We start from the raw sequence: 72,089 nt of genomic DNA on the forward strand, positions 1-72,089 counted from the left end.
GTATGAGGGGGGTGCAAATCGAAAGTAAGAGGGGGGGGTGCGAATCGAAAGTTTGAGGGGGGGGGTGCAAATCGAAAGTTTGAGGGGGGGGGGGTGCAAATCGAAAGTTTGTCCCCGGGTAAAAAGTGGAACCCCCCTTGAGACGATCCTGGCTACGCCACTGCTTCTCCCCCCCCCCCCCCAATGAATTTAAATAAGGAAGCTAACGAAGGTAGAGTTTATTGTATAAAAGTAGGCCGAAGAACATAACCTCAATTACTGCATACATTGTTATCGTGACACAAATTTGAATACTAAAAAGTTGACGTGTGATGTATTGAAATCTAGTTCAATAAAACCTAGTAAACGGCATAGTATAAAATAAGTTATCATCCTATATAATACTAGTTTTGTAACACCAACAACACCACGTAAGTGCACAATTTACGTATCAAGTCATCCAGTTGTAAATAGAGAAATAAACATCTTGTCTAAGACACAGTGCCGGCACCAGGTTATTTAGCGCCCTAGGCAAAACTCATTAAAAGCGCCCCCCCCCCCCCGCAATTTTTTTCGTGCCTCCGTATTATCAGAGGCATAGCGACACTTCCCGGGAACAAACTTCCGATTTGCACCCCCCCCCCCCTCAAACTTTCAATTTGTTTTTCCAACCCATTTTGGCGGCCCCCCTAGGGACAGCGCCCTAGGCGACTGCCTAGTTCGCCTTATAGGTAGCGCTCTACATTTCCTACTAGGTCTGGTTTAAAGGTACTTTAATCATGTAATAATGAATGTCCGCTTATTGCTTAAAAAACCTATTTCTTAAACCGAACCATTCACTATTTACTGGATTAAGTGATGGACAATAACACATCAAATGCACATACTGTTATGACGGAGATACGCCGAACAGTTTATCACCTTAATAAACTATAAGCTGAATTTATGGATAATTAACGTTACTAACCAAACTGTTTTTCTAAATAAAACATTTGAATTTTTTCTCGTAAAAAAAATACTTATATGGTATCAAAATAAACATATATAATTATATAATTATAGAATATGTTTTTAAATGGAAAATATGCACCGGTGTATCTTTAGATTAAAAACAACTTTTAAATAAATTACAAAATAACTGCAAATTTAACACATCCAGTATCTTGGACAGTAACAGGAAGTAAATTACAGAAATAGCTTTAATGAAAGATTAAACCTACGGTAATTGATAATAATCTGTTACTGAAAATTTAACATGTTATATTAACTTAAAAGTGACACTTGTTTTAATCGTTTAACTCTTTACTGACTGGGTTTGTTCTTCGAATAAAGAATTTTGATTATGTGTAGACTATAAGCTTTAAACAACGATTTATAATTATAATGAACACTTTCATCAGCAACAACACAAAAGACAACTAAATAATAATAAAAAAATAAAAAAGAAGCATATATGCAATGCAAACAAAGTACCTTGGAACATTAAACATTTTATTACTAAATGTTACCCATTGTGTTTTATAACACTTCACTGCCTTTCCTCAACATGGGGGACAGAAGCATGTGTTTAGTTCCGTGTTGAAAAGTGGGCCTGGTAAAATTAACACGTTCTGCTCAATGCATTATTACAGTAATCGATGCAAAAGTTAAAATAGAGTGGACAGACAGACCGACCGACCGAACGACAGACCGAACGACAGACCCACCGACCGACCGACAGACCGACCGACCGACCGACAGACAGACAGACGGACGGACGGACGGACGGACGGACGGACGGACAGTCAGACAGATAGACAGACTGACAAACAGGCAGGCAGGAAGGCAGACAGACAGACAGACAGACAGACTCTCCTCCACCTGTCTCGTGCCCAGCCAAGTCCCAAAAGGCAACTTTATCATTCACATAAAAAAAAAGTAGTAACACCTCAGCTTGCTCTTTGTCTTTTAGAAATATCGATTTCATTCCATAATATTTCCTGAGCTGGGACCTCATATAAATAATACATGAATACATTATTAAAGCTGAACTGAAACTAATAATAGAATTAATTTTGTGATTTCCCATGTGCATTTTCAATTAGAAAACTTTTTTAAAAAGTGTCATTGACACAGGAACAGGTTATTCCCCCCCCCCCCCGGAGTAAATACCCCTTGGAAATTATGGCTATGGCTATGGCTATGGCTATGGCTATGGCTATGGCTATGGCTATGGCTATGGCTATGGCTATGGCTATGGCTATGGCTATGGCTATGGCTATGGCTATGGCTATGGCTATGGCTATGGCTATGGCTATGGCTATGGCTATGGCTATGGCTATGGCTATGGCTATGGCTATGGCTATGGCTATGGCTATGGCTATGGCTATGGCTATGGCTATGGCTATGGCTATGGCTATGGCTATGGCTATGGCTATGGCTATGGCTATGGCTATGGCTATGGCTATGGCTATGGCTATGGCTATGGCTATGGCTATGGCTATGGCTATGGCTATATGTTAATATAAAGGTATAGAATTTGAGTTAGTTAGGTTTCTAAATTGAGATTGAGTCGAGTGATTCCCCGGGGTGTTAAATGACAGGTGAGTAATTGCTTGGGGGGGGGGGGGTTGGTAAATACGAGGGGATGTCCAGAGAGGGGGATAATTACTGAGGGGGGGTAATGTCCCGCAGCCCTTTAACACGATGGTAATTCGACTCCGTACCACTCGCCTGGTAACTATCATCGCGGCCAGCTGGGGCATACCATTTGTTGAATATACTTTGGGTTATTAGTTGATCCGTGCAGCTAAAAAGCAAAAAATCATATCAAATATTTATGAACTAAAATAGTTTAATAAAGAAACTCAATTATTTATTGTGTTTTTATTGAGTATTATTTATAGGGCTTTTTTTTGTTTATTTTTAACTTATGTTTTAAAATTTAACCGTGAAGTTTGTTTTCAGGTATCAGTTTAATTTGAATAAAGTCCTATACGTTTACGTTTCAATGGAAGTCACTATAACCCCCTGTATTTTCTGTAAAACTATTTTCAGTTCGGTCTTAAAACAAGTGACGTAACTAAGTCAGGTGAGAGTTTTTTAAATTTTTGTGCGATAATAAAGTATTTGTTCTGAACTTTTATAATTAAAGGCGTGTTTTTTTAAATGAATATATCAATTAATTAATTGTCCTCTTTATATACCTAAGAGGAAAAAAGAACATGTAAATACTTATTTTACAGTTGTACACATAGTGAAGATGCTCTTAACTGACGGAACAGGATAACAAAAAAACATATACAAACTTGTAAACAAACTTGAGTGTTAGTAGAATATAGATATACAAACTTGTAAACAAACTTGAGTGTTAGTAGAATATAGATTAACATATTGTTTAATGAAAAGTTGGCATTTCTGCCCAAGTCAAGTTGGAATGCATCAACATATTTGGCGTGTAGAAAAAGACCACTTATACTTGTCTAGACTTAGACACTTACATATCTACACTTATCCAACATTCAGATATTTTTGACCTGACATTTAAAAACAGATTAAATATTCGCAAGCATCATAATTAAAATCGACAACAAACTAGCTTTGAATTTTCGTTGCTACATAGCTCTCGAACTAAAATTGTGACGATTCATTGTATGATATAGTGAATACACATGCATTATTTAAACAGCTGTTGTAACATCATTGTTTGCGTACACATTCCCAGAGTCTTCATGTGGTCCACTCTCTCTTGTCTGAATAATTGGCACAATACTGACATCACCAACATTGTTGTATGAAGATGTCACCTCATGGTATCTCTCCAACACTTTATACAACACTTCATACTGACTCTGTGGAGTGAATTACATAATACTTAATCTACATTTTATAGAAACCACAAACTATACGAAATATTTGCATCATTTACAATTGTAGTATTAAATTAACTGTATAGATAAGTATATAAAATTGTAACAATTACTTTTATTATATATATATATATATATATATATATATATATATATATATATATATATATATATATATATATATCTTACCAATGATGAAATAACTTCTGGCCGTACACTCTTGATAGCACCAACAACAAGTGGAACAGTTAGACGCTGGTCGTGGTCCATTCTATCCAACAACAGTGTGAGAACACTTGCCAAACCACTCCATTCTGCTCCATCACTAAATATAAAATATATTAACAAAACATTTGTTTTAGTCGATACAAGTAAAACATATTGTACCCTATAATTCTCATTTTAACAAGTAGGTATATCGCCTCTTTAAGTATGCTTACAATCATTTTGAATCACTTAAAAAAGCTATGTGTATGTTAATATGTACAACAACATATTTAAAATATACCAACCAACCTGCACATGAACAAAACCCTCCCATTAAATTTAGATGCTTGAGACCTAATCTTCTGAGTTATTTGATAAAGTTTTCTTGGATCAAGTTCTTTGATCGAAGATTTTACATGAGACATTGTATGTGTCTCTTTTTCCTGAGAAAGATAAACAATATTTTATTTTATTTATCAATCGTCCTAATATAAAAACAAATGCTTTCATATTTTTTTGCTAATACCATATATGTAACTCTTTAGGCTCTGCTTGCAAATAGAGAGACAAATGTAGTCAGCAAACGGTAACTTTCATTTAATTAAACACAAAACATTTAACCATGTGAATCTTTAATGTATTGGTTGTAGAATACAAGACTTTACCACACACAGTGTTGTCAGGAGAAATAATAAACTTTCTTTTTAAAAGAAACGACAACACGAACATTAACCTGTGAAGTTTTGGTGATCGTCAGTTTCTGCTCTTCCAGGATATTATCTCTCTTGATTTCACTGGTTGAAATCACAAAAGGTTCACAAGTTAATGGTTCGGTGGTACTCACAGGGAAGTAATTTCCTATTGTCTGTTAGAAATGACATAACATTTAAAATACCAGTTACAAACCCTGGTAAATTCAAAAAAATATAATATAATGTTATTGCTTAAAAATACAATAGCAGCTAATTATTGTGACTATAAACACATGGGCAAATTACCATACACTAAATTTAGTCATTGAAATAAAAATACATAAACCTAATACTTAATCTTCTTAAAGCAATTAAAAAATCAAAATATACATAAAAGGCAAATAACCACATAGTGATGGTAAATACCATAAGGAAAATAAACACAACTGAATTTAGTTATTCTACAGAGAATTGCACAAAATTACATGCCGAATCACGTGATTGACAAAAAAAAAAGAAAATAGCCATATTATGAATATTTTTATACTAATAAAAATTCACATAACCACATAACCACATAACGAATGTACTGATGGTAAATAAAGGGAGGCTTACAACAAACGTATTAAGTTATTCTAATAAAAATGTACAAAACCACATACGTAATCTTGTGACTGAACATCCCCATCAAACGCCACAGCCAGAGACACTCCGTACTGAGTTACCAGTCTATAAAAGTCAACCACAGTTGAAGGGAGTGGAAGCTGTGTTAAAATTTGATGTCTAGTTTTTCTGAAACTCTGAAAACATCAATTACAGTGTTATATAATTTAGCCTAAATGTTTAGCACAATCTTGGTTTGATAAATCATATCTGTCTAATATAATGTCTTTTGATCTATAAATCAAATAATGAAATAATTAAATTTGATCAATTGCATACTGCTACCTAGTTGTTTAATAGAAATTCTTACTGAAATTAGAACAGCATTTATGTAATCACTTTCATTAGATGTATCTTTGAAAAGCTGTGCTCTGTACATTTTGTCTGAAGAGAAATATGTGATTCAGTGTTTAATATACGTTCCTAAAAATTGTTTTTGTCTTAATGGGTAAAAGAAGACAAAGACATGTTTTCTCTATACTAGCATAATGAAAAACGAATATGTGTCATACGTGGTAAAATCTTTGTATTTCTGTCCTTCTGTTGTTTGACTGCAGTACTTGTGTTCTGGTAAACATCACCTACATCAGATTCTTTGTGACCATCATCCACATTTTGACACAAGCCGCAAACTGCCTGGATGGGTTAAAAGAATGTCACTAATAGCACACTCAACTAAACTTCTGTGTTGTCTTGAGACTTAATAGTGAGTAAAAATTTGATTATTTGATTATTTGAAAACTTTAAATATATCATCAGTAAAAGTTTTCAATATCTCTAACTAAACAAGTCATTTTAGAGGGCAATAGCAATGAAAAACAGATATTACAAATTTATCAAAGCAGACTCTACCTCAAATTCTTTCTGCATATTACTTAAACCAGACTTTGTTTTAGTGTGTAGAAATTTAATTCTTTCTCCGATATCACAAGATTCCACAGTTGTTTTCATACACACCAAGGCTACAAAAGCCGCCTTATGTAGAAACTCATACTGTTCCTGAATACAAAATACTGACATTTCTAGAAATATAAAAGATAATAAATGTCCTTGGAAAAGAGCTTTTTTTATAAAATAAGGGTGGCTTCTTCATTATTAACTGACAGAATATCTCTGTAATGTTGATATAAATACATTGGAATAAGAGACACATTCTGAATAATTATTTAATAAATCACCAGCTTTGCTTTTAAGTTATGGTGTTGTACAAAAAAGTTTGTCATTATCTAGCAATACATAACCTCATACATCTTAATTTTTTGAATTCTTATCCTTAGCTTTAAATGAAAACATTTAAGTAAATAAACAAAAGGCGTTTTAGTAGTATGTGAAGTTTAAATTCGTTCAATGTATTAGTGTAATTACTAACAGATTTTACAATATAAATCAATATTACTTCCTTGTTTTATGTCACACAACTTACAGCAGTCTGTATCATCTGGCCTGCCTGAGTTTGATTAAAGTTTTACCAACACAACACACAACTTACAGCAGTCTGTATCTTCAAGACTCTGGCCTGTCTGAGTTTGATTAAAGTTTTACCAACACAACTTACAGCAGTCTGTATCTTCAAGACTCTGGCCTGTCTGAGTTTGATTAAAGTTTTACCAACACAACACACAACTTACAGCAGTCTGTATCATCAAGACTCTGGCCTGTCTGAGTTTGATTAAAGTTTTACAAACACAACACACAACTTACAGCAGTCTGTATCATCAAGACTCTGCCCTGTCTGAGTTTGATTAAAGTTTTACAAACACAACACACAACTTACAGCCGTCTGTATCATCAAGACTCTGGCCTGTCTGAGTTTGATTAAAGTTTTACCAACACAACTCACAGCAGTCTGTATCATCAAGACTCTGGCCTGTCTGAGTTTGATTAAAGTTTTACCAACACAACACACAACTTACAGCAGTCTGTATCATCAAGACTCTGGCCTGTCTGAGTTTGATTAAAGTTTTACCAACACAACACATAACTTACAGCCGTCTGTATCATCAAGACTCTGGCCTGTCTGAGTTTGATTAAAGTTTTAAAGAAATCCATGCGTCCAGTGTCCTCAGCTTCTCTCATCACGTGACGTAGAGCTATGAAGGTTCCCGTACGTCCCACTCCAGCACTGGTGATGAGAATTAAATCAACATTACTGATACAATGGTTTATGATATTTTTCTAATATATTAAATTGTAAGATATTATATAAGTGGGTTACAATATTTAAAGATTTGTTCGTTTTTTCTACCTGCAATGTACAACAACAGGTGTGGCTGTGGGATGTGATGCCACTCTCTGCTCAAAATCTACAAGAGCCCATGGAGTTAATGGAACACCTTGGTCAGGCCATGATGTAAAATGGAATTGTTTCACTGAGTGTGGAGGATGGCCTTTCTGTGTAGATGATATATAAACTTCATTTGCACAAATCAATTGCTTATCTCACACTTATTGGAAAAGTACTATGATGAAATACACCACTTTATATTTAAATTCATAATTGAGATAGAGATCGTATTATTAAGCTGCAAGTATAGTTCTACTTGCTAATTAAATTATCATTTCTAACATTTACGACAATTTTTTCCCCCGCAAAATAGAGATGTGTCTTTCAACATATTATTTTTCTAAATTAAATATTACAATAAGTGGTCCACTATTTCTTTGGCCAAAATGGGTAGTCTAATTAATGTTATAATGTTTGTATTTAAAATAATACAAAATACGTGTACTGTTTGTAAAACGTAATACCTTACAAAATACTCTTTACTAGAAATACTATTGGGGGAATATGTTGCAATCTTATAACAACACAGACAATGTTACTACAGTAGTGTTTCCCTAACTCACTTTACTCAGAATAAATTGTCTGATGGTGTAGTCAGCGAACACATCAGTGACTGTCAGTTTGACTGTGATCAGACCAAATGTAGCCTCGTCTTCATCTGGCCAGTACTGCTCACATTTCGGCTACAAACATTTATACTTGTTTCAAAATTATTATTTTTAAATTCATTATTTCTTCTTCAATTAAAAAAAACAATTTCAATCATTGTTATAAATTTAAATATTAAAGAAAATAAAATATTAATCTTGAAAAATATATGAGAAATTTATTTTTAAAATAGCTGATTTAGTGTAGTATATACATTTTGGAAACTGAAAATATGTTTACAACCACAAGACATAAACTTGTTACCTTTCCTTCCTCAAAAAGATTAGTCAGCATAACAACTTTATCAACTTTTTGTTCCCATAACATTCTTATAAAGTCATTTAAAATCAAGCGATTGGGCCCTAAAAGTAATTCAAAAGAACTGATAAGTAGGCACGATAGACATAAATTTACATTACTTTACTTTAAAAATCTCCTATTAGCAAAATGCTATTCAAGATTACCTTGAGATGCTATAAATCTTCCCTCATTTTTATATCCCTGAAAAATCATAAAATAAAGTTGTAATATTTATTTTCATTTGTCTTTTAAAAATAAAGTACAAGCAAAGAATGGTTTAACATATATATATATATATATATATATATATATATATATATATATATATATATATATATATATATATATATATATATGTTAGAAATGTAAGAAGTTTAAATTACCTCAACATAACAAGCATTAATATAGTCTCCTTCATTGTCATCTGTGTTTATCTCCAGATGAACTCTCGAATGGTCATCTGAGAATTGATATATAAATTTAGTGTGTTTAAATTGTATAAACGGTCTTAACTATTTATTTGCAACAATATTTAAAATCAAAACTTAAAGATAACTTATCTTCTGATGCTTTAGCAGTTTCGACTTACAGGCACAAATATTCTTGAATCTGTTTTTGTGTTTGTTTACCTCACTTAGCCCAACACTTGTTGAAACATCTTTGGGAGCGGGTGCACTCTGGTAAACATGAATATATACAGACAATCAAAATGTACAGCCTGTTTAGACAAATTCTTTCCAGAATTCACTTTCAATAATAAAATCACCTTAAACTGTTGTTCAAAGAACTGCTTATCACGAGTGCTCATAAACTCATTTAGTTTTGTGACATCAATGGATGTATCTACTTTGACAGAAACAGTATTGTAGTATCCACTGTTAGAATCAACGACTTGCTTCGTTGTTTCCTTGTCATCATACAGAGCTGTATAGAAAGGAAATAAAACATTGTAGGGAATATTTGTTAAGAGAGTAGGTAATAAAGTTTTAGTTTCTTAAAAATGTAAGCAGTTGGCTAATTAAACTTGTGGAGAAGATTGGTTCATTCCGAATTTAGTGACGTGTTCTTTGAGAGGAGATTTAAGAACAAACGGCATTTTCATTTTTAAAAGTTATTTATAAAACTGAATTTAGCAATTATGTTACATTGTTTTTTATTGACTTGTATTGAAAATTGAGCTGCAAATCTAATCTTGATTTGGATTATCTGACAAGTAGGCTATAATGTTAAATTATTATTAGCGATGTATCCAAGATAAATTGATATTTTTGTTGTATCTCAGGAGTAAATATTTAGCTAATAATTCGTTTAAAAACTCAACCTCTCCTGGAAACTGCTGTTACCGAAGAGACACCTCTAACTAAATTATTAATAAAAACAATTAATTTAAAAATGAGGCGGTGGGGTATGAAGTTCATGTTGTAAACAAGGTGTGTGGAGGAACCGGCAAAAAGGACGACACTTTTCAGAGAATTGTATGCAGACTAAGGCAACAATACAGAGCTATGAAAACAAACACCCCCAAAAATTTTAACAGAAATGTCAACATGCCTGTAGTGGAAGCTAAGATCGTATTCTCATTACTGTCATGGCGAGGCATATAGCTGTGATCATCCTCTGTTTTGTCTAGTTCTACTTCTCTTATCTTAGGTCTTTGTTTGCCATGCCTTCTTCTTCACACAAACAAGTCAATACGGAGAAAGTTTTGGTAAAGATAATTAAAAAGAAAACAATAATCATTAAACATTTTTTTTTAAATAATATGTTTCTTTAAAATTCATTGAATTTATTAAAATTTTAAATCAATACAAAAATTCAGAATTTTAAATTTCAAACCTTACAAATTCGTTCCACGCGATTTTTTAAAATAGTAACTAAACTTTTTCTTATTTTTTCGGGTGTCAATTGTATTAAAAAGGATCAGCTTGTATATACGAATCTCATATTTGGCCGTTTGTTTAAGAAGGTCTACATATAATTTGTTTTAAAGTAAAGGCAATAACAAACACATCATTTGGGTAGGCTAAAGCTTGGACTTAGTGCCACCAATCTACTAGTACCTACCTGTAAAATATTATTACAGCCGTCATACACGCCGCTACGAGAACTACTCCTGCTACCACAACAGCAACTATAATTGTTAAATTACTGTCCTCATCTATACTTGCTGTTTGTGCTGTTAGATTACAACATACTTTGATCATTTGCAGCAAATATTTTTTAAAAAAGATTATAAACTTCAGCTGCACATTACAGCTACTTTACAATAAAAATATTAAACTTAAAATGAGACTACACCCACCCCTTTTTCATTTAACCATTTACATGTTTTAAACAAAAGCCATAATATTACTGAAGCTTTAAAACTCGGTGAATTTTATAATTCACAAACCTAGCGAACAGTTTGTGAGAGTGTATCCTCTAGCACACCCACCAATACAATCTCCGTTGAAATGGCTGCAACTTGATGTCAAACAGTTTACACTACAGTTATTTTTACACTCACTGCCCCAAGTTCCCTCGTCGCATTCTGAAAACAAAAGATTCCTAAATAAATGCAACAAAAAAGTTAACTTCTTTTTAGTATTGTATATTTTAAGCTAAGGTTAAAGCTTTTAAATTATGCAAATAAATTGCATTTTTATAACATATATATATATATATATATATATATATATATATATATATATATATATATATATATATCAGTAGGTGAAAAGTGAACACTGCTTTAATTACGTGTACACCTTTTGAACATAGGCATACACTCAGAGCTGGTTTACGACAGAATACAACATGTCAAATTATTATGCAATATTTTGTATACAATAATGCATATAAGGTTTTATGCATAATTACTCTAATTCTCACTACATTAAGTCTTAAATCAATAAGGAATTGTTTAGTCATTATGTAGGAGTAATATTATTAAAGAGCATGTTATAAAACTACAAAGTACTGAATCCGACAACACACCTTATAAAACAAGCTCCATTAGTTATATTGAATGGAATTTAGCAAAAAGGTTGACAGTTCAAGAACATTTTTTCCTCACATTCCATTATCGCAATTTTATGTTTAAAAATTAATGTACTGCATTAAAGAGTAGCAATAAATTGTACGCCCACATCAAAATTACATCGTTTGTACTTTAATAGATTCGCATTAAATAATAACTACTTTCTGAACAATCGTATCCTTTGTATCCTTCTTTACAACCCTTCGAACAGGTGCCGTTAACGGTGGTACACACGTCCTCAATACAGTTGCTGTTACAGGTTTTAGTGCAGTTAATGCCATATTTTCCCATATCACATTCTGAAATATGTCGTAGAAAAAGTGAAAGTTTACAAATAAGTGAAGACAAAGCAATGAACAATGCACATATATTTCTCTCTCTCTCTCTCTCTCTCTCTCTCTCTCTCTCTCTCTCTCTCTCTCTCTCGCTATAATTATATATATATATATATATATATATATATATATATATATATATATATATATATATATATATATATATATAGTATTATATAATCATAGGCCTATGTGTGTTAAAAATAACCTTCAGTACACAAAGGAGGTTTAAACCCTGCCATACAGCCTCGATCACAAGTACCGTCCTTATGGTTACAGCTGTTTTTATTAGAGCAGTTCACACTACAAGAGTTTCGGCAGTCAACACCCCATGTACCTGCACTACACTCTGAAATATAATGACGTACAACACACTTAAGTACATTTATAATTTGCAAATAAACATAAGAAACATTAGTTGAAACAGCTGAACGTGTTTTTTGATAGTAATATTTAACGTTCTTTCAAAACCTTGTGTTTCTTTTTAAAGAATAATAAATTGTATTAAAAACTTGTGTGAACTATATTTTTAAAAAAAGCGCTCACTATACAAAGTGTCTTTATAACTAGCGACACATTCATTTGAATCTCCCCCCCCCCGACACATTTACATCTACTACAGCCTACTGCTGCACTTGATGTCCAATGTATCTTGCACACACTATAGGTATTAACAAAGAAAATTGAAATGGTTGTGCTATAGATCAGATTGCACGCACGAAGTAATATATTGCATTAATAACTTTGAGTATGAACAAAAAAATTAAATAATTTGAAATTTATTTGTATATTCTTGTCATTATCGTAGATATTTCAATTGGCAGGCTCGCTTGAGTCTTTTAAATAAATAAATAAATAAATAAATAAATAAATATATATATATATATATATATATATATATATATATATATATATATATATATATATATATAATATATATTAGATATGTTTACATAGGGACATGAGGCAAGCATGCATAAATAAACACATGTGGAAGCAGCTTGCCAAAACAAGCGCATTATTGAGAAGGGCCGTGTGAGCTGTGTCAGATTGATCAATTTAATGAATTCAGTCAGCCGGCCTATAAACCAGTTCTATTAAAATCATTGAATTTAATATTTCAATTCAATCTCCCATTCTAAACAAACTGTTGCCCATGTCCTATCCACAAAACTGCGTTTAAAATAAAAGACATACATAATAAAAGAATTTTATAGTATAAGGAATAACATTTTTGTCTTTAGTCATATGTCTGTATGTAAATAGACAAAGGTGTGTATTATTGATAGCATTTAATTAAAAACTATTACCTTCTGAACAATTGTGTCCTATGTATCCTTGTTCACAACCTTTTAAGCAACTGCCGTTAACGGAATTACATACGTCATCAATACAGTTTGTGCTACATGTGGAAGAACAGTTGACACCCCACGTTCTGTTGTCACATACTGCATTTAGATTATATTGCAAACATAAAATGATAGAAAATATCATGAATGCAAAATTAGCTATTAGTGCTCTGTATTATTTTTAATGCAATTTAGGTTAGACCTTGACAAATTTTGGTCCTAGGTGCTTTGACCACAGGTGCTTTGTCCATATGGGGTTTGACCATAGTGTGTTTTACCACAGCGGAGCTTTGACCACAGAGGTGCTTTGACCATAGGGTGTTTGACCATAGGGGTTTTGACCACAGCGGGGCTTTAATCACAACGGGGATTTGACCACAGATGGGGGTTAACCAAAATATATAGATTTTAAATAGAAATTATAAATTGTCATTTGATTTCAATTTGTGATACAATTAATACGATTTTACACATGTTTCCCGGAAGTCCATTAATAGAAATTAACGTGCTAAAAAAGCTAAGAACGATATTTTAGTCTCCACAGAAAGGCTGGTGCTACGTCTCATAGAATTTATTTTAAATATAAATGGAACACAAATAATTCGACATATAACAAGTTTCGCAAATAAATAATGTAGATGTACTTAAAAATACATAAACTTAAATGATAGCAAAGGATAAAAAGACATGCCAACAGTATAGTCATAGAAGTAATACTGGTAGGATTTAGATGACTTGTATTTATACATGATGAATTAACATATTATTACATCCTGCCGCAATTAATAGAGTCCTTTCATATGACGTCACGTCCGTTCGTGATACCTACGCCCGCCGCCACAGTGGTGTACACCAGACGTAAACACAATCAGCTGTTCACCAGCGCTGGACGTGTTCACCAGCGCTGGACGCGTTCACTGTATGTAAAGAACCGCACCCGCGGAAAAGGAAAAATACGTTAAAAAAACTTGAACTCTTAGGAATTGAAGATCCTTATACTGTTATTGACAGTTTCGTATAAATAAATATGTAGACAAAATTTCTAAATAAAAATACTGTTAGTAAGACTGCGTTTAGAGTTAAAGTAGCCGAATCTGATCAAATGCAGTTCTCGATACTTTGTTTCAGGTAAGGACAGTAAAATAATAAACTTCATTTTAATTATAAAAGATAACTATTAATAAAACAAATATGCTCGACCTTCACAAATACTAATAGTAAAAGACAAAGTAAAAAGTAATAATAAGAATAATAAGATCTAATAGTAGGCCTAATACCTGGCTCCGCTGGGTAGACATAGAATCTAGAATCTACTTCTTTACTTAAATTTAATTACTTTAGATCTACATTCGATTCAAAATACACCCATAATAAATCAAAAGTAGTCATAATAGGCCTAATAAAGCATTTAGGCCTAATTGTCTCTAAGATCTAAAATCTCGCTCTATTATCTAATCATTTTTTTAGCAAACGAAATTTTCTGAAATTGAAATAGATTGTATGACTAGACTTAGATCTAGAATCTGCTACTTAAATTAAATTGTAAAAACTTTATACAAGCATGTAGTTGATATTATTGTAGTAGAAGGCTTTAGTAAATTACTAAGGCCTACCTACTTTGTTGTCTTTTTACAGCAATATGTATCTGATACTGGACTGAGTTTAATTAAATTCAAATGCATATCTAGTAATTAGTCTACTAAGTTTATGTAGCCTAGTACTAGAATCTAGATCATACCATCCAACAACAAATAACAACATTATTATTATTTGGTTAATGATTAGGCTAATTTTTTTTTTAAATCCACTGTTTATAAAAGAAACAAATCAAGCTAGAAACATTATAAGTGAGATGGTTTAGAATAATAACAATGGACCCAGTCTACAATTGATACAATTGCAGGTCTACATAGGGCCTACAGTCTAGTAGTTTACAGTAGGCACCTAGTGTGTAGCTAGTATACTAGTGTGTAGCTGTCCAGAGTTAAGATTCTTAATGCCTTAATGCTTTCCCCTGATAAGCCGTGTGTGGTGTGCTATAAATGACATAACATGACACCGAGGTGAGAAGTGTTGAGGGGAGAGCAGTGGGACTTTCCCCTTTGTTCTCCCTGCTGGGCCCTGAGGGTCAAAATTATATAAGAAATACTATCTCTGTGGGGCTGGGTATCACGGAGGTGAGACATTTTCAGGGGAGGGCAGGGCAGACTCCTCTTAGGTTTTATTGTGGGCTAGATACAGGTGGGGGCAGCCATCATGAGGGTTGAACGTCAGTATTAATGTGTCTGATTACTTCCCTGCTGGATTATAAGGGTCTTAAATTGTATAACATGCTACCCAGATGGGTTATTACCCATGGATTATATTAGCCGTTGTAGTGTGGGTTTTGTAGGAGTTAAGTGGTCTCACGTTTGCTACAGTAGATAACCTATAATATATTACTGCATTTGATCAGCTTCGTCTACTTAAACTCTAAACGCAAACGGTATTACTAACAATATTTTTATTTAGAAATTTCGGCCACATATTTATATTATCCACGAAACTGTCAATAACTGTATAAGGATCTTCAATTCCTAAGAGTTCAAGTTTTTTAACATATTTTTCCTTTTCCGCGGGCGCGATTCTTTACATACGGTGAACACGTCCAGCGCTGGTGAACACGTCCAGCGCTGGCGAACAGCTGATTGTGTTTACGTCTGATGTACACCACTGTGGCGGCGGGCGTAGGTATCACGTGATTTAGGTCACGTGTTTGCAAGGACTCTATACTAATAGTTTCGCTGTCTGTCTATCTATCTATCTGACAAGAACCCTATAGAGAAAACACAAGCAAATTAAAAACATGCATAGTTAAACGAAAATGAAATATGACGTCATATAGTAGAAAATAATATCAAGCGGGAGAGTGCACACAGTAATATGACGTCATTGATTCTCGAGTAAACATTGAATGAAAAGACAATTTTGTCTAATCTAAGTGGTTTGCGTGAAGAGTTTCTTTCATACAATTCTTCGGGTAGGTGCGAAGCCCCACCCCCGCGTAAGAACGTCTGAGCCCCCCCCCCCCTCCCCAACTCAAAAGAAATTTCTTCATCGATACTCTATAATAAAACTACCGCCTAATTAATGTGTCTAATCTAAAAAGTGGTTTTCTTGCAATTTCTTTAATGCAATTCTTCGGGTAGTGGCTAAGCGCGACACCGGTGTTTCTTTCAGACTTTTTCCTCCCCGGAGGGGGGAACTTTTTCTAATCTAAAAAGTGTTTAGCGTGCAGTTTTTTTTCAAGCATCTCTTCCGGTAGGGGCGAAGCCCCGCCCAGATTCTTCCTTTAGTTTGTATGATCTACAAATGCGACCAGTGTTTCTTTCCCCCCCCCCCCCACCTCCCGGAGAGGGGTAGGGGTACTTGAAATTTTCGGGGGCGGGGGTAGAATTTTCTGGGAGGGGGCGGACACTGAAAAAAGTATATAATTATATTTCGTTGAATGGGACGGTAGACATGTTTTGGAGTGTGTGTGGGGGGGGGGGGGGGCGAAGCCCCCTCCTTCTAAGTAGTTGCCTGAAAGAAACTCTTAATGCGACTTTTGTCATGAATGAGATTAGGTGCATGTTTTAGGGATATGCCTATGACTATATTTTGAATAAATTAAAGTACCGAGAAAATAGACAGCACTATCAACCTGGCGCCCGTTGTATCCTTCCTCAACGGGCCATTTTTCTCGTTTAAAATATAATTACACAACTCTTAAAATTAATCCTTACAATATATGGACACATCGCTTGTTGTCAAACGCCAGCATTGGACGAACCACCTCTGATCAAATAAAACCTTTGATTAAAGATCCTGCATGGACAAAACACCTGTGATCAAAGCCGTACTTGCGCTTGTGATCAAACACCCGTTGACAAACCACCTGTGATCTAAGACTCTTTACTGAGAAAACACCTATGGTCAAACCACCCCCTATGGACAAAACCCCTATGGTCAAATCCCTGTGGTCAAACCACCTATGGTCAAACCCACTATGGTCAAAGCACCTGTGATCAAAGGTCCGCGCACCCAATTTTTAACAAAATTATAATTACTTTAGCGAAAATGCAAAAGTTAAACATGTATTAAAATAAACATATCAGCAAGAGTTTGTAAAAGCGATTGAACAAATGTAGTGTTGTATTTTCTGTAATAGTATTTACTTTAAAAAAAATTAACTGCCTGTTGTTGTGCCAACATATTATTACTTGGCGCAATCATACTATACAGATAAGCTATGAACCTTCGGGAGAGAAAACAAAGAATGTAGCATATGACAAGCCGGTAATAAAGCTTTACATTGTTTCCATCATATAAAAGTATCGTTATTTTACGGATGAATCACTTTTTTAAAAGGTAAAATTAATTTTTAAACTGTATTTATGCCCAAAAATTTAAAAGTATTCAACTACATAATTTTATACCTTCAGTACAGAGCGGAAGTTTAAACCCTGCCACACATCCTCCATCACACGTGCCGTCCTTATGGTTACAGCTGTCTTTGTTAGAGCAGTTTACACTACAAGAGTTTCGGCAGTCAACACCCCATGTACCTGCACTACACTCTGTAATAAAGGTTTAACATCCAATTTACTTTATGACTAGACACCACAGATTAAAAAAAAAAAATTGTAATGTGCTTTCTGGGTGCTTAAAAAATCAGTATATTAATAGTTTCTAAACAATTGACAAAAATAGTATTTCGTCGCCTCTAGCGGTTAAGGTTGTCAGGAAAATGTGTGAAAACTCCCACATTTTCAATGACTTTGTTTTTAAAGACCTTACTATATATTTATATATTTATATTTCTAATACAAACTACACACATTTCTGCATTCGTTTTGTCATTTTGATATGTAGTATTCTTTTAAAAAACAATTGACTGTAAAAAGATCTACAAAATTAACGGGATGGTTTTATATAAACACATAAACACTGTCATTTCCTAAAGTATAGCAGTAAACGAAATTTACAAACGTATTAATTCTTAATGCGGAAAGTAATGGGGAAAGTTTCAGTCATGTATGACAATTGTTTTAAAGTTTAGAGCCTTAGCGATTTGAATTTTATGCCAAAAAAACGGAAAGTTAAGAAAACGAGAAAAGCAGGTTTGAATATAGCACTGTAAAATTTATTTCTCTTATAGAAAACAGTAAAAGAAACTATTGTTTTCTTTGGTAGAGCCTTCAATTAATACACTACGCGCAGATTTCTAGTTTTAGAGATATTTCTATGGAAGCGGAAACTATGAAGAACACAAGTAATTTATATCATTTTAATTGGTTGTTATTCTCAGAAAAACAGTAATAAGAAACCCAGATAACGTTACGTTTTAGCCGGTCTACTCACATCAAAACAAGGTGTATAAATACTTAAATTTTTAACATCTACACAGTGGCGGAACTAGAAATCAAAGGCTCCCCCGCAAAGAAAAAACTAGGGCCCCCAATATATATATATATATATATATATATATATATATATATATATATATATATATATATCCTAACTGAGTAATTTAGTCTACTTCATTGCTATATAAACCATTCTGAGTGAACAAACCAGAAAAAATTTAGTCCAAACTAATTTAGAGTACGAAAAATATCATAAACATATTGGTCAAAAACATATAAAGACGTAAGCTTGATTCTTGAATGGTTTCTCGCGTTATGTTTATTTTTTTTCATTTTTGACTTTTATAATATCAATTTTGAAAACATTGATTTTTATAGCTATACCATTGTTTAGTACGTCTTATTTAATAATAATTCAGAGAATCAATTGCTTTTTAATATACATCGTACAAAACTATTTAAATGAGCTTCGTGGGCATCCCGATTTTAAAGAAGGGCAGTAAGTCATGGAAGTAGTGTGAATGTTTACCTACCTTTCAAACTATAGCTCTTGTAGATTTTAAAATATTTTTCTACGCAACAATCTCTGCTATAGTGGACCTGTTTTTTTTTTTTTTTACAAAACCACTTGCATGAAAAACATAATTTTTGAAAAAAAAATTCATTGTTTTTTGGTCGGAACTGGGCCCCTAAACGTCCTGGGCCCCCCCGCATTGCGGGGTCTGGCGGTATGGTAGTTCCGCCCCTGCATCTACAAGATTTTTTCATACAATTATACTACCCTCTTCCTGTGTTCAATGCTTGAGGCTAGACACACACAACCCCTAAACCCTTCGCTTCTTAAGGACCCGGTGAGCAAGTGTTCGTTCAACCGTGAATAAAACAACACCTATGTAGCCTGGGTAAAATATTATGTCTCCATACAGGGCCTTGCATCTATGTAGGTTAATGCACATCACAAAACCTTCACGTATTTGACATCAGTTGCTAGTATTAGTAGACCCTACATGGAGCTAAGGACATATACATAAAAACATGTTTCGTCTAAAGTCCGATGTAAACTCTGATGTACCCGTTCATAACCATATTTAAACATTATGCAACAACATTATAAACTGGCCGTCAGTTGTCCAGCAAACAAGAGAAGATAGGGGTGGGCATTCGTCAATTATTCTAAAATGTTCTTTAAGTTAATTTTAATTTAAAACGAAAAAACCCTGGACCTGAATCAAATACTGCTCAATGACAATATACGGTGCATTTCTTTGACAAAATTTCAAATATTTTTAAAATTACAAATAAAGTAAACAAACACAGGCATGTTTAGTTTGTGTATTAGCATGATGGTTACCTACCCCACGTGGTATGTCGCAACCTAACATGAATTGTTTTCTTTTACTGTACCTAAATATGATTGGTTCATTTCATGTCAATGAATCCTTTTCCATTATTATCTTTACGTGTATGCTATTGTATGGAAATTGTTGTGCAACTTTACTTTCTAGAAAACAACGTTAATCTCACCCATTTTAAGAACAAAGAAAACATTCATTACTTCAAAGTACACAAGAGTGTTTGGCTAATAGCTTGTTGTACAGTTTATGTTGCATTGTAGACAGTAAAAAATGATCGACGATAGCCGCTTTCCGCGTAGTAATATACACATTTGAGAGGGCGTCATGTGTTTCACAACGCAATAAAAGGATAAAGGAAGGCTGTAAACGTTTGAAACGTTCGGGATGGCAAGCTATATGGTGTTACTAGCGGAATGATTTTTAAACCAATTCAACATTTTTTTTATCGAAAATATGTGTGGTGTCTAACCTTAACACGTAACAGATGTTTAACATAATCCAACAAATATTTATTCAAACCTCTTCAATATTTTCAAAGTGTGTCTTTTCAAAATAACATTAAAATTTGTGTCTAAACATTTTGTTTCTACTCACCTGTCTGACATCCTTCAAATTTGTAGCCTGGAGCACAGCCAGATGGACAGGTACCAGTGTCCACGTGACATTGTTCATTGTTGACACAGTTACATTCTTTAGTACAGTCTAGGCCGTATTTGTTCTTTGGGCATATGTTGACTGGAGAAATAAATCACGCAATAAAATATACAGTAAAGAGCAAGTACTCCTTTAATTGCCATTTTTAAAGTTGATCATTTGAACATTATTGATTTGATTAGCAAACCTTTTCAGTGTTGAAATAAGTATATATATATATGTTACCTACCTCCATATATCTCAGCTTCACAAAAATTTAAATAGTCTACATTCGACATTATTTTGACTCCAGTAACGACAAACAATTCTGATACAACCGTGTGGATGAGTGCGAGAGTTTTACGCTGAGTGTGTGTGAACACCTGGACACCTTTGTTGTCCCAACTAGTTAAAGTAAACTCACTGATTCTATCAGGACAACACGCTATTAAAAAGAAAAATTTGTATTCGAATTAACGTAGGAAGCTTCTTTGATATATAACTGAACTTTGTTAAAAAAAGAAATACTCACGATCTTCCTTCGAATCCCACCTGCTGTATAAAACATATCTGTTGACACTGTATGCTTCACCACTAAAATTAACTGCCCAATAATGCGGCTGGATTTGAGTCGTTCCATTGGTATGCATACAAGAACCCTTGGTCCAGTCACTAGTTCTGTTGCCATCTATAGCATTAGAAGCTTCAGATTTTCCACCATTATACGTACTGTCTTGAGTAGCAGTGCGTCCAATAGCAACGTTTCTGCCTAGAATGTATTTGATTATTAAATTGTATTTATTTGATAATTTATTACGACTAAACACAATGTGTTTTAGCATGTTGAAATAATTTAAAGATGTCTCACTAAAATTATTTTAGAGTCGAGTTACCTCCACTGACGTAAATAGAGCAGACATCCTTTACATTTCCCCCTGTCAAAACAAGTCGTGTCATATTTACTGGTGTCCGACATCTGAACTCAAGAGTGTCCCTACTGACTGCAGAATAATACATCGAGCCACATGATTTCGTTGTGTCATTGATGGCTATGTCCAGGTCTGAAGTAGAATATTTTGCTGAAACGAAGTTTTACACTGTATTAAATAAACTGGGAGTGATCTCCCCTAAACTTTCTCGAATATTCTTATATAACACTACGGGGATTATAACTCGGGATATAGACATTATTTTTAATCCATTTTTAATTACTTAAACTTTTCAAAATAGAATATAATCTCGTTGAAAAAATAATTGCGCACCAAGTAAACGCGAAACAATATGTGTATGATAGTGCGGAATATTATTAGTACTTTATAAATTTACATGCGTTTTTTGAGAAATCGGAAATAGCGTAAATTACTATGTTCCGGTCAACTGAAATATTTTAAAATTTGACGACAGAAGGCAGAGAGTTAGATATTTTACTTACGTGTGAAATTGCATTAATATGTCTGAAAGAGTATTCAAGTTATAGGCTTTTGAAAAATCGAAAGTTATATAAGTTCCACTTCCGGTTACCGTAAATCCTTAAAAAGTTAAAACAGAACTAAAAATTTGATATAATACTCATATATAAAATTTCATCAAACTAGCTGTAACGGTACTCAAGTTATCATGCACACATACAGACACACACACATTCACAGACATACGGACAAGATTGCAAAACTATGTTTTTTTCCGAGGTGTAAAGCGTCGAGATTCGCAAAAATCTCGATGTATTTTTTTTGCACGATTACAATACTTTCTCTTTACTTCGTATTATTACCAGAAAGTAAAAATACATTAAATTACATTCTGTGTTAAAAATGACGACATAATTTGATTAAATTACATGTGAGTTTCAAGCGTGATAATAGCTATACATTTATTTTAATTTTTCGATGAATTGGTTTCATTTATACATAACTGTCAATTTAACAGTAAGCGAAATAGATAACGATTGTAATTTAGAATTCCAATGGTGGTCAAGTATAACATAACACATAGCCAATTCTTCTCCCTAAAATTATATTGTAAAGTAAGCAAGACATTGCAACAGTTGCTCACAACAAACTTTTGCTTGGATTTTCATTATGCATTTGGCATTGTATCAGAGGCGTCGAGGGCCGGAGTGGGGGGTGCGGACCGCAGCGGGTGACACCATTTAGGGGGTGAAACCATGCCGAAAGTTGCAAAGAATATAGAAGGAACATGCTTTTTGTCAGCTCAATTAATGATTAATTAGAGTTAACCCACCTATATTAATAACTGATTATAGATAAACATCTTTACTATTAACTGTACACACTTTAAAACTTTCACCTAAGAGGGGGGGGGGTGTAACACCAACTACAAACTTTACAGCGGAACAAGGTTTTGTTAAGTATTTAAATAACTGATGTTAATCAACGACCGGGCAGCGGGTGACACCGAAATTTAATAATTTACGATGATAACGATGTTTTTTTCCAAATGAATGAATTGGTGGTTTAATATAATGTGCGCACAAATTGACACCATTAGGCATAATGGGAGGGGGTGACACCGGGTGATACCCAGCCTAACGACGCCACTGCATTGTATGTTTACTCTATACAATCATACTTTACCAGTCTTAAAAATAAAATTGCTCTATATTTAAGACATCTAGAGTATAGGTAATTAAAAGAGGGTGCTACTGTTTGCCTTCGTTTATTTTCGTTCAACTACTTTTGAAAAAGCTTTTCCGACTCTAGTTAAGGAAGTAATCGGTCTGCAACGCAGAGTTACTCACACTTATTGCGTTTTGTAGGCCTACTTACCTTCTTGATTAAACTGTACCCACACAAATGTAAAAGGGTAGGAAATGTTCCATATGACTTCAATTCTTTCATTAGCTCTTATACATAGTAGGTCTGCACTACGGATATAGTCCACTTTAAATATTGCTGTATACACAATTGCAAGATTCTCTGCAACACATAGAAATAATTGGATTTTTAATACAATTGCAAATAAAAAAAAATTAATTTTTTTTTCGTTCTGTTGTAAAAAATGTAAAGGTCTTATCTTATAGATTATATTATTTTATTTGAAATGTTGGTTATTTTTTTAACTTTAAAGTAACCAGGAAATCATTCAGCGGTTGGTCCTGCTTTCGTTTGAATAGACCCAACCGTTCATGTTAAGCTTTGAACCGGAACCGAAATTTACTTGGAAAACGGAATTTTCATTGAAGACGAAATTTTATCTGATCCGGATCAGGAAATCGACCAGGAACTAGAAATTTTACTGAAACGGGACTTTTAACTATTACAGGAGCTTTAACACTTTAAAGGGGTATGCTTGGGTAAAAAAACTTTTTAAATATTCGTTAAGAAAAAATGTATTTCTCCACAGCATTTTTTAGGTACATTGGATTATGTGTTTGCATTGTTGGGAAAATCTTGGTAGCCATGACAAGGGCAGTCATGTTGAAAAATTAACCTCTTCATTGGGTTACCATCATTTATAAACTATTATATTTTGAGCCCAATAAACAATGAACGCATAATCATCTATCATATTATAGGGTAGGCTTACTTGGCTCAAAATTCTAATTGCATTTCTTCAAACTGATTTATTATGAATTTTCACATTTTACTTCAGAGTTTCTTATAGGCATCTCTTCGGAGGGGGGGGGCTGAGCCCGAAAATATATAGTACCCCCCCCCCCCCGGAGAAAAAAATTCTGGAAGAAATACTGTTTTAGTTCTGTCGAAAACACTAAATTCAATACCCCCAAACTCCACTATTTTTTAAAAAAAAACCGGGAGTGATCTCCCCTAAACTTTCTCGAATATTCTTATATAAAACAACAGGGGGTGGGAACTCGGGATATAGTTATGATTTTTAATCCATTTTAAATACTTAAACTTTTTAAAATAAAATAGAATCTCATAGAAAAAAGTATTGCACACCAAGCGAACGCCGAATAAAGATGTTCATAATGGTGCGCAATATTATTAGTACTTTATAAATTTAGATGCGATTTTGAGAAATCGGAAATAGCGTAAATTAGTACTTCCCGTTAACGGAAATTACTCAAAATTTGACAGAACGAAGAGAATTAAATTTTTTACTTACATGTGAAATTTCATTTATCTATCTGAAATAGTACTCAAGTTATAGGCTTTTGAAAAATTCAAAGTAGAAAAAGTACCACTTCCGGTTATCGAAATCGCTCAAAAGTTGATACAGATCTACGATTTTGATAAAATACTTATATATGAAATTTCATCAACCTAGCTGTAACGGTACTCAAGTTATCGTGTTTACTCACACACAGACACACACACACAGACATACAGACAGGATTGCAAAATTATGTTTTTCCGTATCAGTGAGGTGTAAAACGTCGAGATTTGTAAACATCTCGATTTTTTTTTTGCACGATTACAATACTTTCTCTATACTACGTATATACGAGAAAGTAAAAAACGAAACAAGAATTTTAACTGCATAAACGTCAATAAACCAGAAATGAATCAAACCGGCATTAGATTATGATCTTGTAAATCAAACCGCATATGTAAATTAGGGTAAAGACGAAATATTAACAGCAAAGAAAACCTAACTATCCAGATACGCATTTTAACTGGATCATAAATTGAACAGAAAAAGAAATTTAACCGCATACGAAATATGACTTTAAATAGAAATGTATCCGGAACCGTCATTTTAACCGGCTAGTGAAATTACACCGCTAAGTTTTGAATGGTACCGGAAATATAAAAGAAAAATGGCCTTGGGACAAAATGTTTAAGGGCATTAATACCATTCAGGCAAACGTCCATTCGGTCATTTTTTCATTAGTGAAAGTGTTCATTAGGGCTATTGTCGCATTTGGGCAAATGTCCATTCGGTCGTCTGCCGCATTTGGATTAGTGATAATTCAGGAAAACGGCATTCGGGTAAACATCTGGCTCCCATTTTCTCTAGCGCTTTTTTGTTGAATAAAGAATTTCTTCTCCAATTCGGTTGGATATTTATAGTTGAATTTTTACTTTCTAATATGTCTTTAATTTTTTCCGTCTTAAAATAAAATTTAGTTTATACTTTCTATAAAATCAGCATATTTTTCTAAACAAAAGCAAGTATCCTTAAAGTTCTACAGATGTTGTTAAAGATACTGTTCTAATCACCTATGAAAAAATGTTGATAGATAGAGTGAGAAGTGAGCATATGGGCTTTTAAGTTTTAGGATATTAACCTTTTGTTTAAATTGTGTAATGATTTTAGCATACCTTGTATTTTATTGCAAAGTTTTTTTTTGCCTTCATAGAATCTGCTGTGTTTACATTTAGTTAATGAAAATAACCCGAACTTACGGTACTGACAAGCAGGACCAAACCATTCACCGTCACACCTTGACCCATTGATGCAGGTACCATCGTCTGTACATTTGTTGTTTGTACAGTGGCACTGGAGCTTACAGTATTTGCCAAACCGTCCAACATCACATGCTTTGATACAACAACTTATCAATACATTTATATATATATATATATATATATATATATATACATATATATATATATATATATATATATATATATATATACATATATATATATATATATATATATATATATATATATATATATATATATATATATATATATATATATTCTAAAATCAATAGCAACGAAAAAGTTAGTAAAAGATAAAAATCATCGATTTTTTTTATCATTTCTTAATGCAATGCCTTGCAAACGTAAAGTTATAGGTACCTGAACATAATTGCAAGATTAGAACACAGATCGTTACAGCAGAAAATTTCTCTGGTCTTATCATTGTATCTTGAAAAAACGACGAAATCAGTATATAGTGCAAGATAAAAATTATGTGCAATAGCACTATATATAGCCTACATGTTACACTTTGAACAAGTGCTAAATTAAACTGTATGGATGTATATACCATTAATGCTTGCATATTACAATTTTACTAATGCAGAAAGATTCTGTCTCTTTCAGCATCATCATGCAACATTCAGACATATACATATAAGATCTCATTTCAGTTGACTTAAGCAATTTGTTAAACATTGTTACAACATACAACCGTTTAAAGTGTAATCCATACTGTAATCGATCAATGCTTATCTTTCTGAATAAAATTGTGAACAATATTCGTCCTGAATAAAGAAAAATTAATAGGTTTTTCATTAAACCGGTAGTGATCTCCCCTAAACTTTCCCGAATATTCTTATATAACACTCCCTGGGATGGCAACACGGGATAAAGACATGATTTTTAATCCATGTTTAATTCCTTTTTAAAGTATAATAGAATATTGTAGAAAAAAAGATTTGCGCACCAACTGAATGGCAAACAATATGTATATAATAGTGCAGAATATTATTAGTGCTTAAGAAATTCATTTTCGTTTTCTAAAAAATCGGAAATAGCGTACATTACTTCATCTGATTATTGAAAATCTGATCATTTACTTATATATGAGAAATTTTGTTTGAAAAACTAATAGTAGAATAATTCCCACTTCCGTTTATCGGAAATTTCTGAAAAGTAGATACACAACTACAAATTTATATAATACTTAAATATGAAATTTCATTAACCTAGCTGTAACGGTACTCAAGGGATCGTGTTCAGAGACACACATCAACACACACAAAGATACGGATAGAATTGCAAAGCACAGTTGTTCCGACTCGATAACGCATAAAAGTTTGATTAATCTGCATTTATAACTTTTGCTTGATTAAAGTAAGTCCCCTATTCTCCGTATAAGATGAAGTACTGAGGTGTAAAATGATGAAAACTGTCAAAGTATCGTGTGGTTTTTGTGCACGATGACAATATTTCATCTATACTCTGTATACAAGAGAGTAATAATCCTTGTCGGCATTATTTGACAGTTTATACACTCTAGCCTAATCTGTCGTCGCTGACCCATAGCTTTTTCCGGGTTAATGAGGGGATGAAGTTAGACTTTCGATCCCCCATGCGCCTATTTCGATTATGAGTCTTATCCACAGTTGCATAGTTACGTTGTATGCACTTTAATATACATTATACAAAGTGAACGATCCAAAAACATTAAGAAATGTTCAATTGAATATTTCCAAAATAGTAACTACAATCAAACTTAAAGACAAACATTCCTTTCATAGATTTTGACAAAGCTGTGGGCTAATGGAGGATGCAGTTTTCGTCAATGTATTATAATGCATTTTTTAGTTAGAAAGAAAAAGAAAAAAACCCTATAGCCAATTTGCCTGTATGACTCCCTATTCATATCTAACAAGGATCTGGCTTAAAAAGTAAATAACACAGCTGCAATAATGAATGCCCATTTTTGCTTTAAAATAGTATCTTTCATAAAACGAATCTTTGGACTTTTTACTGGCTCATGTGTTGGACAATATAAACACAACACATCCGGATACTGTTGTGACAGAGATTCATAGTCCTACTTTACAAACTCATCAGCTGCAAGTATTAATACAGAAACAAACACAGCTTACTATTTGCTGATTATTAACGTTAGCTTGATATGCTTTAAAAAATATTTTTTTCTAAATCAACATTTTGAATATCTGATGCGCTGTATTAATATAGTAATATTATATTAATATAGTAATAACTTTCATAATACAATAATTTATTTTTAAAATAATTAATCCAATGCGTTTAGTTTAAAAATAACATTGAAATAATTGTGCATAAGACTTAATAATTTAACAGATTAGTTGTATCCTTCAATAAAGGTATAAACAGACCTGTTTTTGTTTATTTACTTAATAAGCTTGGCTTTTAAACAACAATGAATACGCTTTAATAATTTGACACATCAATCCACGTCAATAGAAATGTTCAAACAAAAGGAAGTAATTGCTGATATAGTTTTATGTTACGACTACTACTGAAGTTCAACGTAATTAATAATATATATTTGATAACAATATAATTAGTTACTTTAACTTCAAACGTTAACGAATTTAATATTACTAATGTTCCGAGGCTTTCGAGGCTGACTTTGCATGTATCATAGCAGGATTATTTGTTACATTAAACACGAAAGATTACATTCTTTTGCCAGTATAATACTGTCACTATCAATAAAACTCAAAAAATATATGCTGAATAATCTATAACACGCTCAGTAAAGCACTAAATACGGGCTGAATAATTTAAAAGTAACAACACACTAGCAACGTTCCATGACAACATTACCTTTCAAGTTTTACAAAACAATACCATGTCATTTCCTTTAAATTTTGAATAAGGAACAAACTAACGTAGAGTTCATAGAGGGGAGTGGGCCAGGTATGATTAAAATGCACTGCAGTGGCGGAACGACCATGCCGCCTGACCCAGTAATGCAGTGGAGTCAGTGGCGGAACTAGAAAAAAGGCTCCCCCGCAAAGAAAAAATTAGGGCCCCCTATATATATATATATATATATATATATATATATATATATATATATATATTTAACCTATATCCTAACTGAGTAATCTAGTCTAATTCATTGCAATATATAACCATTCTGAGAGAACAAACCAGACAAATTTAGTCCTTTTTTTTTTTTTTTTTTTTTTTTGCCTCAGACATGTAAATTACAGCGTCAGTTGTGTGTTCGCTTTAGTATTACAGTTTTCATCATCGGCTTGTGAGGACTGATACAGATTTACAATAGTAATATTTCTTTCTTACTTGTAGCCTACTTTCATTCATTTAAGATGGTTTACTTATACATAGATCTAATACAAAACGTCTAAATATAAAAAAAAATTAAAAATAAATAAAAAACAACATGAAAATGCAAAATGTGTAATTAAATGATGATTCGAGGGATTTTTTCCCTCGGCGTGGTGGGTGAGGGGGCGGTGTAGAATTTGGGGGCAGACAAATTTAGTCCTAACTCATCTTGGGCTAGAAATTAGCATGATCACTACTATTCATGCTGGTCAAAAATATATAAAGTCGTAAGCTTGATTCGTGAATGGTTTCTCGCGTTATGTTTATTTTTTTCATTTTTGGCTTATATAATATCAATTTTGAAGACATTGATTTTTATAGCTTTATTATTGTTTAGTACGTCTTATTTAAATAACAATTCAGAGAATCAATTTCTTTTTAATATACATAGTACAAAACTATTTAAATAAGCTTCGTGGGCATACCTATTTTAAAGAAGGGCAGTAAGTCATGAAATTCATGTGAATGTTTGCCTACCTTTCAAACTATAGCTTTTGTAGATTTTAAAATATTTTTGTACGCAACAATCTCTGCTATAGTAGACGTTTTTTTTTTTTGTTTTTTTTTTTACAAAACCACTTTCAAGATGCATGAAAAACATAATTTTTGAAAAAAAAAATCATTGTTTTTTGGTCGGAACTGGGCCCCTAAACGTCCTGGGCCCCACCGCATTGCGGGGTCTGGCGGTATGGTAGTTCCGCCCCTGAGTGGAGTGTGTGTGTGTGGGGGGGGGGGGGCAGGCCATTAAGGGGGAGGCTCACATATTAAATTAATATTTAAAAAAAAACTTTCATGCGTTTTTTGCCTTGACTATTTGTTTGTAAAATTAATTACTGTAGCCGCTGTGCTATTATGTTGATTTCAATTTTTACAGTCACTACTATACCGCGCTCTTTCCAAAATATATACAATCTCTACATTAGCATTATAACTGTTCGACCGTTCCTCCAAAGTGTTCTGCGGCGGGCTGGGGCAAGGGGTGGAGACCAAATAGGAGACTCGACAATTGTCGTCAAATTTATTTATATATAAAATATTATTTATAATTGTATTATTTTAAACATTGTCAAGGCTGAGTTCTACTTCCCCTATAATCTAACACACGCTGATGCCGGCAAATTTCTTTGAAGACAAAACAACAAAGTACATAGCTCGAGATACCGCTAGGTTGTATTGGGCTTTCAATTTTACGTTACTTCTTTGTGGCATTGGTTAGGCTACCGAAACGCTTTGTATATTTTTACTTTCTCGTATATGCGAAGTATAGAGAAAGTATTGTAATCGTGCACAAAAATCACTTGAAATTTTAACAATTATCACCATATTACACCTCAGTCCTTCTCACATTTGAAGTATAGAGGACTTATTTTAATCGGGCAAAAATTATCAATCCAGATTTATCAAAATTAAAAGTTTTTATGCGTAATCCAGTCTGAAAAACTGGGCTTTGCAATTCTGTCCGTATGTCTGTGTGTCTGTGTGTGTGTCTGTATATGTGTCTGTGTGTAAACACGATTACTTGAGTACCGTTAAGACTAAGTTGATGAAATTTCATATATAAGTATTTTATCAAAATCGTAGATCCGTATCAACTTTTGAGCGATTTCCGATAACCGGAAGTGGTACTTTTTCTACTTTGAATTTTCCAAAAGCCTATAACTTGAGTACTATTTCAGATAGATAAATGAAGTTTCACATGTGAGTAAAAGATCTAATTTTCTACCTTCTGTTAAGTTTTGAGTATGACCGGAAGTAGTAATTTACGCTACTTCCGATTTCTCAAAAAAACTAATGTAAATTTTTTAAGGACTAATAATATTGCGCACTAGTATGCACTTTTTTAGTTGGCGTTCACTTGGTGTGCAATTCTTTTGTCTACGAGATTTTATTCTATTTTTAAAACTTTAAGTATTTAAAATGGACTAAAAATCATGTCTATAGCCCGAGTTCCCATCCCTTGTTGTTTTATATAAGAATATTCGAGAAAGTTTAGTGGAGATCACTCCCGGTTTATTTAATGTAAAATGTGTGTTTGTGATGATGATAGAACTTCCATCATGTACCATCTATTATTATTCTGTATCCTAAATATAATTAAAATAGGAATATAGTACTAGTAAATTCGGTTTTATATACGTTTACTTGTTTTTGCTTTTACAAGAAACAAGATAGTAATCTTGAAAACTTAGAATAATCTCCCTTGAGTGAGTTTTATTATAGGCTTTGGGAAAAATAGTTGTAACCATCCCTAATTTACAGATTATGCATCGCCTCTTTGTTGTTCTATCCGAGCCGACCCTCTTCCCACCCTTTGTTCTTAGCCTCGCAAATACCGAATAGATAAATGTATCGTTTGTGAACTTCCTAACCGCGCATTTACCACTTCAGCACATTTGTCAGACACTTGTCAGCTCTGGTAAGCAGATTTTAATTTACTTGCATTGTATTTTACAAATCTAATTCCCAAAACTAGGAAGGGCAGATTGCTTTTTTATATTAATTAGAAAAGGTTATTCATTAGTACATAAAATAATTGAAATTTATTTATGATCAATTACGATTAATAAAATAAAGTCAATTGGGTGGGGGTGGGGGGGGGGGGGTGAGGGTCTGGCATTTTGTAAATCGCTAAAAAAAATGCTTGATGGCATTTTCGGATGATATCTAAATCAGAAGGTTATCCGTCGCGTGAGCTGGCCACATACAGCTGTACATTCATTCGATCGCCATTTAAGGAAACTGTTGGAAAGCTGTTGAGCACAGCCCAACAAAGGATTATGTCATAGACTTTATATTTGTTTACATATTCAAGTGTCGGCACTCCACAGAAATATGTGATTTAGCGCCCTGAGATACCCAGTGGCTTTGCGTCTGTGACGGGCTTATTGTGTGTCCCGGACAGGGAGATAGGGTTACTACTTAAATTCACTGGCGAAGTGTCATTCAGAGCGCATCACATATGAGCAGTCTGGCCCCTTGCAGCCGTTTAAGTGTGCACAACACACTAATAATAAGTCTCCCTACTACATTCGATGACTAATTCTAACTAGGGGTTGCACCAATCCCCAGTGAAGAAATGTAGCGGAGGCTCTAAGAGCCAAAAGACGCCTTCGACAACTGGGTCGTCGCAGAGGGGTGATCACCGTAAACTGAAGCTTACAGCATGCCATGTGCTGTCTCGTTGGTAGTGTGAACAAACCCGCGCCCGACAAATAAGATCCAAGAAATGAAGAGCCGACATTACTCACATTTAATTAAACTTTTGGAAAACAAGGCAAACGTCTAAAAAAATTCATAAAAAAACGTTTTAATAACAAGCTTTTATGTACTAATGCACTAAAAAGTAGAAAATAAATTATACACTACTATTTAAATTACTATAAAGAAAAGCGTGGGTCACTTTAGTACTTTAGTACCTATTGGATACCTTTACTAATATTTGAGAAGAGACCCACGCTTTTCTTTATAGTAATTTAAATAGTAGTGTATAATTTATTTTCTACTTTTTAGTGCATTAGTACATAAAAGCTTGTTATTAAAACGTTTTTTTATGAATTTTTTTTTTCAGTACTTTACATGCTTTATTTACAATAGTGTTACATGACTAAAAACCATTGCGCGTCTATTGAACGTGATGGCGCAGCTATTGAACCTGATGGCGCAGCTATTAAACGTGATGACGCGTGTGGTGTGGCTGGATAGACATGCCTAGTAATTCGGTCCAAATTTTAATTAATTCATAAAAAATTAATTAGGCATCCAATTAATTCAAATTTAGTTTCAGATTGCATTGTCTTCATGTCTTGACCCACGTGCCAACTGTGAATCGTATCGGTCAAGTAGAAGTGTCCGAATTTTCCCTCCTGCGTTTCTATCTTGACTGACGACTGACGACAGACTGACGAGGAAGTGAGTTAAATAAAAGCTTGTAAAAATACACGATTTGTAACGTTTTTAAGAAAACCTCATAAACAATCTGTGTCAGTGCGCTGTGTTGGACTGATTTTGGAAACAGTGCTTCTCATTTGGAAAACTGTATGGGGCCAGCGTGTTCCAAAACTTTTGATTTTTTCTTGTAGCAGAAGAATTCGAGTAAATTAATTTAGTTAGACGCATAAACAGATAGACGAATGGACAGATAGACAGAGCACTATTAGCAATGTTATTGCATTCAGTATCTTGACTAAAGTTAACCAGGAAGTAAAATACTATTTTCGTTAGATAAAACAGATACTCCCGCTCTAGGCCCAGTTTAATGAAATCAGTGCAATAACTAATTGGCAATACATTGTATAAAACAGTCTGTTTACAGTATTTAGAATATTAAGATTTAGTCAACCAAATCAAGTAAACTACCAATAGTATATTATGCAGTGTCTACCGCATTAAGTATGCCACACAGGGTACACACCACACCAAGTACCATTACATCTAATACACACTTAAAGGGCGTGTGGTCGAATGGTAGAGCCTACAACTGGTAACCTGAAGCTCTCGAGTTCTGACCCGTTATCGAGCCTTAAGTACGTCCATCAGTACACCCAGCTCTGATGGGTACCTGACTCGAGTTGGGGACAATAAATGCGTTGTGTTGTTTACCCTATTCCACCCCCTCTCCCTTATTCTGTTAATTGTGTCATTTTGTGTTCTGTTCGCGTCGTACTTTTGTCTACTTAATTGTAACGTTTAAATGTTCACACCGTATCGAAGGACATACACATACACACGTAAATATCAGGCAGAGATCATCTAAACGGCACCGAGTTTATTCTTTTTCTTGGTTATCCTCTAGAATGGAATAGACCAGGGGTCGGCAACCTGCGGCTCGCGAGCCGCATGCGGTTCTTTTGATGTTAAGATGCGGTTCTTCAGTTCCATGCACAGATATTAATAATAAAACGATATGATAATTAATATAAAGAATAAACACTCGATATTCTATTAGAATATTTAGTTACTCCCTATTTCAACGTATTTCCTTGTATTCTAAAACTGAGTTATTTAAATGTAAACAATGCCTGTGCTTAGATCATATTTATCGGGGCACTGGTTTCCTACACTACCGCCCATCATGGCGTGCTGTATAAAAGCCTTAATCACTCACCGCCTAAGTGTCGAGAACGGATAGTGGCGCTCTCGTGAACCCCATTACAGTACCACAAGGGCCCGCGTACGGCCGCTAGCTCGGTTTCATCATCGAATGTCGTATTGTAAGGTACTCCTTAAAACTAAGTTAGGCGCTTAGTGCTCGCGGGATAGCCCTGGTATCCAAATCGCACCCCCCAGAGACGCCAGAGGACGCGCCTGATTCGATTTATTGAGCGACTATAGAAACCCAGTGTATCCATAGCCTATCGCGCTGTTTAAAATTAACGTAGGCACCATGGTGCTCACTGGTAAGTCCGGGGCACCAAATCGCCACCTGCCGTGGAGCCGGAGTGCGTGCCTGATTCGATATAGTCAACGGTTATTGTTGCCTATCTTGTCTTTAAATTATAGTCTTTTTTTAAACGAACGTAGGCGCCATAGTACTCGCATGTGAGCCCAGGAGCTTCGGGTCGCACAATCGACGAGGTAAATGCACTTGTTGCAGTTTTTCCGCTGAATATAGTAGTACTCCTTACCCGCAATGAAGCACGCCCGATTAAAGGATGCTAAGTGCTAACATAGCCGCTCCGGAACTCTGGGAGCCAAAACGTGTAATGACCAAAAAATGCACCCTCGTGGGCGTCGCCCATAAGAAATTTTATTTTTTTCCCCACAAATCTTCTCGGGCGTATTTTTATCTATTCTCCAAAAGTTTCATGGCACTTGGATGAGCGGTATCGAACCACCAGAGGCGTAGCGACCCTTCCCGGCGCCCGGGGGAAAACTTTCAATTTGCACCCTCCCCCCTCAAACTTTCAATTTGTGACCCCCCCCCTCGAAATTTCAATTTGTTTTTTCAACCCATTTTGGCGCCCAGGCACTTATGTACCCCCCGCTCCCCCCGCCCCGCCCATTGCTACGACCCTGCGAGCCGCATCCGACTTTAATGTTTTTAATATACCGTATATTGAGAAAAATCGCACCCTCCCGAGGCGCCGCCCTTGCGAAATGAAAAAAGTTTTTTTTTTTTTTTTTTTTTTTGCAGAAATCTACCCTGGATTGTTCTAATCAACTCCTTAAAGTTTCATTACAATCAGATGAAAGGTGTAGTAATGCATAAAAGAAAAACAGTCACTTACACACATAGGGCCTACATATTTACATTATATATATATATATATATATATATATATATATATATATATATATATATATATATATATATATATATAATTATTATTATTATTATATATATGTATATATACATATATATATATAAATATATATATATATATATATATATATATATATATATATATATATATATATATATATATATATATATATATATATATATACTAAATCCTAATTAAAAATCATAACATTGAAATAAAAATGTAAGTGGCTCTTTAAAAACTGGGACATTTGTAAATTGTAACTTTTGGCTCTTCCGACCCAAAAGGTTGCCAAACCCCTGGAATAAACGTCTGGCGAAACGAAATTAAATCATAAAAGATGGTGAATTTTTTATCGTCCAGAGCCTCAACTATTACATTTTATCACATTCTGACAAATATTAAAGAACTACTATATAACTTGCGGAATGCATGTCTCTTTTAATTTCTAACAGACCCTATAGCTAGTAACCGGTCGGTGGAAAATACCACCGACGCTACTGTGTCAACGTAATATATTTCCTGGATCAGTTTATGTCCTAGAGAAGTGGGGTCTAGTTTACACACTGTTCTGTTAAATGCTAATAGACTGAACTGTGTTTAGCTAGTGTGATTAAAGTATGCATGTGCGAGTGTATATATATATATATATATATATGTGTGTGTGTGTGTGTCTGTGTGTGTGCAGAAACTGGTAAAAAGACGAATGCTATATTAGGCTAGACTCACATGGGGGGGGGGGGGGTTGCTAAAACCCTTACATCTAAATCTACCCCCAGGCTAATCAACTATTGGGGCGTCAGTGCAAGTCTAGCTAAACCCATTGTGGTTACACCCTAACCTTAGTCTCAAAAAAAGATAAGCTTATACATTTTAGTTACATAAAAATGTGAAACCATATAAAATCATTATATAAGAAAAAAAGACACATTTACTACAGTCTTAACCTAATAATAATACACTTGACTACACTACACTACACTAAACAAAACAAGCTACAAGACAAACATTAAACAAACAAAAACACCTAACAAACAAAATACACCAAACACCTAACCAAGTTGCAATCGCAACGTATGTGGAAATGAAAAAACGTAGGGGGAAATGAATAAAATTCACGAAAAATATGTACACATGGTTCAGAAAAAAAGGTTCAAATACTAATCACTACCACGGATAACTAACTACAAAACGCCCATGCTATCAAACAGGGTTAAATATTGTATGGCTACAGTATGCAATATAGGGTTAAAAGCAAAAAGATTTAACGCGATTTTTAAATCATAAACACACTCGAAAAAAAACGTGATGAATATTCCATATAATATACTTATAAAAACATACCTTACATATCTTATATCTACGTTCTATGTCCTTCAATTAAACTCCTCGAAATGTTTTAGACACACATTTATCTTTCCCCTGCATACATTTTCAATAAGGAAGCTGACGAAGTTATAGTTCATTGCGGGTAAGTGGGCCTGGTACGATCAACGTGTTTTTGTTTACAGCTTTCTGTGTTAACTATCTTCACACATTGTTGAACATTGTTGAACACGAAGATGACATATGATAAAACTTAACAAATAAATACTAAATCTAACTCGCTAAAACAGCACAGTTTAATTATGTTAAAATCATATGTAATACTATTTTTTGCCACAAAATTTACACCGCACAACTTTAAGAATGTATCTAGTTGTAAATAAAAAGAAAAACCATTTCGTTTTGGTTTAAGGTTAGCAAATTATCTCACAGCTTTCTTTCTGACAACGATTGATTAATAAAAATAATGTAATTATGATTATCGATTTATTGTTTTAAAATCATCTAACTTAAAACCATTCAAACCATTTTCACCACTCTTATGACACATACGTGTAAACTCCAAACCATATAAATGAATGCGTTACAATCTTTATTAAAACTATAAACAGAAGTCCTTAATGAATAACAGATTTGTATATACTTATCAACCAAAATGTTGAATAAGTGTTAAAACGCTTTAAAATGATGTCACAATGAATCTATATATATACATACATATATATATATATATATATATATATATATATATATATATATATATATATACATATTTATACTTTATTACAATGAAATAATTTTACATGTGAATTAATCACAGTGTGCATCTTTTTTTTTAAAAACAACTTGATTTTAGTAATTGAACACACCTATTATCGTCCCCAGAACTGCTAACGTAAGAGGAAGTAAATTGCAGATATATTTTACTGTAATTACTCAAACGTAATGTAACTGATAATACGTTAAAATATTATATGAACTTCAAAATTTGAAAATTCCATTTACAAAATGCACTCTTAATAAACAACATGTTTTCATTACTTATGAACAATACGCTTCAAAAACGGGTTTTATAATCAACACTATCGTCAACACACAAAAACTTTCTGAATGATCCAAAAGCTCATACCTGACACACAAAAAACAATAACCTGAAACAATTAATTTCAACGTTTATATGTCCTTCTACTAAATATTACCTATTCTTTTTTATATAACACCTCACTGTTTTTTCCTCAGAATTTAAAATCAGGGAAAAAATGAATGTTTAGTTCCTGTTTGAAAAGTGGGCCTAGTACGAGAAACATAGCTGGCTCTACTGCATTCCTTGTTATAGTAATGGATGAAAAAAATGGGAAGTTTTTTTAAGATACAATTTTAATGCTGATTAACGATTTTGGTAGAGTAATAGAAACGTTCAAGGTGATGAGACGCCTAGGACTATTATTGTTGACCAACAGGGCAGGCAGCCAGACAGGCAGACAGACGGGAGGACAGGCTGGCAGGTAGGCTTGACATGGCAGGATAGGACAGGACAGGATAAGTTATTGCTCTTTTTTATTATCAGGGCATTACGAAACTTAACATCAAATCAAACGATAATACATTTGATTTGAACCATAATATATTAATTTATACAAGTGTATCTGTGCAAATTTACTGTAATCTGATATAATAAATAAAATAAGCAAATGTATCGGCGTGATTGCCCAACTTTAGTCATTCCCTAAGTGTGTTGGACCATTATGTTAGTAGTTAAATTCAAATGTTCAGGTGAGATTTAAATTTTTTCCCCTATTTCCATATTTAAACACAAAATCGACCATGCCGACCCCGGTGTCTGTCAATTATCTCCTGTTGTAAACCTTTTTAAGTATATTTTCTCACTCTTTTTATCGGGAACATTTGTCGATGCTATTTTTAAGGCGCCTTTTTCTCTTGGCCTAAGCACAATAAACTTTATTTGTGTCGACATTTATTTTCCGATCCTCTAAGCGACCAGCTCTGCCAAATCCCTGTTTCCAATAACCGACCTCAACACTTTCGTTTAGCAGTTGTTTATTTATTGTGTGGAAAATAAAGGAAATAAAGTCAAACATTACAATGAAGAACAGAGGAAAAGAAACTTGAATTAAATGTGATAAAATAGCTGCTGGGGTCGGCGTGGTCGAGTCGGTAAAGCTCTTGGTTGCTAAACCGAAAAGTCTCGAGATCCAACCCTCGGGCAGATGAGGCTCGTTAGCTGGGGACAGCCACTCTTCTAGGAGAGACAACCCCAAAATTAAACAACTGCTGCCTTGTAGTTTGTTCTTGGTTGGACAAAGGCTATGGAAGCAAATCCAAAAAGAAAAGCAGGCTGAAATCGGAGTCAATGGCCTCAATGGCGCATAACCAGTTGACACGTAACGCTTAATTGTGTTGGAGGCGTGGTCGAGTCGGCAAAAAGTTCATGGTTGATAAATTCGAACAAAGTCTCGAGTTCAAACCCACTGGCAGATAAATCTAGATCACCTTCAACACTAATAATTAAGAACGAAGAAGAAGAAGAAAGAAGAAAGAATAATTCCAACAAACCATTTTAATAATGTAAGAAAATGATGTTATTAGTAGTATTGGTAGGCTTTCAAAACATCGGAATTAGTTTTACTGTTTGAAAAGCTACTGTCAAATTTAAAGCAAGACACGTGTTTAAGCACTAATACAATCAAGAAAAAATTAAATTATAATAATTTTAAAATAAAATACGTGGAGTTAAATGATTTTTAATGATCTTAGTGCGAGGTACGAATTGTGAACACACTAATAGATTAAGACTTTTTTATCCTATAACTTTCGCGGTCATATAAACCACGGCACACACGCAAGCTTATCTCCCCACCCCCCCCCCCCCCACCCCCCGCGCCCCACCTCCGAAAAAGCTATACGAGGGTTCTCAACAATTCATGCAAGTTGTATACAGTTAAGCGTTTTATTTTTTATTTTTTTTTTGCATCTTTTGACTCAACAGTTTTTTTTTCTATTAGAAACCGAATAATACAGTTAACATAACCACAGCTAATGTGTTTTTTAAAACACAATATATGTAAAGAAATAAAAAAAAATAACATTCGTATTTTTTATGTTTGTTTATTTTCAAGAAAATGTATAATTATTTTTTTTATTAAAATTCCAAAACATGCATATTACATAAAACTTATCTTTAAAACCAATCTTATAAGTAATGTACACATCTCCTACAGTAGTAATATTGATGTGAATTGTTAGGTGTTAGCGCGTCTTAAAATTGCGTACATTTTTTCTCAAGCGCTCAAGTATTATAAAAAAATAATAACCAGCTTGAATAGTTTACAACGTGCCACAGAAAGTAAAATTTCGGTAACACGTTGTACCATCTTACATACTAAGACCACCAAAAGATTGTCAGAAAACATTTAAAACGTACATATTTACATCGACTAGTATGTAAAACTGATATTCCAAGAGCTTAATTTCGTGATATTTGAATATTTATGTTGTCACTGCAATATAAAACAAGATACAATAAATATAATTGATACGGGTGTGAACAAGATTATATCAGTACTAGCCATCGGTGCCCGTTTCACGTGAATTATAGGCCTGTATATTTAAAAATATTGAACTTTTTTTAGAAAAATAATTTATAAAATAGTTATTGGTAAAAAATCCGACACATTTAAAGTAAAAACTTATATAAGCTTAGGCGAGAAAATCGTATTGTATACATTTCATAGCGTACGTAGCTCTAAATAATATTTTAATGAAATAGTTTATTTCTTTATTTTATTCTAAACTCGGAATATGACGTCATTAATTTCGTGTTCTTTTTAGTGTAAACATTAAGTGACGTCATTGTTAAATGCGCTCTTGTCCCAACTATAAACCTTTTTCCGGTTGCATAATTAAAATTGTTTTTCTACATTCGAATACGCATTTATTTTTTTTAATTTTTCTTCTTTAAATAAAATTGTTTTTATACATTTAAAACATCTACCATATTATTTTCAACAAAAGTCCGTATCAAGTTCTCCATATATCGCTGAAGATTCTGATGTGATATCCTGCGAAAATATTTTGCGGACAGAGAGAAAGATAGAAAGAGAGAGAAGTGCGCACATGGGCTTTTATATATTAGGATGTGATATCGCACTAGGGATGTTTTTGCAAACAAGTAAAATAGAAAGCCTAAACTGTCATGTAGAACATACAAATGTGGGTTTTAACATGTTTTACTAAAATACTTAAACACACTAGTTGACATTGTGTTTAACTTTAATTTCTACATAATCTGATGTCTGTTTGCCTATATCGTCTAGATTGATGGCGTCATATGCATGTAGATTGTCATCGACATCTGCGTTGTGTTGGGACTGCTGAACGCCAGAAGCTTCTGTATCATCTACATCATTGTAAGCGCTGTTGTACTCTGGAAATGTCATTGTTTACTCGGTTTAATACATTTATTTCTCTTAAATATATTATTAGAAGTACATTCAACTTTGGCTATTATATATCAACATATTTATAAAAAAAGTAATACTGCATAAGTAGGTATCTATGCCAACATAGTCTCGAGTTCGAATCCTGGCTCAAGTCAGTAGACCGTCTCTGAGTCCACCCAACTCTGATGGGTACCTAACTCACGTTAGGGAAAGTAAAGGCGGCTGGGCTTAGTGCTCACAACACTATCTCTTCATATGCCGAGGTCACAGAAACAAGTGAACTCTACCTCACTTGCCCTATAGAACGTCAGGTTTGAAAAGGGAACTTTACTTTTTACTTTATCTATGCCAAAAAACTACTAACTACAGCTGATAAAACTTCACAAAAAGATTTTCACGATTTCGACATAACATAACAGGGTAATATTATTGCACGACGTCCAATGAATGAACACCAGATGCATGTGCTTTACCAGTTCGATATTTTCTTCCTGAGTCCGTTCCCGTTTTATCATCTCCTTCGCTTAACTTTCTGCATAGAGACAACATCCCACGACGGTACATAATGACTGCAGCAAATAAAAATATTACAGAAGAGACCGCAACTCCTATGCCAATGCCAATACCAATCCCAGTAGCTCTACATTCAGCAGTTTCATCACTCCTTACTGTTGAGTAAAATATTATTTGTGATTTTAAAATAGGAATTCGTTAAAGCTTTAATTCTAAATATTGACCCTCGCATTTTATAATAAGACAACAATCATCTAAACCCATTTATAATCAACACTCTTTTGACAAATAAAAGTTCTAACATTTTAAAGTTGATTGGATTAACAAAACACTTCAATGTTGCATTTAACATGAAAAGAACAAGAGATTTTGTGTGTGTTTTTACCAATATTTTGATCGAATAAAGTAGTTTTAAAATCGTAATCGTGACATCGTGTATTGATGAACCTATTAACCTTTATCTATATTTTCAACTAATTATTTTTTAAAGAAAAAGACAATCTAATTATGTAAAAAAAAACATGGTTTAAAGATTTAAGCGTACGCTGCTATCTCGAAAGTCTCGAGTTCGGGTATCCAACCTAAGTCTGTAGGGCGTAGCTGATCCTATTTAGCCCCGACACGTTAGTATACAGTTAGGGAAAGCAAAGGCGGTTTAGCATGGAACTGATCTTACTATGTCTCATATGTCAAGGAAACAGAGAAATATAAATCCTACTTCACCTGCCCGAAATGTAATAACAATGTAAAATACATATTTCAAAAGTGTTATATTAATTGAAAATCATTTTCTCCTTTTTTAACATTATAACTTCAAAACTTTTAATTAAAACGTTTTTGCAGTTATAATCAACTAGTGTGGAATTTGGCGTTTGGATTTCCATAAAAGACAAAGCCAGCAAGCCAAGCGCAGGTATTTTTTATATTTTTATATAATCTCTACATGTTTCGGGCAAACGGACTTTGGGCAAGTGGCTTTAAGACATGTTCCCCATTCGGGCATTTGTCACATTCGGTCAAGTGTCCATTCATGCATTTGTCTCTTTTGACGGCAACGTGGTCATCTAAAACGAAATATGTATACACTTAGGTCTTAGAGTAAAGAGAAAGAGTGAGAGTGGCCTCCCCTTGAAATTGGTTTTCTAGAGAGAGCAACTGTTTGACACTTGAGACGAAGACGAATGTTTTGCGGTGGAAACACAATGTCGTTTCTTTTCATTTCTTGTCATTTGTTATCATTTGTTGTCGTTTCTTGTCATTTCTTGTGGTGAAAATTACAAGTGAATGGAATATATTATCTTCGTTGATTGTGTTCTATTTGATCGTGGTGCACCTGGCACAACGAGCCATAATACGTACAAAGCCAAGTGTAACACGAGGAAACATTTTTCGGGTCTTTTGAGAATTTGATTGTCCAAAATCATATTAGTGGCGCAAAGAATCTTGTTTATTTAAAATCATTTCAAATGATAAAACACAAAGGCTTTTGTAATCTGAACTATGAACAAACATTTAAATTATCAATATAGTTCTGCAGATTGAATCCGTTTCACACACTGCAAAACTAAAATATTTTAAATTTAGCTTTGCTATTCCGGCAGAAGTAAGAAAAACATGTGTTACCCATGTCCCATGTTCACAGTTGTGTGTTTAAAAACAAATGAATTACATTAAAAATAGTCTTAATAAATTATATATATTAGGCGTGTGTTCATTGAGAAATGACAGAATGTGTTTTATGCTAAGTTATCATTAAAATAAACATTACTCGCCTTCTGAACATTGTCGTCCTATGTATCCTTCTTTACAACCTATTAAGCAATTGCCGTTGACTGAATCACACAGGTCCTCAATACAGTTTCTGTTACATGTTTCATAACAGTTAATGCCCCACATTTCTTTGTAACATTCTGAAGGTTGTCGTAGAAAAGTAATTGTTTACAAATATATTGGTTCAATAAATTAAATACCAACACGTGTGTAATAAAAGAAACCACCGAGAACTGCTAACACAAACATGTAAACTGTACCAAATTTTTTTTTTTAAATCCCTTTACAATAATTATTTTATTTTAAATGAACTAAAAACGTACTTTCTTCGGTAAAAGCATTAGTGGCTTGAATGTTGAAGAGATTTCATGAGTTATCAATTTTAAATACTTTCTTTAAATGTATATTACCCTCAGTACAAAATGGAGGTTCAAATCCTGCCTTACAACCTCCATCACAAGTTCCGTCTTTAAAGTTACAGCTGTCTTTGTTAAAGCAGTTCACACTACAAGATTTTCGGCAGTCAAAACCCCATGTACCTGCACTACATTCTGAAATATAGTGACGTACAATAAAGTTGAGCACATTTATCACAATTTATGTGGATCAAGTGAACCAAACAATAGTATAAACATCCGGAAGTGTCTTTTCGAGATAACATTCAAGCTTGTGTCTAAACACTTTTGTTCTTCTCACCAGTTTGGCATCCCTCAAATGTGTATCCTGGAGCACAGCCAGATGGACAGGTACCAGTGTCCACGTGACATTGTTCATTGTTGACACAGTTACATTCTTTAGTACAGTCTAGGCCGTATTTGTTCTTTGGGCATATGTTTACTGGAGAAATACAGATGACAACATTTAAACATCTTTTAGAATTCTATTGAAAATTATTCAACATATTTTAGAATTTGTATACTTAAATGTGTCTGATAATAATAATAGGACATAGATTGATATATGTTTCAAACCCATTCTATCAAACATACAGGCTACTTTTGATTTTATGAAACACACTTCAGCAACATTTGTATTTATTATAGTACACACCTCCATAAATCTCGGCCTCACAAAAGTTTAAATATTCTTCATCCAATGTGACATTGACACGAACAACATCACGTGATCCTGATACAACAGTGTGGACTAGTGCCACTGACTTAGGAGCCGTGTATGTGAACACTTGGTCACCTTTGTCGTTCCAACTTGTTAGTGTAAACCCACTGATTCTATCTGGGCAGCAAGATGCGGCTAATACAACAGGAAATTACGAAATAGATTAAATCTTTACATGCTATGCCATTATAGATACTGTGCAACAAATTGAGTTCCACCAGGTTTGTTGCTAGGCGATGCAAGAGTAAAAAATACACACCCCACTAAATATTTTTGTATAATCAATATTGTAGTCATATTTATAAATTTCCTATTTAAAAATCAAACCAGTTATTACGATTTTGTAAATGTACAAAACATTAGTCGAATTAAACACACTGATATTGATCATCATGCTTTATTTTATTCTATACTCTATGATCGTTTTTAGAAAATGTTGAGAATATTATTAACGCTTTAGGTAAACTGCTTCTGAGTTGAAGTTATTATTTAATTATTTTTTTTAACTGCTACGGATTACCCTCTTTCCCGCTACTTACCATCAGATAAGTTGTCCCACCTGCTATATAAAACATATCTGTTGACACTGTATGCTTCACCACTGAAATCAACTGTCCAGTAATGAGGTTGTTCATTCGATGTCTTGTTGATGGTATGTATACATGATCCCAGGTACCAACTACTTCTTCTATTACCATCTACAGCGTTTGACGCGTTTGAAGAAATGTCATTAACAGTAGGATACGTACTGTCTTGTATGGCAGGTTGTTTAACTGCAACATTCCTACCTAGATTGTGTAATACGCTTTTTATTATATTGAATACATCTTCCAAATACAGTGTTTATCAACATGTTTCATTAGGTACAAGATGTTCAACTAAAACCTAGATAGTTCATAGTTACCTCCGCTGATATAAACATTGCAGACATTTGTTACATTATTCCCTGACAAAACAAGACGTGTCATATTTACTGTTGTCCGACATCTGAACTCAACCGTGTCCTGGCTGATAGCAGATTGGTAAATAGAGTCACACGTAGAGTTTCCGTAAGTGATGTTTAAGTTTGTCGTCAGATAATTTGCTAAAATATGATTGAGCTATGTTCAAGTTTAACTCGTATTTTTGTTTATCATTATAGAGTTGTTTTAATAATAATAATTGGAAAGTAAAAAAAAAATATTACTAAAAAATGTGTATATACCATAACATCGTTCTATATTATTTGCTAAAACTATTTCTGTGATTATTGTAATGCTAAGTACACCAAAGTACTCAGGGTAACTGCTGCTTACACTATAAATAGTGTTGTAGTTTTTAACGAAGCTATAAAAAAAAATTCTTACCCATACATATTTGATTACTCGGAGTAAAATAAATAAAACGTTTCATCATCCTACCGTATGTATTAAAATATTTAATGATTCATGTTATTAGATTACACAGATACTGGTTAAGCACGCTGATTAAATTTGATTTCAGCCTCCAACAATGCCCGTGTTAGTACTTACTTGCTTGCTTAAATTGTACCCATAAAAAAGTGAAAGGGTAGGACATGTTCCAGGAGACTTCAATGCTTTGTTCAGCTCCTGCAGCATTACACCCAGGACATTGTGCTAAACTTAAACCATCCAATCGCAATGTTGATGTGTACACTGTTGCGAGATTCTCTAAAACAAGTAACATATTAAACAAATTAAGTATGCCTTTGATCCATTTCATATATTGTTTCTTTTTTACACGCACAATGCCGAATGATTTATTTTATGTTTTGGCTATAATCAAGTTCAATAATCGTGAAAAATGACACTAAGTTAAATAAAGTAATACCCTTTTATTGGTCTTTAGACATTTGCATACACTTAAACATTTTCACGTTTTTGACGCCAATGAATTACATGCTGTCAATGTGTACTCTCCTCCACCCGATATTTAATTTCTATGTCTGATGTTCCTACATAAAATGACTTAAGATACACAGTCTGGTTGTAAAGCTTAGAACACATTTTTGTAATCATGATTAGATTTAGGCCCTATGTTTAGCGACACGATGAAGGGTTAGGTGAGTCGAAATGGGAGTTGTTTGTTTCTGTGACCTTTACAATGTGTAAGTATTGTAGCAAGGTAATTCTTTACACCCCCTTAAACTTCCTTAATGCCAGAAACCCATATAAGTGTTATACGAACTACCTAAAGTCAGGAGTTCGTTTCTCTGACCACCAAACACGTTGATACGCAATACTTAATGATGTGTGAGAGAATCTACCTGTGGTATCTATTTGACTTACTTATACGATACTAATACTATGGTAGAAAAATAAATAATAGTGGAATAAGAACAGTTCTTCTGACTTGAACTCAAAATCGAAACTTTCGGGGTAGCAGCCTAGCGCTCTACCGCTAGCCCTCGCACTCCCCTTTGTTAAACAAAATTCCATGTTACCTTTCATGCTAATAACAACTAATCCACTAGTAGCTACTTCTTTGTCGAGCAAACTGTTAACTCAAAATTCCTTTTTTATAAGCGAGATTTGAAGATGCAAGCAAATTTACCTTGTACGTTATTTAATATAAGTGATTAATGAATGATCACCATGAAACAAACATACGTTTTTAACACAAATTTAAATAATTAAAAATTGCTGCGATGTTAATTAAGTAAAATATAACTTTGTTTTGCTTGGTGATGTTACTGGTAACAAAAAGTATTTTTTTAAATTTTGTTCGTGACAAGTAGTCTTTCGCTCTAGTTGCGAAACATTTTAAGAAGGCAAGTGATGATGCCAATTGTTAAAAATATTTCTCATTGCAAATATTTCTCATTTAAGAAATCTCGTGATAAGACTCTTACTAATTCCAAGAAATCATCAATTTAAAAAAAAACGCAGTTTATATAAAAGTAGTTATGTTTATGGAGGAATTACAAAGCACCAGTCTCCGTCCTGATAGTATGGGGACATGAGAACTTATAATTTGTCTTTAAGCAGTTGTACAAAATAAAATTACGATATTTTTTGCCATTAGACTGGCATACGCACACGTTAACGTTTAACAAGGGCAAGGTACATAATGTTTTATTTTTCTAAATCTTATTCTGGAGATTACGACATATACTTACGGTACTGACAAGCAGGACCAAACCATTCAATGTCACACCTTGACCCATTGATGCAGGTACCGTCGTCTGTACATTTGTTGTTTGTACAGTGGCACTGGAGCTTACAGTCTTGGCCAAACCATCCAACGTCACATGCTTTGATGCAGATATATATCAACATAAAAATCAATGTTTGTTTGACACAAATATATCAAGGCTTCCCTATATACATACATACATATATAATTACATATATATCTATCTATCTCTATAAATATATATATATATATATATATAATATATATATATATATATATATATATATATATATATATATATATATATATAAATATATATATATATATATATATATATATATATATATATGTGTATATATATATATATATATATATATATATATATATATATATATATATATATATATATATATATATATATATATGTATATATATATATATATATATATATATATATATATATATATATATATATATATACATTATATATACACGTGCGTATAAATAAGTAAATGTGTAAACTAAATTAATATCGCTTATGTTTTCCTGGAAAAAAATATAACTTTAAGGATTTAGGCTCACACGACCAGTTGCGCTTAAAATGTTTGAGAATTTGTTTAAACCAGATAAAGATCCATTAACACGAAATAAGCAAGGAGTCGTTTTAGAAAATAAGAAAAAAAAAACTTAACTAAAATAAAAAAAAATAAAAAAACATAAGAAAAGGTCTTAAGGGTTAATACGCTTTTCTTCGTATGCTTTTCGGAATATTCCAGGAAAACATGCTTAAAATATTATTACAGTCATTGAAGGATTAAAGAAAACAGTAGTTGGTTCTTAGAAATACACACCATTTTGAACTGAAATAGTGGGTCCAAATTAAGTTGTTTTTTCCAATAAACAAAAATCGAGGTAAAATGTGTTAAACTTAAATGCATTTTCATTGTAGAAATACAATTCTAAATTTATATTCTGAATCACTTCTTTTAATGTAAAATGTCAGACAAAATTTCCACAAAATCAACAATAGACATTTGTTTTTACAAGAGACATACTATCAAATAGCAAATAATTTTCCAAAGAAACAAATGCTTAAAAATCAAAATCATAACACAGCTCTTCAATAAACAAGGTAGTCCTACATGATAATTAATCTTTCCTTATTCAACAACGTTTAATATGAACTGTGTAGTAGCCTATTTATCCTAACACAAACAAAATCAAAATATACTTGGCTATTACGAAAGCGCAGTTTGGCCAAATGTAGGGCAGGCAAATATATATTTTGTACAGGTGGCACACTTACCCCTAAAACACACATGCACACACTCAGACCTTGTCGTATGCGTTTAATAATTTGCATAGCAAACACGGCGAAGCTTGAATTATAAAAAACGATGTACAGATCTATTTCTATGTAATGTCACGTTTATCATTGTCTTGTAGATATTTTGCTGAAGTATAAAGCTTAAGACAAATAGACAGTTTCTTTGTAAAATTTGCAAAGTTTTCGCTTTGTAGACGGCATTGAAAAATTACATAATTAATAACGGTGTGGCATAACTTTATTTCTAATTAGAAACATTTTATTCGGTTTTAAACTCTGGATTTAATTTAAAACCAGATTATTTGTTTCTGTACATTTTAAGCAATACGCCTTGGTAACATTCCTCTCGATGATACCACTCGGTGTGGTCATCAGTACGTATTTCTAGCTCCTAATTTGTGCCAGCTCCTCATATATATATATATATATATATATATATATATATATATATATATATACATATATATATATATATATATATATATATATATATATATAGGCCTACTTGTTATACCCAGTGATAATAGTTTGTATCTACACTGTTTACAACTGTTAGAATAATAGTTTTATCGAATATAATTTTACAGTCAACTACAAAAATAAAAAAAAAATTGATTTGTTTAGAAACATTGATCCTGGGTTTTATAGTTGTTGTAATATGTCATTAGCCCTTTATCTAGCATATAGAAGGAAAGATATAAGACCCAACTAATTCTATATAATGTTTAGATTATACAATACTACATATATACTTGGTTTCATTTGTATCTCAATAATTGCCTTACAAGTAGATAAGAGTCACCTGAACACATGTGCACGATTTGAACACATAAAATTACAACAGAAATTATAACTCGTCTGACCATCTTAATCTGAAAGTGAACAAAAAATATGCAACTAGTGGATGGTTTACAATAAAATAAAAATTAAATTTATTTTTATCTTAGTTTTTATGCTTAAAACAAAATTTCAAGCAGCTTCAGTTTAATCAAGTAAACTTATTATAAATTAAAGTTATTAAGTAAGGTTATTTAAAAGAAAATATCTTACCTTCAATAAATACCTCTGCCTGATGCTTAGTAAAAATATAATTAACTTCCTGCTTCTTTATGTATTATTATATTGAACATTTCGAATTCTAAATGATAAAAATCTCGTTGTGATCGGTTATCTCCCACACTTCCATCCTTATTTGAGTATATTCAAAATTGTGATTAGCAAATAATTGTAATAGTGAATATCCACCTATTGCTTAAAAATTCTCTTTTCTTATAACTAACAGCTTCAATGACGCAAGTGTTGGTCAAGGAGAAAACATCACAACTCTTTTAAATAATTATAAACAAGACTGTAATGATTTGATTCTTTGATTTATTTCCTTAAAAAATTATGTGGAACGATTCAAAAAGCAAAGCTCATTAAAAAAAACATGTGTATTTTCTGTATGTCATTCAACTCAACACAACCTAGTATGTTTTACTTACATTTTTTCCCCGGATGAATTTTAAATAAGGAAGCTAACAAACGTAGAGTTCATTACAGAAAAGTAGACCTGGTACATGTCATCATTCACAGCATTCTGTGTGTATACTCTGTACACAAAGTCGAATATGCCGACATGTGATATCATGGAGCACATACATACCAGCAATATATAAAACGTAGTAAATGTCACAGCATACACAAAATTTAAATAATTTGCAATACAAGTTTTGCCCCATCAGGTTCACATAACGCGAATAAAATATACGTACGAACTCATCCAATTATAAATCTTTAAAAAAACATTTTTACATGGTCATTAGGACATTAATTATCTCCCTTATTTGCTTTCTAACTAAGATTGGTTTTATTATAAATTAACTAGCTGAAATAATGGAGGTCTACTTATTATTTAAAACACCCCTATCTTAAAACTAACAATCCAGTTTTCACACGCTTATTTCATGGTCGCATGGTAGAGCTTTCGACCGCTAACCTGAAAACCTGGAGTTTCGATCCCACTATGTCCAAATGATGTCCTCAGCCCGCCCTGCAAGGTACCTGAATCAAGTTAACCATAGTAAAAACGGCTGGGCACTATTCCATCATATGTCAAAGTCATTGTGTACTTTACTTCACCTAAACCCATGAACTGTGAGGTTAGTAAATGGCACTTAAAAGGTACTTAGATTAGTTGCATGCATTAATAAAAATATTAACGGAAGTCCTTATTGATTATCAGCTTTATAATATATATTAGTTTTCTAAAAACAAGTCTGTTAAACATTTTTAAGCCTATACAATAAAAAAAAATTAAATACAATGTACACAGCGATTGTTTTATGTATTTTAAAACATATCCTACTAATTATAACTAATTTATTTGTAATATAACTAAAAACCCAATCGACAAACATGACTGTGTTTAAAAGACTCCGCAATAAAATAAAAGTAAAATGTTAAAGAAGGTTGTCACAACACTAAGTTAGAAACACCATGAGAAGCGGACATTTCGCCGGGGAGTAGAAAGACAACAAACCGTAAAGCTAGTTACAAAGTTTACAATTGAATAGGAATACAGTTCGTTCAAAGTATACGGCCTACACCATACACGACGAAATATGTTTGCTTTACAAACCCATTAAGAAGTGTGTTATCTGTAAAGTACAATTGTATGCGCTTTCTTAGTCAGGTGTTGGTTTTCATGCGTGAAAAAAAAAAGGTCTGTGACCAACAGTTCACCTGTCGGCTAACTAATCAAGTTGTCGCTTATACATTATCTTGTTGTCTCCCCTTTTGTTTTTAATTTTAAAATCCTTAAAACAATTTATGACTTTTTGATACTGACCTAGAATAAAACATGAGAGCCGCTATTTTTTAAAATTATTTTCTACTTTTCAGTAATTCATATTTTGTGAATTCGTCACTATCAATGCTGCGACTGAAAATATTTCGCTTTCCAACACTTTTAGTAGCTAGTGAAGGATGATTATCCTCACTATCAATTCCCCCTCTCCCCCCCTCACTCCCCGCCTCCCTAAAAGCAGCCGCCCGTGACGACATTTTACTGACGACAATGAAAATATCAAGCAGAGCTTGTTACCTCCCCTTAGTTTCAAATCGTTTGAAAACTAAATTATCTGCCCTTAATAGCCGTCTCTAATTCGACCCGGCTATACGATTTTAAACATTAGCGATATGCTTAGAGAGCGAAGGAGGGGGCGGCTCGTCGTGTGTACGTGGTGGTTTTGGTGGTGTCCTGCATGGTACTCACGTAGTGAATTATATAGATAGTTATGACGAAAGTACTTCAGTAGCGTAGCGAGGGTGGGGGGGGGGGGGGCGGGGGGGGGGGAACATATGTCCCCGGGCGCCGACCTTAGGAGGCGCCAAAATGGGTTGGAAAAATAAATTGAAAGGTTGAGGAGGGGTGCAAATGGAAATCTCGAGGGGGGGGGGGGTGGAAATCGAAAGTTTAAGGGGGGGGGGGTGCAAATGGAAATCTCGAGGGGGGGAGGGGGTGCAAATCGAAAAGTTTGTTCCCGGGCGCCGGGAAGGGTCGCTACGCCTCTGAAGTATTTGGAAATTCTGAACGAAATCAATGCATTAGAAGTGTGTAGAAATTCAGCTAAAAATAAAGATCGATAATTAATTATGCAACATTCACTCACTGGCGTGGTGTACGTAACTTCGAATTACTAGATTAGTCTCAGCTGATATTACAAGCTATCTTTTGACAATTTGGTAGTTGAGAATGTAACAAATATCTCGTTAGCTGCGTCTGATGAATCTATGTTGCCAACGTTTTTTTCCTGAACAGCACAGTTACAGATCCCCTCGCAGGTCTACTGTGGGAAATCCCCCTACACACCACTGTGTTCTCGTGATACATTACTTGGATCAGTGTAAGGGGGAAGTGGAATGGAGTGTAGTTTAAGTTTGTTTACACACTGTTCTGGTACAAGTGAATAGATGGAACTAAGTTGAACTTGGTTCAATGTGTGTGGTTTGTGTATACATGTATGGGCGTGTATACAGGAGAGATGGTAAGAGTAGGTACAATATAGGCCTGTTTAATAAATGTGATTTTGTTATCATCTTAAATTATGCTGCAAATCCGTGTATTAGCGTAACCTGGAAAACTTGCATTATGGTATGTCTACTTGATAACTGCACCGACAATAGTAGAGCTATGTGAGCTTTAGTCAAAATCTGGCGATGTAGCAAGTAAAATATATGGGCCCTGATACAACGCTAAATATATATTACGCTCACTTTGACTGAACAAAGACTACTTGATAAAGCTAAAAACTACATTTCAAACTAGATTTTCTTTTACAAAAACTGATATTTTTAGAAGTGGTTCGACACATTGCTTCAAATATAATGAGATGTAACCATGCATTCAGTGCTTCTTCCAGACTTTTTTCCCCGGGGGGGGGGGAACTTGAAATTTTCGGTGGGGGGGCGGTAGACTTTCTTCGGGGGGGGGGGGGGGGGCGGACACTGTTAAAAGTATATATTTTCTATATAAATTATATAAATTTTATTTCGTTCGGGGGGGGGGGGGCGGTAAAAAAAATTCGAAGAGATGCCTGGAAGAAACTCTGCATGCATTTAGTGCAAAATGCCTCAATCATACAAATTTAGTGTCAATCTTCTTCAAATACGCTGAAAAGCAGTTCCATATAATCTGCAAATAAAACTATGACAAAAGTTCCTGACAATCTGACTTAGCGATCTTTGTGGTAATAACGTGAAAGAATTCTTTATCAACACATTGGCAATTCACATGCTTTTTAAAAGAATAATAATGTAATCACTTATTTCACGTCTTCAGGTTGTGTTTTGTTTTTGTCCTGCCTATTTAGATTTGGGATTTCAGGTTAACACCTAATAGTCGTGTTTCACTAAACTATAACTTAATTTTTCTTTTGATGGTTTTTAGTAATTTGTTTGTTGCGCAATCATATTATGTGTTCTTAGTTTTTGTATATCAGTGTGTTTTCCTTTCATTTGATAGTGTTGTTTGTGCTGATGGTTTTTCAATTAATATCGCAGTTCCATATATTATTACGGATGTCTAGACCGAAGCATTATGAATATTCATGTTCAACATTTTCATTCATTTGTTGTGGTGTGTGAAGGCAGAGTGTCTGTCATTGTTGTGTAGACCGCTTCATAAATCATGATCCAGTTTTTTGTAAGTAGCAACAGTTGTGATGCAATAAAGATACTAATATAAAATATAATCTACTATAAGAAGCATTATTGCATTAAGTAGTATGACGACAAAGAACATGTAGGCCTAAATACATGTGTGTCACACCTATTTATATCACTCGGTTCGATCAACCCCATTGTGAAGCCTCGGAATATACCTATTAAACACTATATACATTATTATTTTTAAAAAAATATTATGATCGTATGAAATATATTAATTAAAAATTTTTTTTGTAATAACAAAAATAACTCAGATAACAATAATGATAATTTATTTAAAATTAAAGGAGTAGTTTGGTCTCTAAAATAATATTAACACATTGTCAGTTCTGCCTCTGTCTAAATGGAAAAAATATCAACAAACATGACGTATAGAAAAAGACCACTTATACTTTTCTAGACCCATACACTTTTCACATCTAGACTAATTAAATGTCCACATATTTTTAGCATTGACAGATTAAATAATTTAAGACTAAATATTCGTATGTATTAAAATTAGAAACGATAAAAACTACATTTGAATATGCCTTTGTTATGAAGCTATCGAGTGCAAATTGAATTGAATTATGTACAAAACCCCACATGGCCTGTGATGTTTCATTGTATGATGCTTTAATCACAGATGCATCGTTCAAACAGCTGTTTTAACATCATTGTTGGCATACACAGAGTCTTCGTGTTGTCCATTCTCATTTGTCTGAATAATTGGCACAATCCTGACATCACCAACATTGTTGTATGAAGATGTCACCTCATGGTATCTTTCCAACCCTTTATACAACACTTCATACTGACTCTGTGGAGTCAATTACATAACACTTAATTCTACATTATATAGAAACCGAAAATTATGTAAAATATAGGATTTTATTTTAGATATTTAGCTAATATATTAACAAAATAAAACCTAGCAAACAAGTTAAATATGTAATATAAATTGCCACAGTAAGCTTCGAAAAGAAAATTGATGGCTCAGTAACACAACGAAACTATAGTAAAAGAGAACCTTGTTTTGCAAATTTTACGAAAACTAAACTGACAAGAAATTGAATTTAAAAATCTTTACCAATGATGAAATAACTTCTGGCCGTACACTCTTGATAGCCCCAACAACAAGTGGAACAGTTAGACGCTGGTCGTGGTCCATTCTATCCAATAACAGTGTGAGAACACTTGCCAAACCACTCCATTCTGCTCCATCACTAAACATGTCAAGGAACATATTAGTTCAGTTGTAACACGCAAAACATTTCATAAGCTCTTTCAGTAGGCCGAGAATTTTAACTTATATTTGAAATATTTAAAATAACTTTGTGCACCGCTAACATGTACAAATAATATCTTAAACATGTGAAAATGCTAACCTGCACATAAACAGAACTTTTCCATCAAAATTCGTTGCTTGTGCCCTGACCTTCTCAATAATTTGATAAAGTTTGTCTGGATCCAATTCATTGATAGAAGATTTTAAATGAGTCAATGTATGTGTCTCATTTTCCTGATATAAAAACATTTTACTTTAGTTCATTTATCAATCTTAACTAAACCCTTTATCATTTTTGGTTATACCAGTTATGCAAATCTTTAGGCTCCACTTGCACACATTAAGTCGGCTAACAGTAAACTTTTTTTTATTTGTTTTAGTAAAAAACAAAACATTTATTCTGTGAATTTTCATGGTCATACATCTGTCAGGATAATCGATTTTTTTTTTAAAATGACAACACGAACATTAACCTGTGAAGTTTTAGTGATGGTCAGTTACTGCTCTTCCAGGATATTATCTCCTTTGATTTCACTGGTTGAAATCACAAAAGGTTCGCATTTTAATGGTTCGGTTGTATTCACAGGAAGGTAATTTCCTATTGTCTGAAAGGGAAAAAAACCCCAACAAAAACATTGCCACTTAAAATACTTGATACATTAAATAATTAAAGCATTATACTTTTAGTAAAAATATGTGCCATAACATATTCATTACTAAATATTGTTATCGACAAATGATCACGTACTCAATTTTTTAACACATGGTCAAATAACCAAAAACGAATTTAGTAATTGTAATAAAAATACACACATCCACATACTTAATTTTCTTAAAAGTCAAAATCTACATACATGTGATTGTAAATTTTAAAAAGCAAATATTCAATTTTGTTATTCTAAAACCAAATGCACATATCCACATAACGAATGTAGAGACGGTAAATAAAAGGAAGCTAAAGACTTATGTATTAAGTTATTCTAATAAAAATGCACAAAACCACATACGGAATCTTGTGACTGAACATCCCCATCAAACGCCACAGACAGAGACACTCTGTACTGAGTTACCAGTCTATAAAAGTCAACCACAGTTGAAGGGAGGGGAAGCTGTGTTAAAATTTGATGTCTAGTTTTTCTGAAACTCTGAAAACATCAACTTTTAGTGTTATAACGCCTATGATGTAGCTTCAGTGTCTAGCAAAATGGTGATTTGATAAATTGTATATAATAAAATGTTTTTTAGTCTTTGCGTTGTAAATCAAATTGGAATAATAAAATTTGATTCAATTCAAACTGCTATCAATTTGTTATATTAAAGCTCATACTGGAATTTGAACAGCATTTATATAGTCACTTGTATTAGCTGTATCTTTAATAAGCTGTGTTCTGTACATTTTATCTGTAGAGAAGTAGTTTTATTATATGTTACATATAAATTACTATAATTTATTTTGGTCATGATGGGTTAAAGATCACAAAGACATGTTTATCTATACTAGTTTAATCCTAAATGTGTCTGTTTCATACGTGGTAAAATCTTTGTATTTCTGTCCTTCTGTTGCTTGCCTGAAGTACTTGTGTTCTGGTAAACATCACCTACATCAGATTCTTTGTGACCATCATCTACATTTTGACACAAGCTGCAAACTGCCTATATGGTGAAAAAAGTCAATAATTGCACACTCAAACAAACTGTTGTGTTGTCTGTCCTGAGACTTCAATAGTGAGAACATTTCTTTATTACAATATTTTACAAATATATCGTTCGTAAGAGTATTCAATTTATCTGACTAAACAAGTCATTTTGTGCTAAATTGCAATGGCATTTAAAAAGATATTATAAATAAATCAAAATATACTCAACCTCAAATTCTTTCTGAATATGACTTAAACCAAACTTAGTTTTAGTGTGTAGAAATTTAATTATTTCTCCAATGTCACAAGATGCCACAGTTGTTTTCATACACACCAAGGCAACGCAAGCTGCTTTATGAAGGAACTCGTATTGTGCCTAGATACAAAATCCAGATAACTCTAGACATTTAAAAGAATCTAAATTTCATTGTAAATTTGGTTTCTTTATATTAACATAATGGCTTGGTAAATATTATCGTTCATGATATAAAACATAATGGCTTGTTAATTTTAAGGGAAATATCTGCATGTATCAGTGACTCTTCTAAAAGTATGTTTGTCATTGAAACGGCGGACATCTTGAAAAAAACTACCTTTGTAGAGGTCCCACGTTTCAGAAAAAAAAATATTCATTGATCATGTAATCATTGATTTTATTATTTACCAATATAGTCGGGTGGCTAGTTTTTGTAGAAATAAAAAACACTCGCGAAACTCGGTTTCGAATTTTCAAAATTGAGTAAGGTGAAATACCATTAAATTTAGCTTTAATTTTAATTGTATTTCACAATACCAAATTTTGAAAATTAGCAAAAATATATGTCCGTTTTTTAACTTTGAAAGCTCAAAAAAATGCTGTTATTTCAAGAGCAAACATACTTTCGGCAGAGTTCCTGATGCATATACATATTTTCTATTATTATTCTTACTTATATATACACAAAATAAATAAATATAAAGCTTATTGATTTTCTGAAGCCTACCCCCTAAATTAGTTTAATGTATTAGTCTGACAACCAGAGGCGAAGAGAGGGGAGAGGGGGTGGGGGGGATGCGGACTGCACCGGGCGACACCATTTAGGGGGGGGGGGGGTGACGCCAAAGCAAAAAATAGCAAAATATATACAGAAAAATTATAATTTCACTTAATTTAATGATTAATTAGAGTGAATTAAACAACATTAGCTGCCGCACCGGTTAACAACCGACCTCCCTACGCCACTGGTAATAACTAACTGATTAACAATATAAGTTTAAGCTGCTCAATTTTTTCAAGGTACACATTTTAATGCGAACTGTATAATCAAGACTCTGGCCTGCCAGAGTTTGATTAAAGTTTTACCAACACAACACACAACTTACAGCAGTCTGTATCATCAAGACTCTGGCCTGTCTGAGTTTGATTAAAGTTTTACCAACACAACACACAACTTACAGCAGTCTGTATCATCAAGACTCTGGCCTGTCTGAGTTTGATTAAAGTTTTACCAACACAACACATAACTTACAGCAGTCTGTATCATCAAGACTCTGGCCTGTCTGAGTTTGATTAAAGTTTTACCAACACAACACACAACTTACAGCAGTCTGTATCATCAAGACTCTGGCCTGTCTGAGTTTGATTAAAGTTTTACCAACACAACACACAACTTACAGCAGTCTGTATCATCAAGACTCTGGCCTGTCTGAGTTTGATTAAAGTTTTACCAACACAACACACAACTTACAGCAGTCTGTATCATCAAGACTCTGGCCTGTCTGAGTTTGATTAAAGTTTTAAAGAAATCCATGCGTCCAGTGTCCTCAGCTTCTCTAATCACGTGACGTAGAGCTATGAAGGTTCCAGTACGTCCCACACCAGCACTTGTGATTAGAAAAAAACATTACTGATACATTGGTATATGATATTTTTCTAATATATAAATTGAAAGATATTATATAAGTGGGTTACAATATTTAAGGATTTGTTCGTTTTTTCTACCTGCAATGTACAACAATAGGGGTGGCTGTAGGCTGTGATGCCACTCTCTGCTCAAAATCTACAAGAGCCCATGGAGTTAATGGAACACCTTGGTCAGGCCATGATGTAAAATGGAATTGTTTCACTGAGTGTGGTGGGTGGCCTTTCTGTGGATATGGTAAATAAGGTTTAACTGAATGAATCGACCCATTCTCCCATGTTGATGTACCATCATGAAATATCCTGCTTTATATTTACATTTATAGTAAAGAATTTAATAATATTACTCTGCTGCTAGCATATGCAACCAATTAATTTGAAATATAATGGTTTAATTTAATAAGTGAACATAAGCAGTCTAATAAGTTGATTTCTTTATTAAGTATTCTGCATAAAACAATAGTATTGCATTTTATTTCTATACACATATTATAAAACATGGTACTGGCCATAACAATAAATGTTTCATAGCAAAAATGTAATTGTAAAAACATTTGTTCAACGTGATTACTATTTTAATTGTATATACGATATTTGTTATGTTACTACAGTAGTGTTTTCTTTAGCTTACTTTACTTAGAATAAATTGTCTGATGGTGTAGTCAGCGAACACATCAGTGACTGTCAGTTTGACTGTGATCAGACCAAATGTAGCCTCGTCTTCATCTGGCCAGTACTGCTCACATTTCGGCTACAAACATTTACATAATTTATGATGATTCATTTCAGCATTCTTTTACTTTCATAAATTAAGAAAATGTTTGTAACGTTAACTAAAATAGCTATTTTATTGTTCAAAAAGTTATAGTTTTACTAAGTTAAGCTATTTAAAATGTTACATCCTAAAAACAACATAGCATTATTTAAATCATAAATAAATACAAACAAATTTTACTTTTCCTTCCTCAAAAAGATTTGTCAGCATTACAACTGTTTCAACTTTTTGTTCCCATAACATTCTTATAAAGTCGTTTAAAACCGCATGATTGGGGCCTAAGAATATATAAATAGATCAAGTTAGTATTCAAACTAAATACAAAACACAAATAGGGGAGACAATACTTTAAATTTCTTTTACCTTGAGAGGCAATGAATTTTTCCTTATTTTTGTATCCCTGCAAAATCATCATAGTATGTAAAACAATTGTATGTGTTATGCAGAATAAATTTACAAATCCCACAAATAAATATACTATTAGCTATTATTTTGGAGAATATATAGTTTATACTACCTCAACATAACTCGCATTAATGTAGTCTTCTTCATTTTCATCTGCATTTATTTCGAGAAGGACTCTCGAGTGGTCATCTGAGATATGATAATTGCCTTTCATGGTCATTTGTAAACCGAGTCTTTATTTTATATTTGCAACATTAGTTGGATGTAAAACTAAAAGTAACACCGTCTTCTAACATTTAGTATAATAAACTTACAGGCAAAAATATCTTTGAATTTGTTTTTGTGTTTGTTTAAGTCACTTAGCCCTACACTTGTTGAAACATCTTTGGGAGCGGGGACGCTCTAAACAAAACATTTTTGTTAATAAATAAAAAAATATATATATTTATATACAACAACGCATAATTATCAATTACCGTATATAAAAATATATGTAAGAATTGATTTAAATATATATTTTATGGCTTTACTTTCTGTAATCATTACCATAAACTGTTGCTCAAAGAAACACCTGTCATGAGTACGCATAAACTCATTTAAATCCTCAACAGCAATAGAAGTGTCTTCTTCTAGAGAAACAGTATTGCTGTATCCATTGCTAAGTACTGGCTTTGTAGTTTCCGTTTCATCACAAAGAGCTACACAGATGGAGCAAGAAAATAATAAATTACCTGTAATGTTTCCTTTCAAGAGTAGATAACTATAACTGATGATTTTTAGCTCGAATAAAAATTATGAATAGTGAAATAGTTAATCAAATTACATTTTATTAAACTTTAAAAAACCTAAGGTTTTAACATTTGAAGACATTCACATATTATCTTTTTATATATCAAGCTTAAAATGAAAGAAATCGTTTTAAAAATGTAAAGTCTTAGTACAGGTATAAGCTCTAACTGCCAAAGTTAAATATTTAAAAAGTATCAACGATTAAAAAATCAAAACAAGAGATATCACACCCATGATGTTATTACGATTAAAGGTGAATTCCAAGGTCAACGAAAATTATATTCAGAAGGATTTTATACCATGCAATTCTTGAGATATTCCATGACGTCAAAACCATTTATTAAATCTTTACCCAAAAGTTATTGCTGATGTACCTGTAGTAGAATCTGAAAGACCATTCTCTTCCCTGTTACCATAAGCAGTGTAGCTGAGATCAGCCTCCGCTTCATCAAGATCTGTCTCTCTCCTGCTTGGTCTTTTATTAGTACGTCTTTTTCGTCATACCAATGAAGTAAGTAAGAATTAAGTAAAGACAACAATTCTTTGCTTGTATTTTAATATTGTTTCCTTAATTCAACCAATTTGTTCAACGGAGTTTTAAATCTCTACAATATCACAACCTTTTTATTGCTCAAAGTGTAAAAATACTTAAATAAATTTTATTTCTTGGCAATTTAATGTGTTCTATTTTCTTAAATTTTTATCTTCCTTCATCTAACACTGGGGTTCCCAACCCCGTGCCCGCGGGCGCCATGGCGCCCGCCAAAGGATTTGTATGTGCCCGCCTCTCACTATTCGACAGAGACAGAATTTATTTCATAAACATTATTGAAAGGTTGAAGGGGATGGAAATCGAAAAAATCGAAAGTTTGAGGGGGGGTGGGTGCAAATCGAAAATTTGAGATTTGAGGGGGGGGGTGCAAATCGAAAGTTTGAGGGGGGGGTGCAAACGCAAATCGAAAATTTGAGATTTGAGGGGGGTGCAAATCGAAAATTTGAGATTTGAGGAGGGAGTGCAAATCGAAAGTTTTGTCCCCGGGTGACGGGAAGGGTCGCTACGCCTCTGGAAGGAGTTTGTCGATTTAAAACAGGTGGTGCCCGCAATCCTACCGATATTTTAGAATGTGCTCTAGAGTAAAATAAACCGGGAGTGATCTCCCCTAAACTTTCTCGAATATTCTTATATAAAATAACAGGGGATGGGAACTCGGGCTATAGACATGATTTTTAATCCATTTTAAATTCTTAAAGTTTTAAAAATAGAATAAAATCTCGTAGACAAATTAATTACACACCAAGTGAACGCCTAATAAAAAAGCGCATAATAGTGCGCAATATTATTAGTACTTTAAAAATTTACATTAGTTTTTTGAGAAATCGGAAGTAGCGTAAATTACTATTTCCGGTCAACGGAAATTACTCAAAATTTAACAGAAGGTAGAGAATTAGATCTTTTACTTACATGTGAAATTTCATTTATCTATCTGAAATAGTACTCAAGTTATAGGCTTTTGAAAAATTCAAAGTAGGAAAAGTACCACTTCCGGTTATCGGAAATCGCTCAAAAGTTGATACGGATCTACGATTTTGATAAAATACTTATATATGAAATTTCATCAACCTAGCTGTAACGGTTCTCAAGTAATCGTGTTTACACACGGACAGACAGACAGACAGACAGACACACACACACACAGACATACGGACAAGATTGCAAAATTATGTTTTTCCGTATCAGTGAGGTGTAAAACGTCGAGATTTGTAAAAATCTCGATTTTTTTTTTTGCACGATTACAATACTTTCTCTATACTTCGTATATACGAGAAAGTAAAAAAGGTTGGGAACCCCTGATCTAACACATATGATTGATTAAAAACAATGAAAATGTGTTGCTGTTAAGCAGAGGCGTAGCGAGGGGGTGCGGGGGGTGCGGACCGCACCGGGTGACACAATTTAGTGGGGTGACACCAAGGCAAAAAATAGCAAAATATATAGAGAAAAATGATAATTCCACTTTAATTAAGTGTTTAATTCGAGTGCTAAGTAGTCTTTCAAGAGGTACAAATCGAAAGTGTGTGGGGGGGGGGGGGGGGTTGCAAATCGAAAATTCAAAGTTTGTCCCCAGGAAGGGTCGTTACGCCTCTGGGGGGTGACACCATTAAGTGCCGCACCGGGTGACTCCCGACCTCGCTACGCCACTGCTGTTAAGTCTGAAATTTGCTTTGGTAAGTATATCTGTAATGAGCTTTATGTAAGGGTTATAATATAAACCTAATTTGGGTAGATTATACCTTGTACGCAGCTCTACCAACCTGCTAGTACCTACCTGTAAAATATGATTACAGCAGTAGCACAAGCCGCTAAAAGAACTATTACAGTGATCACAACAGCAACTATAATTGTTAAATCGTTGTCCTCAATCACGTTTGCCTGTTCTTCTGTTAAAATAATAGCGATTTAAATGAGTTTGACGGTTTATACCAAATCCTTACAACTTATATACAGTGTAAACGTCAGATACATATGCATTACTACTTTAAAGAACATCAATTTTGTTTTATTTCAATTAGAAATTCGTTAAAAAAATTGTATTACTGCTTGACACAGAATTTTTATCTGTACATTTAAAATAGACAAAATTTCGTTTTTAAATAGTTAAGGTTAAACCAAAAATATCATGATTATAAAATCTACACATATTATCTGAGTAAAAATAACATTTGCTTTCTGAACATTGATGTATTTTTAAACATTTTTTACAAACTTTCAAGCAACTTCCGTTAATTGAATTACACAAGCACTCAGTTATTTGCTACATGTTTTAGAATAGTTAATGCCCGACATTCCGTTGTCACATTCTAAAGTATGTCATATATATATATATATATATATATATATATATATATATATATATATATATATATATATATATATATATATATTTATTTATTTATTTATTTATTTATTTATTTATTTATTGCGATATGTTTTAAAACGTGGTAACACAATTTGTTTATTATAAAATGGTACTATTGCGACCAACCGTGACAATAGGATACAGCTTTAGGTTTACCACAAGGCAACACCATTTGAAGCTTTTCTTGAAGATTTTATTAAATGGTTTTTACTTCTAAGCTATCCTTTTGTTTAAAACAATACTAAACATGTACTCTCATTTCTTAGGCACACATTTCTTTAATATATTGTAAGCATGTGTTGACATTTTAAAAGATAACTGTCCATATATATATATTACCTTCATTACAGAGCGGAGGTTTAAATCCTGTAATACAACCTCCAACACACGTGCCGTCCTTATGGTTACACTTGCCTGTGTTGAGACAATTCACACTACAAGAGTTTTGACAGTCAACACCCCATGTATCTGCAGTACACTCTGAAATATAGATTCAACTTGCAATATAATTTAATGCATTTATGTTATTATTCTAAACACAACAAACATCAGTTCAATAAAAAAGGCTGCCCTTTAATAATAAGCGTTATTATTTAGTTAAAAGCAAAACATTTTCTCACCTGTCTGACATCCCTCAAATGTGTAGCCTGGAGCACAGCCAGATGGACAGGTACCAGTGTCTACGTGACATTGTTCATTGTTGACACAGTTACATTCTTTAGTACAGTCTAGGCCGTATTTGTTCTCTGGGCATATGTTGACTAAAGAAAATAAATCCCATATTAAAATATCGAAAAAGAACAAAATTTCCATTGTCATTTAAGTTTGCTTCAAACATTAATAAATGTTTCTATAAATGCTTTGTTTACTTTTAAATCTATAAGATACTTATTATCTAATTGTTCTAACATTAGTTTAAAAGATATAACTATGTTGCATACCTCCGTAAATCTCAGCCTCACAAAAATTTAAATAGTCTACATCCAATGTGACGTTCACACGAGTAACATCACGTGATCCTGATACTACAGTATGGATTAGTAACAATGCCTCAGGTGCCGTGTATGTGAACACTTGGTCACCTTTGTTGTTCCAACTTGTTAGTGTAAACCCACTGATTCTTTTGGGGCAACAAGTTGTTGTTGCTACAAAAGAAAAAGATAGATAAATATTAGTTAACATTTATGTTGAGACATTTTAAAAATTAATTATCTATTCAAAGATATTTAATTCCAAGTAAGCGGTGGTATCATTTATCTCAGCCCGGTTTTAGGAAGTAGAGCGATGATTGCAGATCAGTTTCTTTCAGGCATCTCTTCGTGGGGGGGGGGGGGGGGCTCTACCGCCCACCTCCACCGAAAGAAATGGTATTTATATAGAAAACATTTACTGTTATTATTGTCCCTCTCCCCTGAAAATATCTACTGCCCGCCCCCCCCCCTACCCTGGAGAAGAAACTGGAAGAAACACTTTTGCAGCTGTTAGCAGATGTAACCCATATTAAACATATATTGTAATGCCAATTATGTTTTGAGAGTAGCATCTGTTACAAGTGTAGTTATTTCTGAAATAAATACCACAGTACATTTCTTCAGTATTATAATTTACGTTTTGAGAGAAATTATTCATTTATAATATTTAATTCTGTTGTTTAAACAAGTGTCTAATTTCTGTATGTTATAACACTGTGTCGTTTCCTCAGACGTTACAAATGTATAAGTCCTAATATTTCAGTAAGCTCGTACCGTCGACCATCTTGTCTTACGTTAACACACTCTCAGTTGTTTGTTAATACATTTTAGGGTTAATTTCGTATGGCTTGTTGGCTCCTCTCTATTCTGTAATTCCCTTCTTATTCTGAAACACTAGCGAGTGCACTAAAGAATATACATACAAATGCCCGAATGGACACTTGCCCAAATGCGTCAAATGCGCGAAAGGCACTTGCCCGAAAGCCGTTTGTATGAAAAATATTAAAAGTATATATTACCAAATAGTCATTCGTAATCAATTTAATTTTGACAAACAATACACATCTTAACAAAATTAAAGGGGAAATAATATATATACTATTTTAACACGCAGACATTCTTAATGAACTTGTATTTTCTATATAAAAAGTGTACAAACATATTTTCTTTTCTATCTCTGAGACAAGACCAAAAATCGTTTGTTTTCTTTTATCTCAGATTTTTAAATGAATCACTTTTTATTAAATAATCGCGTCAACACATTGTCTAAATGAAGTGCATTAAATGGAGATTAAACTTAATCAGTGCCGGCGCAAGGTTATTTAGCGCCCTAGGCAAAATTCCGCCCACCCCCCGCATTTTTTTTCGGGCCCCCATATATACATATAAAATTTCTCATTTATACCCACCGAAAATTATGAATAGCGTAATTCTTTTTTGGCAAGTCGGGGAAAAACTATGATACAAGGAAACTTGATATGTGTAATGGTATCCCGCGATATCTTTTTTTTTGTTTTTTTGTTTTTTCATTTATACCTTTAAATTGGAATTAATCCCCTTTTATAGCTTAGTCATCTAAACCCCAAGAGATGCCTCAAAGAAAGTCTGTCAGTTTTCGTGCTGTGAGTTGCAATAGTCCGTTTTGTACCAGTTTATGAAAGGGTATATAAGGTGTATGAAAACGTGTGTGGTGGCCTCAGTTTTGTCCAGATCTCCAAGGTTAGTACAAAGTCTTTTAGTTTCAAGGAGGCTATATTTTCTTCAGTCTTGTTTTGTAACCCGTTTGTGGTTGTTTGTCGTATATGTTACGCTACGCATAGGATCACCCGAAAAGCGTGTTTGTGTTTTCACAACATCATCTTACATTTATTAAAGATTAAAGAAGTTTTTTTTACAGCAATTTCTTATGTTTGAAAAAATAAAAATTGAATTTTTAAAATTTAAACACATTTGTTTTTAAGCTTAGAATTGTGTTGATTATCAAAATTTCAAACATGAATTGATTAAGAATGACTATTTGGTAACATACTTTTTTTTTAATTTAACATTTACATTTTTTGGGCAAACGGTCTTCGGGCAAGTGGCATTCCGGCAATTGTCCCATTCGGGCATTTGTCGCATTCGGCAAGTGTCCATTCGGGCATTTGTCGATTTTGGGCAAATGTCCATTCGGGCATTTGTCGCATTCGGGCATGTGTCCAATCGGGAAATCGGCCTTCGGGCCAACGGCATTCGGGAATCGTCCGGCTCCTATAAATGTCACACTCCTTATGTATCGGTCCGCAACGAAGAAAATAGCTTGTGTGGTCTAAACACACAAACATAGGTTTGCTATGGTTCTATGGAATTATGTTCCAAAAGGAAATACTCACGATAAGTATCCCATCGACTGTACAAAACATATCTGTTGATACTGTATTCTTCGCCACTAAAGTTAACTGTCCAGTAATGTGGCTGACCTCCAGTCATTTCCTTGGTATGAATACAGGAACCCTTGTACCAGTCTCTATTTCTGTTTCCATCTACAGCATTAGAAGCGTTAGAACTTCCACCACGGTCAGTATACGTACTGTCTTGACTTGCAGATTGTTTAACTGCAACGTTTCTTCCTATAATTTATTTTATGCTTCATATTTTATGACAAAAACGGTTTTTATGTGCATGATTAACGAAGTAAATGATGTCTTGCAAAAACGTTCAAGTTACCTCCACTGATATAAACATTGCAGACATTTTTTACATTTTCCCCAGACAAAACAAGACGTGTCATATTTACTGGTGTCCGACATCTGAACTCAACCGTGTCTTGGCTGATGGCAGATTGGTAAAAAGAGTCACATGTAGAGTTTCCGTCAGTAATGCTGATGTTTAGATTTGATGTCAGTTGTTTTGCTGGAACACAACCAACACCTATTTAGGAAACTGCAGTTTCGCTTGAAGAGTCATAATATTTTGATAATTTAAAAATGATTATATGTATATTAATATTATATATTAATTAAAATAATTATTGATGAACAGTTATTAAAATGAATTATAAAATGAATACGTTTTTTACCTGCAACCCCCCCCCCCATTTTATTTAAATACGACCATTCTCTATATCAGGCCTATATAACGAATCATGAAATTTAGCCTGCCATTTCCCACATACAAATAGACTATACAACATTTTAAAAACATTTTTATAAAACAATTGGCACTACTGTATACTTGCCTTATTACTAACACTTTATACATACATGTCTTTGAGATATTACATTTTAAGCAAAATACCAACAGCAGTAATGTAGATAGTTTTTTTTTATATCTAACCTGGCTTTTAACTGCAAACTTTAAAAAAAAACACAAGGTTTGAATAATATACCAAAGCACCACAAATTCCTTTTATACTTACTAAATTTTTTATTATAAATTCAGCAGTGATACGTTGCTAGTTGCCATGAATATAGTAAACAATGGATTCTATTCGTACATAATGTAAAGAAAGACAAATCATTGCTATAGTTTACAAAATAACATTTGTCTGCTTTTCCATTATAGTTATCACATCGTTTGCTTAGATAATACAATCCTGCTGTGTTATTCTGGACTTCTGTATTTGTCTAAAATATATTTTGAGAACCTATCCCTTCCAAGTTTAGAAGAGATCAATTTTGATCAATAGGGTTATAAGACTAGTTCAATACTTACTGTCTTGATTGAACATTACCCACATAAAGGTGAAAGGATAGGGAATGTTCCAGGAGACTTCATTTCTTTGATTAGCCCCTGAAGCATTACACAATTGCCTTAAAAAAGGTGACTTGACCGCATTAATGATTGCTAAATTCTCTGAAATATGAATGTTGTTTACTATACAAAAAAGCTATATTTCTTTACATTAAATTGTTATATTTTACTATTACGTTATGTGTATTTGATATCTATAAAAAGAAGGCTTAGGTTTTATGTCTTTCTTGGCATTTTTTTAAAAATTTTGACTTGCAGGAAAATAAAAATAGGCCAGGACACAGACGGTGCGAACAGATAACTAGGACGGAAGATCGGCTTCTACCATCACTTCTAGAAGTTGAATTAACAGCAGCTTATCAAAGCTTCATCTATCTATATATATAAAAAGCAATCTATGTGTGTGTGTCTGTGTGTGTGTGTGTGTCCTTTATGCATTACTACACCTCTCATCACATCGCCGTGAAACTTTGGGAAGTTGTTGACAATGTTCCTGGGGAGGTTTCTGCGAAAAACAAAATTTTCAAATTCGCAAGGTGGCGCCCCGGCAGGGCGCGATTTGTTTTTCTCTATATACAGTATATAAAAATAATAAAAGTAAATTGCAGTGACACCGTTCACATGATCGCCATGAAACTTTGGAAAGATGTTGAGAATACTCCTGGGGAGGTGTTTGTGCAAAAAACATTTTTAAATTCGTAGGGATAAAAATAAAAGTCGATTTTGGTTTGGCATCGTTCATCCGCTAGCCATGAGACTTTGGGGAGTTTATTATACCACTCTAGGGGAGGGTTCTGTAAAAATAATTTTTAATTTCGCAAGGGCGGCGCCACGGGCGGGTCCGATTTTCTATATATACGGTATATAAAAATAAAAGTCTATTCCGGTTTTACACCTTTCATCCGATCGCCATCAAACTTTGGGAAGTTGCTTAGAACACCCCAGGGAAGGGTTCTGTAAAAAATCATTTTTATTTTCGCAAGGGCGGCGCCACAGGAGGGTGCGATTTTCCTCTATATACGGTATATAAAAATAATAATAGTGAATTGCAGTGACACCGTTCATCCGATAGGAATGAAACTTTGGGGAGTTCATTATAAAACTCTACGAAGGGTTCTGTAAAAAATCATTTTTAATTTTGCAAGGGCGGCGCCACAGGAGGTTGCAATTTTTCTCTTTATACAGTATCTAAAAATAAAAGTCGATTTTGGCGTATGACACCGTTATCCAATAGCCATGAGACTTTGGGGGAGTTGATTACAAAAACTTTTCAGGGAAGGGTTCTGTAAAAAAAAATGCTTTTTTAAATTTCGCAAGGGCGGCGCCACGGGAGGCTGCGATTTTTCTCTATATACGGTTTATAAAAATAAAAGTCTATTTCGGTTTCACACCGTTCATCCGTGTACTATGAAACTTTGGGGAGTTGATTAGATTACTCAATAGTAGGATTCTGCAAAAAAAAAATATTGTTTAATATTGCAAGGGCGGCGCCCTCCGGGGGGGGGGGGCGATTTTTTTTCTCTATACACGGTATATAGAACATAAATATTGATAAAAATATGTAGTAATAAATAAATCAAGTTTAAACTATTGTAGCAAAATAATATGTTTGGGGGAAAATAATAGGCTCTTTATCAATTGCATTAGCATACAAACGTATTTAGTAAAATGTATAATTGTAATGATAAATGTATTAATTTAGACAACTTATTCCGTTCCTTCCTAGCATTGTGCTATAAAATAGTGTATCAAATAGTAACCCATTAGACCAAATGGTCACTATGGAAACTGTTATTTGAGGTGTGATATGAGTTTACAGATTGACAAAACAAGACATTCGCACAAATAAGTAAAAGCGTTAGATTAAATCATCATTTCTGAATCATAAACACTTATCTATCAACTATTGATGAGTCAGGAAAGTACAGCACATTTTGTTTAAACATCATTTGCATGCCCCTTCAAATAAAATCGATTCGGAAAGTTGATAGAATTGTACACAAATGTCCTCCATGATTTTACGGACTCTTTTTCGAAGTATAGAGAAAGTATTGTAATCGTGCAAAAAATCTAAAGCGTGATTTTCACAAATCTTGAAAATTTATACCTCCCGAAGTCGGAAAACTTTCGTTTGCAATTGTTTCTGTAAGTCTGTGTCTGCCTGTGAATCAGTTATGTTGACAAAATTGCATATATAGGTTTTATTTCAAATTTGAAGTTCTGTATTAGTAAGCCTCAAGGCGATTTCCGTTAAGCGGAAGAGGCTCTTTCTCTGGTTCCCGTTACGGAAAAGCCAATATCTTGAGAACCATTTTTTAGTTGGATGAATTTTTTTAAAAAAAGTATTGCATTGTATGTGCACCATTCTGTCAAATTTAGAAGGGTTTCCGATAACCGATAGTGCTACTTTATACTAATTCTGTGTGAAGATTATAAGTTGAACACTATTACAGTTAGTTCGACAAAAGTTTATACACAGCATAAGATCTTATATTTGGATTTTTATTTTTTTATTTTTAGTTACCTCCTATAAACGGAAGTGGTACTTTATTTCTGTATTTAAAAATATCGACAATATTTCTAACAAAATTCGGTTGTTGAGCATTATTGATATCCAAACATATGCCTTGAGACATCAACGCTTGAATAAAAATAATACAAGTAATTCAGTTTAGTAATGGTTACAATGAAGCTATTTAAAGAATTGTTGGCCGTTTGTTCGTGTTACTCAATAGCTCAAGTCAATATCATCACAGCAGAAAGGTAAAAAATAAACCGGCGTGATCTCCCCTAAACTTTCTCGAATATTCTTCTATAAAACAACTGGGGATGGGAACTCGGGATATAGATCTAGTTATGATTTTTAATCCATTTTAAATATTTACATTTTTAAAATAGAATAGAATCTCATAGAAAAAAGAATTGCGCACCAAGCGAACGCCGAATAAAGATGTGTATAATAGTGCGGAATATTAAGAGTACTTTATAAATTCACATGCGTTTTTTGAGAAATAGGAAATAGTGAAAATTATTACTTCCTGTCAGCGAAATTTACTCAAAATTTGACAGAAGGCAGAAAATTAGAAATTTCATTTATCTATCGGAAATAGTACTCAAGTTATAGGCTTTTGAAAAATTCAAAGTAG

At 33.4% G+C, this 72,089-nt stretch overlaps 3 protein-coding genes across 3 annotated transcripts; all 3 read right to left on the reverse strand.

The window, feature by feature from the left end:
* Positions 1-3,325: 3,325 nt before the first annotated feature.
* Positions 3,326-7,183, reverse strand: LOC131956444 (receptor-type tyrosine-protein phosphatase zeta-like). The gene is made up of 9 exons (XM_059320885.1): positions 7,164-7,183; positions 6,242-6,388; positions 5,902-6,025; positions 5,700-5,773; positions 5,389-5,526; positions 4,768-4,899; positions 4,344-4,477; positions 4,017-4,152; positions 3,326-3,809 (listed from the first exon to the last, which is right to left on the reverse strand). Exons 1-9 carry the CDS (start codon positions 7,176-7,178, stop codon positions 3,639-3,641), a joined length of 1,071 nt encoding a protein of 356 aa, XP_059176868.1. The 5' UTR covers positions 7,179-7,183; the 3' UTR covers positions 3,326-3,638.
* A 29-nt stretch (positions 7,184-7,212) lies between these two features.
* LOC131956426 (receptor-type tyrosine-protein phosphatase eta-like) lies at positions 7,213-48,128 on the reverse strand. Its single transcript, XM_059320862.1, has 22 exons — positions 47,998-48,128; positions 46,391-46,549; positions 45,784-45,963; positions 45,419-45,667; positions 44,814-45,014; positions 20,661-20,801; positions 17,782-17,922; positions 13,286-13,423; positions 12,184-12,324; positions 11,802-11,939; positions 11,014-11,151; positions 10,686-10,797; positions 10,173-10,294; positions 9,388-9,545; positions 9,211-9,298; positions 9,005-9,081; positions 8,786-8,822; positions 8,586-8,683; positions 8,237-8,356; positions 7,635-7,780; positions 7,376-7,511; positions 7,213-7,260 (listed from the first exon to the last, which is right to left on the reverse strand). The coding sequence occupies exons 2-22, from the start codon at positions 46,434-46,436 to the stop codon at positions 7,213-7,215; spliced, it is 2,655 nt and encodes an 884-aa protein (XP_059176845.1). The 5' UTR covers positions 46,437-46,549; positions 47,998-48,128.
* Positions 48,129-55,183: 7,055 nt separating this feature from the next.
* On the reverse strand, positions 55,184-56,380 carry LOC131956428 (uncharacterized). The gene is made up of 4 exons (XM_059320863.1): positions 56,290-56,380; positions 55,917-56,050; positions 55,619-55,754; positions 55,184-55,348 (listed from the first exon to the last, which is right to left on the reverse strand). Exons 2-4 carry the CDS (start codon positions 55,922-55,924, stop codon positions 55,184-55,186), a joined length of 309 nt encoding a protein of 102 aa, XP_059176846.1. The 5' UTR covers positions 55,925-56,050; positions 56,290-56,380.
* Positions 56,381-72,089: the final 15,709 nt, after the last annotated feature.

This window comes from Physella acuta, unplaced genomic scaffold, assembly GCF_028476545.2.
Source record: "Physella acuta isolate Inbredline_101_S28 unplaced genomic scaffold, ASM2847654v3 ptg001149l, whole genome shotgun sequence".
Lineage (NCBI taxonomy): Eukaryota > Metazoa > Mollusca > Gastropoda > Physidae > Physella > Physella acuta.

What these genes read in the sequence shown, in the direction of transcription:
- LOC131956426 (XM_059320862.1), bottom strand. Translation starts at nt 46,436, where the DNA reads ATGTCCTACCCTTTCACTTTTTTATGGGTACAATTTAAGCAAGCAA. An exon ending in ACTTCCGCTCTGTACTGAAG is followed by an intron (nt 13,424 to 17,781) that starts GTATAAAATTAT and finishes ATCTAAATGCAG; the next exon opens with TATGTGACAACAGAACGTGG. An exon ending in AGGACACAATTGTTCAGAAG is followed by an intron (nt 12,325 to 13,285) that starts GTAATAGTTTTT and finishes ATTATATTTCAG; the next exon opens with AGTGTAGTGCAGGTACATGG.
- LOC131956428 (XM_059320863.1), bottom strand. An exon ending in CAGAAGTTATTTCATCATTG is followed by an intron (nt 55,349 to 55,618) that starts GTAAAGATTTTT and finishes TTGACTCCACAG; the next exon opens with AGTCAGTATGAAGTGTTGTA.
- LOC131956444 (XM_059320885.1), bottom strand. An exon ending in AGGGTTTTGTTCATGTGCAG is followed by an intron (nt 4,153 to 4,343) that starts GTTGGTTGGTAT and finishes TTTTATATTTAG; the next exon opens with TGATGGAGCAGAATGGAGTG. An exon ending in CAGAAGTTATTTCATCATTG is followed by an intron (nt 3,810 to 4,016) that starts GTAAGATATATA and finishes TTCACTCCACAG; the next exon opens with AGTCAGTATGAAGTGTTGTA.